The sequence below is a fragment of the Myotis nattereri genome (assembly GCF_964212035.1).
Source record: "Myotis nattereri genome assembly, chromosome: 7".
Classification (NCBI taxonomy): Eukaryota; Metazoa; Chordata; class Mammalia; order Chiroptera; family Vespertilionidae; genus Myotis; species Myotis nattereri.
Window position 1 is genome coordinate 61,995,694 of NC_138082.1, and position 72,089 is coordinate 62,067,782.

At 37.6% G+C, this 72,089-nt stretch overlaps 1 protein-coding gene across 1 annotated transcript; it reads right to left on the reverse strand.

Annotated features, from left to right (window-relative positions):
* Nucleotides 1-356: 356 nt before the first annotated feature.
* Nucleotides 357-59,743, reverse strand: RIF1 (replication timing regulatory factor 1). Its single transcript, XM_081095548.1, has 36 exons — nucleotides 59,612-59,743; nucleotides 59,121-59,234; nucleotides 57,935-58,013; nucleotides 54,863-54,959; nucleotides 53,536-53,663; nucleotides 53,349-53,443; nucleotides 51,892-52,081; nucleotides 49,770-49,862; nucleotides 40,953-41,091; nucleotides 37,954-38,105; nucleotides 34,243-34,360; nucleotides 33,413-33,586; nucleotides 32,649-32,759; nucleotides 31,892-31,954; nucleotides 30,540-30,640; nucleotides 28,734-28,820; nucleotides 28,049-28,122; nucleotides 27,404-27,584; nucleotides 25,979-26,086; nucleotides 25,462-25,611; nucleotides 22,071-22,170; nucleotides 18,309-18,573; nucleotides 16,685-16,727; nucleotides 14,580-14,782; nucleotides 13,919-14,018; nucleotides 12,721-12,840; nucleotides 11,852-12,003; nucleotides 11,396-11,476; nucleotides 11,263-11,317; nucleotides 7,676-10,924; nucleotides 5,541-5,687; nucleotides 5,160-5,237; nucleotides 4,956-5,071; nucleotides 4,206-4,359; nucleotides 1,984-2,092; nucleotides 357-1,521 (listed from the first exon to the last, which is right to left on the reverse strand). The coding sequence occupies exons 2-36, from the start codon at nucleotides 59,222-59,224 to the stop codon at nucleotides 1,307-1,309; spliced, it is 7,431 nt and encodes a 2,476-aa protein (XP_080951674.1). The 5' UTR covers nucleotides 59,225-59,234; nucleotides 59,612-59,743; the 3' UTR covers nucleotides 357-1,306.
* Between the last annotated feature and the right edge of the window lie 12,346 nt (nucleotides 59,744-72,089).

Consider the following 72,089-nt stretch of genomic DNA (forward strand, 5'->3'; position numbering starts at 1 on the left):
ATTATGAATAAAAAAAACAAATAGGGAAGTTAGGCACTAATGTTAGTAAAATTCACAAATGTTTTAAGTATATACACCCTATTTCTGAAAAGTAGGCAAAACACACACATTTCAAAAAAATAGTTTAAAATTTCTTCCAAGTTTGCTTTAGGTGCAGGTGAAAAGAGAAGATAAACTAGATTTCTTATAGTCCAAGTTGTAATGAAAATACTCGAACTCTCCTATTAAAAAGAAATGTAATGAGGCATGCTTTCTAGTGGCTGATACTCTCTTTCAAAAGACAAAAAAAAAGTATAGATATGACAAGTAAAACTGTCATGTAACACTTTCTCATTTCTATTAACTTTACTCATTTTGGTTACTTAAGAAAATAAACCTATGTTTTAACTGAGACTATTAACTAAGTACAAAACTATTTGCTGTTTCATTTGTAAATACAGAATATTACAAACATCTGCATCAAGTCCACAAAGCACTTCTATTGTCCATACTAATATCTCAGTATTTAATATATACAAAATAGTTTCTATTACACAAAAGTATTCACAAGAAGCTTCAGAAACACACAATTAACGAAAGCTGAAATTTATAAATTAAAAACATTGTAATCTATACATAATGTACAAGTAGTTGTGCATTTTTAAATCAGTACTATATCCCAAAGAGTCAATTTTCACAGGCAGATGCTGTTGTACAAATATTTGCTAATGCAAATAAATGAATGGTATATATATCTTAGTAAAGTCCGCTTTAATACTTTAACACAAAACCTGAAACTTCTGGTTTTTCTTAAAAGTTGTCCATAGTTGAAATCGGTGAAAAACAATAATTCTTTTACATCGCACATACAGTATATTTTACCAAGACCAGATTTCTTAAACCTTAGGCACAACAAATATAAATCTTTTAAAAAATCAAGTATAATCACCTTTTATCAGTCAGCAAAAAATCCAAATAAAAATTTCAATTTTACTTCAAATAAAATATTTTTCATAAAATGTTTAATAAGAATATGCATGAGTTTAAGTGAAATAAATGCTTGTTTCTAGTTTTTGCTTTCACATTTCAGTAAATTTAAAATTTTAGAAAAATTATGCATAGCAGCCAATAAAATATGTAATACCAAAAAATCATCTTACATAATGAACTTACAAAATTGAACTTACATAGTCATTGCCCTTCAGGTTCTGAAATGTTACCAATTTTGCAAACATTCAGTCTGAAATTGTGCCATATTTCAGAACTTATTTTATGAAATAACAAACTCAGTGAAGTTTTTTTAAAGTTTCAACTTTGTCTTATAATACTAAACAGAATTATCATGAGCTGGTGACCTCCAACGCGACTGCAGATTTTTTATTATAGTGTTTGCCATGCTACCAAGTTTCTCGTGCATTTCAAATAGTTGGCTTCCTGAATAATTATGGAGATTCTCTGAATCCAGCTGAAGAGCAAGTGCACTGACCTGTGCCACAAGATTTTTAGATAATGGAGTTTCTAAAGCAACAGGATCAACTAAATCTAAAAAAAGAGGGAAAAAGTATGATTAGATTTATTTCAGGTAAAACATAAGTTGTATATATTGCCGCTCAAGGTAATATAAAGTCTAAGTGCCTAGGTTTGAATATTGAAAATGCAGGCTGAGGTATGTAACCATGTTCCTAAAGAGAACTGCCAACAGGAAAATCTAACATAGCTTATTCTGTGCCACTGAAGAAATCGCCAGACTTACTTCATTTTCATTAGAAGTATGGCCAGAATACAATGTTCATATCCTTATTGGAGTAGAGTTGACAATTATAGAAAAGCAACTGAATATACTTGAAGTAAAACAATTATTTTTCATGTACTTGGTAACTAGCACAAAAGAAAAACTTGTGTAATTCACAGGCATGGTCAAATTAAAGCTAAAAGCATAACAAAACAATTCAAGAAAGTCAACTGGATCTATAAATAAAGTTGTCCTACTCTGCTAAAATATACCTGAGGCAAGTCCTTCTTCATCAGCAGAGAGAGGTTTATTTTCTGTTCCATTTATTGTTTTTTCAGAAATATCAAAAACTGGAATTTCTTCTAGTCCACGAGATTTCACCTTGATTAAACATTCAGGTCAGTAAAAAACAAAATCAACAAATGGAAAGTTACTCTTAATAGGACCAACAACAGTACTAACACCAAAACAGAATCTGACAGCCCATCACGTGATTATTAGCTTAGCTAATATTGCTAAGAAACCATGTTCTAATAACATGCCAAAAAAGCCTACAAATGAGCTTTGAAAATATGTGCAGTGAAAGTCAGTCACAAAACACCACAGGTTTATATGACCCCACTTTTATGAGATGTCTATAATAGGCAAATCTACTGAGAAAAAAGATTAGTGGTTGCCATGGGGTTGGGAATGAAGAGTGACTGCTAATAACTTTAAGAGTTTTTTCTGGAGTAATAAAAATGTTCTAAAATTAAGACTGCAGTTGTGATTGTGTAAGTTTATAAATATACTAAAAACAAAAACACACACAAATCACTGAAGTGTGTGTGTGGGGGAGGGGGAGCAGTGAATTTTATGGTATGTGGATTGTCTCAATAAAGCAGTTTTTAAAAAATTACATAATGTTTCAGAGACAATTCTCAGGGCCCATGGAACACAGAAAATACTTAAGAAACTAAATTTTTGAACTATAAAACTAAAAATTACTAATAAAGTATTTGGGTTTTTAAAAACTAACAAATGTATTTAAAAATCACAACACAAATTAATGTTAATTCTAGGACTTTCAAGTAGTTAGCAAATTCTAGTCTCAAAGATTCTAATCTAGAATACTGATTTTCATCTTTAACAGACCCTATTTTCCATTCACTCACAATTCTGAATGTCAATGTATATAAAGAGTCTCTGAATGGGTTTTAGGAGTCTATGAACCTTTCTGAAATAATATATAAAATTTTCCATATATTTTTATAGGGGGAAGAATATTGGCTTTCATTAGAAATTCTGAAAACATCCATGACCCACAATGTTTATGTGTAAAAAGGTTGGGTATCAAAATCAAAATACTGTTAAACAAAAAACCTGCAAGATTTTTATAAACGTTTGGATTTTAACATCTAGGTTTTAAGAACCGCAGCCATGGAATTCAATAGCCAGTTTTGTATAAATGAAAGAGATAAGGTAGTAGGAGAACAGAATTCAAAGAATTGAGAGGTGCACTGCACAAGAACAGTTCAAAATAAATGAGAAAAACTTCTCTGTGGAATTATAGCGTGATCTTTTAAGTTACTCCTGAGGGAAGGGAAGAAAAGGTGTCATGAAATGCGTGTACAATTTAAGTACAAACTGTGTAACTGTACTGCTAGATCATTTACAATTACGCACTGCTTAATGACAGGGATACAATCTGAGAAATGTGTTAGGCAATTTTGTCACTGTGAGAATATCATAGTATACTCACACAAACCTACATGGCATAGCCTACTACATAAATGGCTACATGGTATATTCTATTGCTTCTAGGCTACAGCATGTTACTGCACACAAAAATGAGATTAAACCAAGTAAAATGATGCAATCACAAATGTAGTTAGGAGACTGCTGATGGGGTAACATGGCAAACTTTCACAGCAAACCATTTTTTACATAAGTAGGAAGAGTACATACTCTTTTTTTTTTTTAATTTATTTCTTTGATTTCAGAGAGGAAGGGAGGAGAGACAGAAACATCAATGATGAGAGAGAATCATTGATTGGCTGCCTCCTGCACACCCCCTACTAGGGAACAAGCCCGCAACCCAGGCATGTGCCCTCGGCCGGAATCGAAGCTGGGACCCTTTAGTCCGCAGAATGACGCTCTATCCACTGAGCCAAGCTGGCTAGGGCAGGAAGAGTACATTCTAAATAACAACAAAGTTTAGTAAATATGTAAACCAGCAACACAGTCATTCATATTATCAAGTATTATGTGCTGTACACATAATGACATGTGCTACATTTTTATGACTGTGTTGTGCAGTGCGTTTGTTCACACCAGCATTATTACAAACACATAAGTAATGCATTTACACTATGACATCAATAGGTGATAGAAATTTTCAGTTCCACTATTATCAAACCACTGCTGTATATGCAGTCTGTTGTTGACCAAAAGATTGGTATGTGACACAGGGTTGTGTTTATACATGATTTATAACTGACATCTAAGTTTTTACCTGTTGCTCATGATATACTCTGAGAGCCTTTTTTACATTGGACACTTTTGGAGAGCGGATAGGAAGAGTTTTAATTTCAGATGCTGTAAGAGTACTCAAATCACCAATTGTTCTTATATTCTTGGCTCTAATGAGTTGTCCCAGTCCTCTTGCCCTGAACAGACAATAAAAAAAAGGTAGAACATTATTATATAGTTTTATATTTACTCTATTTGTGAGAGTCTATCTAGGTGAATTTCCTAATTTAAGTTCAACCATGCTGAATTTATATATGCCCACCTAACCTACTGTGAAGACTGACACTGAACATATAAATTAAAACATAAAATTTTCATCTGATGTGTATGCCTGGTTTAAGCAATAGTATTGGAATCAGACTAAGCCTAATGTGTGCTTCATGCTTACTAACATGATGACTGACTTTGATGAATTAACCTTTGTAAAGTTCATCTTATAAAGTGGAAATAACACTACTATTCTTACAGGGTTTATATTATGATTAAATAAGATAATGTATATAAAAGAGTTCAGCATGGCACCTGGAAAATAAGCACACAATTATCTTAGCCATTGTGATAAATGCTTCTCTTATTGTCCTTTCTGACCCATCTTCCCAGCTGAATTTTTATTTCTAAAATATGTATAAAGGTGCATATAAAAGCAATTCTAAATATGAGAACTTTGATAATTTAAATAGTTTTCTTAAATAAGGGGCAACTTTAAGAATATGCCAGAAGCCTAATCACTTACCACATGTTTGAAGTAATCTGAGGTAAAATAATATCAACTGGTGCCATACAGTTTACCAAAGCTGGGTAAACACTTTCTGTTGGGCATGGTATGGATTCTTTAGCCATTTCTGTAATCTTAGAATAAATTTCAAAAGCCGTTAAATACACATCACCTCACTAAACATGAAAAAAAAAGTTGCATTAAAACTAAAGCACTTCTTACTAAACATTTCTTTGAGCTCTTAAATTTAGGGCTACGTGATCCTGGGAACAGAAATCCTTTGCTTGAAGTGGTATTATGCTAGATAGGAGAGAAAAAAAAACTCAGAACCCTAGTTAACTATAAATTTACAACTCTATTTTCACAATTTAGAATACGGTAATTTCTTAATACTTTCTAAAAATCTATAATGTAATAAACTATATAATCAATTACTTGCTGGATCATCATTGCCTTTTATAACCTGTTCATGTCTGTTTACCAAGTGGCAGAAAAAGAATATATCTAATCCAAACAAGTTTTGTTCCTTAGTTAATTTTAAGACAAACTATACAATGCAATTCTGTCTGCATACATACGTGTATTTTAAAGTCTACAGCTTACCTTAGATTGTGCAGTAGGTGAAGTTTTAACACCTTTTACTATGGGAGAACTATTTGAAGAATGGGCCCTAACAAGAGAACATCGCCTATCAATGTCATCTGCCAATCCTGCTTGATATATTGGATCTGCAAAGGAGACTCGGCGAACCTGAAAACACAGGTCATGTTTTTATTTAACAAAATTAAAGTCAAAAAATAACACCATAAATTCTCAGTATAAGGTTACCCAAAAATAGAGTGTGGGTTTAGAAGCTTAAATTATTTCACTAGAAATCAAGTGTACGTATATAGCTATAGTTTTTCCTAATGACTGCTTTCACAAATAGCACAGGTCATTCCAATGATCTAGTTCTATAGCAGTGGTCGGCAAACTGCGGCTCGTGAGCCACATGCGGCTCTTTGGCCCCTTGAGTGTGGCTCTTCCACAAATACCATGTGGGGGTGCACATGTACAGTGCGATTGAAACTTCGTGGCCCATGCACAGAAGTCGTCTTATTGATGAGAACCTGGAATCGTGCCTAAAATTAAAAACAGCATACAAACCTGACTTACTCAAACTTTCCAAGGAGATACGAGGCCATTGTTCACATTAGTGTTTGTCAGTCATTGCCATGATTTAATTTCATGGATATTGTAAGGTAAATTGTAAGAAGTTTAATTTTATCAATAAATATCATTATTAACTATGATATCAAGTTTTATTCATCGTACCTATAGTTTAACTAAGACTTAAAACTTTAAGTAAAGTTTATTAAGTTAATTTTAGGGAACATTGTGGAGTGAAAGATGATGTAGTGTCGAGGATTGAGAAAGGTATGTTGAGATGGTTTGCACATATAGAGAGATTGAACGAAAGGAGATAGATGAAACAAATATACAAGATGAGTGTGGATGGGAAAGTTGGAAGGGGTCGACCTCAGCGAATGTACCTCAATCAGACTGAGGACGTTTTTAGCAAAGGCCAGCTTAGGAGTACCCTAATTAAGTTAATAACAATGTACCTACCTATATAGTTTAAGTTTAAAAAATTTGGCTCTCAAAAGAAATTTCAATCGTTGTACTGTTGATGTTTGGCTCTGTTGACTAATGAATGAGTTTGCCGACCACTGCTCTATAGCAACAAAGATTGAAACAGACACAGTAGCAGAAACTTAATGAAAGTGCATGTAGCAGTAAAAATTGCATAATCCAATACTACTAACTTTATGGGTTTAACTATTAACTACAATGACTGTAAAGAACAAGTTAAAGAGTTAGACATAATACTAACTAGCCTCTGATATATCTTACTTAGATTGATTCTGTTCTAAACTCTGAAGATACCAGACTCACAGCAATTGGGTAGCAATTTTTGTTTCTTAGCTCTAGCTTGAAGTCTCCTCTAAACTCTTACAATATGTTCACACAATCAAGCTATCTGACATACACAACAGAGCACTTACAATGTTAAGTATGTATATAAATATTCCCTAGTTTTAATTCAAAAAGTGGGAAGATTCTGTACATATCGGCTATAAAAAACTACACTATGCTGTTGCCTAAATAAAACTGAAATGAGATACTATCAAACAAAATATAACTAATTTGTATTAACAATGTATAGCATACTGAAGACCCAAAAATCAAATCCTTGCTTATATGGTTAATTAATGCCAAAGGAGGTAAGAATATACAATGGGGTAACGACAGTCTTTTCAATAAGTGGTGCTTGGAAAACTGGACAGGTACAAGCAAAAAAATGAAATTGGACCACTTTGTAACACCATATACAAAAATAAACTCGAAATGGATTAAAGAGCCCTAGCCAGTTTGGCTCAGCGGATAGAGTGTTGTTGGCCTGCGGACTGAAGGGTCCCGGATTCAATTCCCAGTCAGGGCACATGCCCCAGTGGGCTCAATCCCCAGTAGGGGGTGTGCAGGAGGCAGCCGATCAGTAGTTCTCTCTGCATTGATGTTTCTCTCTTTCCCTCTCCCTTCCTCTCTGAAATCAATAAAAATGTTTAAAAAATAAATATAGAGCTTCCATATACACAGCAATTCCACCCGAGTAGAAAACAAAACACTAATTCGAAAAGATATATGCAAAAATATTCCATTTAAACATGAGCCATTAAGATTCAGCCCCAAACCCCTACCTTGTGAACAGGTGGTGAGATCTCATCTTCTTGAGGTCTTTTTAGTCCTCTTTTTAAAATGCTACTGGATGGAGAAGCCAAAGGAGACCAGATACAGCGCGCCTGCATGCCACTAGGACTCTCAGTTGCTGACAGAAGTAAAGGATCAAATTCGTTTAATTTTTGAGGAGATGCATTATTGTCTTCTGTTATCAGTTCAGAGGTATCTCTTTCAGATACCAGAGACTGTGATGTTTCCTTCACTTTCTCTGAAGTATGGTGAACTTCCTGTAAAGTTTCACCACCATTTTCCACTTTCAATTGATTGTCATCTAATTTTACTTCTTCAGGTTTATTAAGTACAATGATTGTTTCTGTTTTATTAGAGTTAGCTTTTCCTTCTTCAGTGTTCACCTTAAGTGTGTTAGGGAAAATGTTGCCAATTTCTATATTCAATCTGTTTGTTTCAGCTTCTATGGACTTTGATGCCTTGGTAATCAAGTCCTCATCCTCTGTTTCACTGACAAGGTCAGTTTCAGCATTCACTTCACCAATTACTCTTTCTTCATAATTTTCCACTTCAGCATTCATTTCTTCAGATGAGCCTGGATCAGATTCATCATTTCCTCCATCTATTCCACCAACTGCTGTTTGTTCAGAAACTTCTAACTGAGCTCTTACTTCTACAGGTGTGGTATTATCAGGATAACCAATAGCTGAATTAAATTCCTCAGTTACTGCATCTTCAGCAATCAGTACTTTAGCTGCATCTGCTTCAGATTCATCACTTCTTGTACTGTTTTCCTCTGTTGCCTCTTCCTCAAAAATACCCGTTTTGGCACTCTTTTGTTCAGAGAAGCTAGCTTCAGACTTATCACATTCTACATCCAATTCCATAGCTTCTACTTCTGGACTGAATTCTCCTTTTACTTTCCATTCATCTGCTTCAACATTAACAATGTTCTCTGTACTTACTTCCATTTTTAGTATAGCCTCTGGTTTTTCTTCTTTGGTCTCCAAATTAGAACATTCCAGTGAAATAGCTTTGGAATCACCTAAACATGGGCCAACAGTCTTACATTTTTTATTGGATGGTTCTTGGCTTTCAATCGATATTGCTTCCTTAAAATCCATATCACACATTTCTTCTTTAAAATTTACTATTTCAGAAGGAAGAGAGTCTTGAATATCCTTTTCTTTCAACTCAGTTTCAGGTACAATTAATGAATCAATAGTGTCATTCTCTTCCTTGAGACCCAAATGAAAATTCACAATATTACACTCATCTGGAAGTTTAGCCTCAGGGTGAATATTACCTGTAGAAGTCTCTGACATAGTTACAGGAATTGGCACATCTATCTTTTTGGTTTCACTGACCTTTACATTATAATTTTCTGTATTTGTCAACCCAAGGGGTGACTTTTCTTGAGGTTGTGACTTTTCTCCACAGCAATCACAACCTTTAGATCTCCTTACCCTCCGACTTCTCTTGTGTCGGCATTCAGGTGTTTGAAAAGATTTTTCAGAAGGCAAAGAACTGTCTGATGTGTCTATTTTTGACCCTTCTTCCACATTATTTTCTATGGAATCTCGCTTATGTAACCTCTTATTGGCATTTCTAGTCCTTAGATTTAATTCTGATACAGAACTTGAAGAGGAATAACCTACACATTTGTTAGTTTTACTTTTTTCTTCATAAGTATTTGATGTATCACAAACTAGCTCCAAATCTGAAGATACTGTAGAATCTTGGAGAGCTACAGTATTATTTTCATCTTTGTTTTCACAAATCTGAGATTTTATATTTATGTCCACTTCTGAATTTGCTTTATGATCATGTATCTGACTTTCAACTTGTAGACATTCCTGTTTTTCCATTTTCTCTTCTTGATCTTCAATGTCAACACTGTCACTGTTTTTGTTTTTCCATTTTCCAGATCTCTTCTTTCTAGAACTTTCCTCCTTTGCCTCAGAATTATCAGATTCGGAGTTTTCAATGCTGGAAAGTAAACCCTGGGATGCTCTCCTTGTTTGATACCGTGTCCGTCCCCTTACTTGTTTCTCAGAGGACTTATCTGCAATATCCTGGCCAGCATCTCCCTCAGATTTACTATTCTCAAGGTCTGGCTTTCTTCTATTTTTTTCAATTTCAGCATTAGTGCTGGTTTCCCCTAAAGTCTTCTCATGTAAAGTATCCTTCTCAATTAAATTTTCCTGTACAGTTTGTTCAGAAATCAGTTTTTGCTTAGGTAACATATCATCTTTTACATGTAACTGACTTTTTTGAAGAGTCTTTTCTTCTTCCTTATATCTTTCCTTTTTTTGAAGAGTATTTTCTTTATCTTGGCTATCAGTGATAGGCTCTGCTATTTCTGAACGTCGCCTTAAAGAACGTCTAAGGGTTTTCTGATTTGGAGTTATCTGAACATGACTATCCTCATTTACCATTTGATCTGCTGGTATTATGGCTGGGGGTGTATTTTCTTTGGATTCCAAATTGGTTCCTAAGATTTTCTCCTCTACAGTGCTATTTTCTAATAAAGCATTTTCTGTTGTTGGTTTAAGCATTGTATCCTCATGTTCCACTGCAGATTCAGAGAGATGAGCCTGATTATCTAACACACATTCTGTTTGATTAAGCAAACTAGCTGGATTATTTTCTAAGGCTACCATGCTATCAATAGATTCCTGAGTACTTTTCTTCTGATCTGATGTCATTAAGAGCGTAGAACTTTTATTCCCCGTTTGTTCAGCTTTACTTGACCTTAGGCCTGACCGCTTATTTCCATGCACTATTTTTTCAGAGTCAGATTTTGAAAGAACCACTTCTCTTCTCTTTGCTTTCGGTGGAATATCTGTTTTAGCCATGCCTTCCTGACTATTTTTCACTGTAACAGCTGATGACATATTGTTCAAGGGGGACGGACTAAAAGGTCTATTTTCTGAACCATCAAACTTCTCCAAAGTAATAAAGGTTTGCCTTCGACTTGTAGGCTGTGAGGGTGTTCCAGAACTGGTGATATTAGAAACTGAGCTACTGCTAACACTAAAAGTGTTTCCTGTACTAGATGCACATTCAGTTGAAATTTTCTTTGATGAAATTAAAGTTTTTTTTCTGGCATTATGATTACTGCTCAGTATTCCGGGATGGGTTTCCTCAACAGAACTACATTCAATGTTTGAAAGAGAAGTCTTTTCAAGATGTTCTTCCATACCACACTTTCCTGTAACATCTTGTGAAATGACAATGTCACTCTTTGTTAGTTCCTCCTGCAGAAAAATGTACATATATATATATATAGATTAACCAGCATACAAGTCTGACTTTCTGGGGAAATTTTAGTGTAATGCCTTAGTAATTCAAAGGTAATCACTGACTTTTGGTATTTTGTAATTACTCCAAAGGTGGTGGTAGATGCCCACTAACTTTTTTCTAATGATAAATATTCAAAAAAACCAAATACATTTAAACTCATCCACACCCACAGACGACTATAATTCTGCTAACATCCGCTAGTGAAATTTAACAAATTAAACAGCACATCTTAAAATGAATACAATTAGACTCCATAATGAAAGTGATTTGAAAACCCCCAAAATATGTATACCTTAAATGCCATCTTGGAATCTTCCTTCGATTTTTCAGCTAATTTAGGAATTTCCCTGGAATAAATAAGCATAAATTAGAGTAGTTTTTAAGTAAAACTTTAAAAAAGTTACTTCAGCAGCTTCCATACTTACATAGACTCTTCCTGACTATACTGGGAAAATAATGCATCTTGTGAAACATCCAGATTATTATACATGGCAGGAATATCACACCTGAAAAATATTTTATAAGTTCAAAATCTGGTATTTCTACAATCAGAAAGTAAAGCCTACTATTCTACATCTAGTTCTCTTAAGAACAATTAAAAAAAATATACCAAGGCTTAGATGCTTATTTTCCATGAAACCATCTTCTTTACCTTTCCCTCCCACACTACACCTCAATAAAGGAACTCAGTTTACAGACATTTGTTGCATTACTTTGGAGCTGTATACAGTATGAAATGTAGTTACCTAGTGAATCTTTTCAGCATTAAAATATACTGTAATATAAACAATATCTTAGTTCTAAAGACAAAGCTATAGTTTGGTGCATGAAATCTAAGTGTGACTGCAAAATACTCAATTCAAGACAAAAGGACTACAAACCTCTTTGTTTTGAGTACTTCTTTCTGATGTTCAGTTAGTATTCTTTCCTTTGTTTCTTTTCCTTCTGGAGGTATAAACACAAATTCAGTAGACTTTTCTTCTTCCAAAGGCATTCCACTCTTTATTTTGGGGGATGAAGATTCTAGTTTGAACTATAAATTTAAAAAAAAGTAAATATACATTTGAGTTGCCGAATTAATTTTTCTAATACTTCAATAAATCTCTATTCCAACACTAAATTTTTCGATAATGAGTAGAAAGTTTTAAGTTCAAAACCACACAACTACAACATTTCTTGTTAATAACAATTAGTACAATGTCCCTTTGTTTCATTGTACCTCTAATACTCAGAAAATAAAAATTATTATATCTCTTTAAAAAGTAGGCAAGTGTGCGTTTACCAACAAAGCATGGGAAATGTTTTTCAGGCCAACACATAGAAATCATTTTGTTCAAACAGGAGGAGAGTATATCTATGGCTCTCATGGTAAAGTATTAAATAGTCAAGTTCCAGCTGCCAAAATCATATGCTCTACATACCAATAATATCTAGGCATTTTGTTTTTATTCAATAATATAAGTTCTATAATGTTTTCCTCTTATGCTGTTACAGCTATTCAAATCTAGTTTCATTCCATCTCAAGAAGGCTGCTACTTAATGGATGCAACGTATTATGCAGATGTAACTTTACTAAGAAGGAATCATCTCCCAAAGCTTCAAGACATCCATGCCACGCTAATATAGGTCTTTCCAGACCAAACATATTCTCCTGCAATCCCACTTTTAGTCTTTAACAGCTTTTTCTTCTAATTAGAAAAAGCTACATATACTTTAAAAGTTCTATGAAATAAACTTTGAAAGAACATACTTTGGCTGGTGATTTCATGTTTTCTTTTGTAACCTTTGGTTGTGCCAAAAAAGAATCTCTTTTTCCACTTGATTTTCTTTCCATGCCACTTATCTTCATATTTAATTGAGAGTTTTCTGTCTGTTTTAGGACAAATAAAACAATATCATTAAGTACAATATTTCTCCTTTTCACGTTTTAAAATTTCCAGTGTAATGAATACTCATTTCAAATTTCTTTTGATTCAACTCTAGTAAAATCATGTCAATGAAAAGAAAATCACTATTTCAGTTAACAGCAAATAGATTTGGTATCTCCAACATATGCAATAAGCTGTTTTACACCACTTAATTTTATGAACTTTGAAAACAAGATATACCATTACTACAAAAATAAATCAAATACCTCTCCTACTACTATAAATAGTTCTAAAAGAAAAACCAAAGCCATAAAACGTTAAGACATTAAACAATAACCATGAATGATAGAAAATGTTAACTATCATGCCCCTCCCAGCAGACTATATGTTTTTCAAGCCAACTTATAATCAAAAAGTCTCAACCATCTATTATTTTTAGCTAAAAACCAAAACCAAAGAGTATTTGACCTTTTGTCTTTTACAGGTTCTAAACAAAAACTAACTAGACTACATTGTTATTGAAGAAATAAGTTGTGTGAGGATGAAGTTGTCTAAGGATATTCACTTCGTGGGGTATACAATATCCATGCCTTTACTCCTTAATCTTCAGATAGTCATCAGGTATCATTAGCCAAAGTAACTTTGGTCCAATCAATGATGTAATAACAAAGATGTGTTTTTCTGACAGAAGGAATGATTCAATGGAAAGAAATGAGAAAATAAAGGCTAACTCTTGCTTAGATGTGAACAAATAACTATTACTCCTAGTTTATCTAAATAGCAACATTTAACAACGTATTTTAATAATTTTTAGCCTTTGTAAAACAGCACACATGATGTACAGTAATTCAAAAGAGATCATTAACGAACAAGCACAGAGATTACTTACACAAGAATCTATGGTGAAATTTACTGCCCTTCATTCATGAAAGTATTTCAAGCCAGACAACTGACTATGGAAAAAATCCTATATTATGAAGTATCTCTGTTCAGGTTGTACTTGCTTATCACTTCAATAAATTACAGTGAAACCCAATAAACAAACTAGTCATTCAAAAGCAAAAAACAACAACAACTCACTGCATCCGAATATGGTCCACTGGATTCCTCCATAATTTCAACATTTTCCAAACCAGGCAACAGAAGCAGAAATTTTTCTTTGGCTTGCTTTAGTATAGGTCTTTTAAAAAAGTACACAAATATGCATTCCTTCAATCAAGTAGTACTAGTGAATATCAGTATCAACAAGAACACTTTAATTATAATTTTAAAGTGGCAAAATGACATCCAGCTTAAAGACTACTTCATCCTCTACAAACACAAAACTGAGAGAAATTACTGGCAACATTTAATGTTTTTTGCTAAATTCTTCCATTTCCAAATTTTCTTTATAAAAATTTTTTTCAAATATTTATTGCAGAAAATGTCAAGCAAGGGTAGACTATATTATTACTTTATGTACCCAAGTGCACATCACCCAGAATTAATAACCATCAATTTCCTGACCTTTGTATTTCTTTTATTAAGGATAATTTCAAATTGCTTTTTATTTTCCTAAAACCAAGAGGTTACTACTCTGAAACCCAAAAAAAGGGTCAAATAATGTTTAATAATTAGCATGTACTCCACATAACAACATTTCAACTAAGAAACCTCTGCAATAATTCCTTACAAGAAAAATTTTTTAAACTAAAAAGTGAATGTACATGATCAACAGAGTAACTACGTAAGGTTAGCATACTTTAACTCTTCAGGATAAATCAACGTCGTCACTTTAGCAAATGTGGCATTCCAGAACTGAGCACTCTGTTTTCGAATCTGCTTATTCTTGTGCAAAAATATGATGCATAATAACGGAGAGATCTGTTCAAGAAGTTCACTGTCGTAAGTCCCAGTGTAGCTGAAGTGTAGACAAGCAATGATTTCTCCGAGTAGCTTTTCTAACTAAGAAAAAGAAAAAGCTTATTAGGGTAATGCCTGAAAATGTACCGATTAAAGCAGAAAAAAATAAGCACAAAGCACACTAAACTAAAATACGCACAGAACATGTGAATATTTCAATCTTTAAAATTCAAATAGCTTCCGAGAACATTTCAGACCCGCAGAGCCGTTAAGGCGAAGCAGCTGGGAGCCCGTGAGCTATCGCGGGACTTGGCGAGGTCCCGGCTGCGCCCGTGAACAGCCCGTGGGCAGGCGCAGTTGGTGCGGCCCGGGCTGCCTGTCCCAAGCCTGTGGGAGGTGGGAGAGGGCCCGGCCAGGCTAGACTGAGGGTCATCCAGGCTTGGGAAGGGTGATGGGAGGCCGGGTTGTGGGAGCAGGCACGCGGGGACGTTTCCGAGGCCGCCAGGGCGCAGGGTGGCTGGCGAGGGAGGCCGGCGAGGGAGGCCTGGCCCGGGAGGCCTGGCGCTACTTAAAATGAGTGTTCCCGCGCATGCGCGCAGTAGGTAACAGCCCTGTGGATATGCATGTATACGAGTGCTTTTCGATATGGAAAAAATGTTAAAAAGGATTCCTAAAATAACGCTTACTACTGAACAATGGGGTTAAAAGTGGTTTTTAAAACAACTTCTGAATTTTAGTAATGAACCTTAAATAATGCTGCTGGAAATTTAAAATGTAAAAAATTTTAAACTTAAAATGGCCTTTTAAAAGCTCCGTATCCATCACCTTCAATATATACTACTTTATAAGCTAACAAGTTACCATGTGACTTTAAGATTACTAACGTTAGAACCTTATTTCAAGGTTATTTTCCATTAACAGAAAACTTTGTTTTCACATCAATTTTAATAGATTGTTTATACAGTTATACATATAAACAATTGAAACCAACTACCCTCATAAAGAGATTATAGGAGTTACATGAATTTAAAGCAACATTTTTAAAACCTTCTTTTAAAAAACTATACTTTAAAAAAAAGTAAAGCTTTGCTGTGAACCAGCATGATGAAAAAGTGGTCCAGAGGGTACAAATCCGTGCTTCTTAAAATGTGGCCTCTGCCCCAGCCGGCTTGGCTTGGTGGTTAGAGCCTGGGCCTGCTGACTGAAGGGTCCAGAGTTGATTCCAATCAAGGGCACATCATTAGGTTGCCAGCTGGATCCCTAGCCTTAGTATGACTCTCATCATTGATGTTTCTCTCTCTCTCTCCCTCTTCCTTCCTCTCTGAAATCAATAAAAATATATGAAAAAAATAATGTGTCCTCGGCCCAGCCAGCATGGCTCAACCAGTGTGGCTCAGTGGTTGAGCATCGACCTATGAACCAGGTCACAGTTTGATTCCCAGTCAGGATACATGCCTGGGTTGTGGGGCTGATCCCCAGTGGGGAGGCATGCAGGAGGCAGCCAATCAATAATTCTCTCTCATCACTGGTGTTTTTATCTCTCCCTCTCTGAAACCAAATACATTCTTAAATTAATTTAACTACATGTGGGCCTCGAACAGCAGCATCAACATCACCTGGGAACTTGTCAGAAATGCAAACATTCTCAGGCTTCATGCAACCCCAAGGCTAAAGCCTAGAACTTGTGTTTTAACAAGACCTCCAAGTAATTCTGATGCAAGATAAAGTTTGAAGGCCACTGGTATAAACCCCATGGATTTCATAACAGGGAAAGAGGTCCAGAAAGCCTGATTTAATTCTAACAGGCCCAGGTCCCTAACCTGCAAACTATGAAAATAATGTATTTCAAACAAACAAAATAAACCATCCTTTGCCATATTAAATGTCCATTAAAGTTGAAGTATAATAATTAACCCCTTTAAAGTCAGATTTCTATTTAAGGAAGACAATTATTTAAACCCTAACATTTTCATAATGTGTGTTTATGGGTATGTCTTTTTTTACCTTGTTGTTCATACAACTATACACTTTAGGAACTTCATCAAGCCTGTGAACAAAAAAAGATGCAAATATCATTTATATTTTAGAAAGTTAAACCTAAAAATATGGTAATGCAGCCATGAAAATGAGACATGCATGTATAGTGATATAAAAATGTACCCCAAGACTTTTTTTAAAAAGGCCAATTATCAAATATAAAGTATGGTATAGACCTATCTTTAAAGAATGACAGAAAACATCAGGAATAAAGCTCAAAGTATTAACATCAGTTATTTGTTTCTGTACTTTCCCCCAAAAAGGTATCAGTTATTTCTGATGAAGCTTAAGAACTATAAAAAAGTTAATAGATTTGAGGCTCTAGTTTGTTCTTTATAAAATCTGTTCCTAAGAGTGGGAATCCCAGAGGGAAGGCAGGGGAGGGTGGGAGGGAGGAGGTAATCAACCAAAGACCTTGTATGCATATGTGCATAACCCATGGACACAGACAATAGGGTGCTGAAGGCCTCGGGTGGGCTGGAAGGGGTCAATGGGGGAAAAGGGGGGACATATGTAATACTCTCAACAATAAAGAATTTTTAAAAATAAATAAAATCTGTTCCTAAAACTTTCTGTGAATTTAATTATAATATATAGGTTATATTATGATTGCACAATATAAACTTGTTATAAAGAACACTGATGAATCCTTGCAACTGCTTTTTAAAAATATATTATTTGCAATTTTTCAGGTTTCTTTAAGGAATTACTTTTCAATTAAATGTAAATTAATTAAAACTTTGGGAGATAATTCATAAATGTATATATCCTTTTAAACCAATAATTTCACTTCTAGAACCTTATTCTGCAGAAAGTGACAAATGTAGACAATGACTTACGTACAAATAAATTCAACTGCAACATTGTAGGTTAAGAGGGGAAAGGCTAGCCCGAAACCGGTTTGGCTCAGTGGATAGAGCATCGGCCTGCGGACTGAAAGGTCCCAGGTTCGATTCCGATCAAGGGCATGTACCTGGGTTGCGGGCATATCCCCAGTGGGAGATGTGCAGGAGGCAGCTGATCGATGCTTCTCTCTCATCGATGTTTCTAACTCTCTATCTCTCTCCCTTCCTCTCTGTAAAAAATCAATAAAATATATTTAAAAAAAAAAAAAAAAAAGAGGGGAAAGGCTAGTAAAAAGGATATTATGTCCACTAACAGGAATATGGGTTAAGTTTCATGAAGCCCTATGCAGACATTAAAAAGAATGAGATTCTTAGGTGTATGGTGCAAGATCCATATAATATATTTAGTGCATACCATATACTGAATTGCAAAGTAGTATGTTAAATATGCTTTCATATAATAGGTATGCTTATTTGTATTAACAAATCTAAAAAGATACACAGTAAATTGAAAGGGGGTTGGACTAGCATATAAAGGGCTACGAACTCCTACCTCATATTTATGTATTATTTCAACTATCTTTTTAACAAATGCCTGGTTTAATATATTTATTATCCTCCCACTAAATTGTAAAAAATTACTATCAGCAACAAAGTTGATAAGAAAACCACCAAAGTTTGCTAACTAGATCTCAATTATCTACTTATACTTCCAAGCTACAAAGCTATTTAGCCCAAATACTTACTTTGAGTTTTCATAAAATAATGCTAGAGGTCTTGTTAAAGTTGCAAATATTTTTCGCATCATAGAAGGCAAAGAAATATGTCCAAGTACATTGGAAAGAATGTTGGTGATTGAGTTCCCAACAGTGAGAAGAGTATCAGAATGTGCTTCCTGGAGGCTCAAAGTGTGGAAGGAATAGATGACTCTCACGATAAGTTTAAATAAAGAAGCCAATTTGCCTAGGGGCTCCTTCTTCTTTCTGGACCAATCTGAAGCTCTCTTCAGTGCTAAAATAAAATTGAATTTATTAAAAACTCAAGTACTTTGAAAAGTGTCACTGTCCATCTTTATATCTAACATTTATTAAATGACAAATACACCTACTATACTTGCTTCACTAGTAATACCCACAAATCTTAAAATGATATACATACCATTAATGGATAAATATCATCACAACATCTTTAAAACAACATTAGAGAAAAAAGGAAAAAATGAATCATTTTCTCTAAGGAAGCATTTCAAAAGTTTATTTTATGGCCTCAGAATTTCAACAATTAATTTGTAAGAAAGTACTAAATTATAGGATAGGTTCCCAAATTAAATCTTAAAAGTCATTTTAAAAATAAGAAACAGCCCAGCCAGTGTGGCTCAGTCATTGAGCTTTGGTCCATGAACCAGGAAAGAGGTCACGGTTTGATTCCTGGTCAGGGCATATGCCTGGGTTGCTGTCTCGATCCTTGGTAAGTGGGTGTGCAGGAGACAACGAATTGATATTTCTCTCTCATCAATGCTTCTATCTCTATCTCTCTCCTGTCCTCTCTTTGAAATCAATAAAAAGATATTTTTAAGAAACAAAATTTTCCTTAGAAATTAGTGCTTCCTGGCTCATCTATATGTTACACTGAACCCAGAAATAACACTGAACAAGTTAAGAGATCCACAAATTGTAAAAATTAAAAAAACACACAAAACTTTATTGAGTTCAGAGAGGAAGAGAGATAGAAACATCAATGATGAGAGAGAATCATTGATCAGCTGCCTCCTGCATGCCCCCCCACCCCCATGGGGAATTGAGCCCACAATCCTCGTATATGCCCTTGACCGGAATGGAACCTGGAACTCTCCAGCCACAGGCTGATGCTCTATCCACTGAGCCAAACCAACTAGGGCAGAAATGTTTTTTAAAAAAGGCCTAGATTTAAAGAAAAAGATGTCTTTAAAGAAAAAAAAAAAGTCTCTTAAAAGCATTGTTCAACTTTTCCTTTGTACCCTCCATCTCTGTTAAGGTACCTAACCTACAGGGATAAACCCCATTCTAAAATTACCGTTGTTTCCCTCAATCCATTCTCTTACAGTAAGATGTCAGATTCAAGAGAAAACTCTAATTCAGTGCTTGTTAATTAAATGTATCATGTAGTGAATTGCAAAATAAGTGTTACTAAAAGAAAGTCAATAATCCTCCCTAGAAACAGCAGTTTCCCAGACATGAATATAATTTGGAATGTCTACCCAAAAATTCGTGGCCAGGATGTTGAGGCTGAGAAGACCGGAGACTGGTTACATACAAGATAATGATTAAACAGTAAATATATTGAGGGTAATGGGGACCAAGTTTCTCACTATTAAAGAAAGTAGACCAGTGATGGCGAACCTTTTGAGCTTGGCATGTCAGCATTTTGAAAAACCCTAACTTAACTCTGGTGCATGTCACACAGAGAAATTTTTTGATATTTGCAACCATAGTAAAACAAAGACTTATATTTTTGATATTTATTTTATATAATTAAATGCCATTTAACAAAGAAAAATCAACCAAAAAAATGAGTTCGCGTGTCACCTCTGACACGCATGTCATAGGTTTGCCATCACTGAAGTAGACAAATACAGAAAAGGGTAAGACTCAAATATCTAGAGTAGGGGTGGGGAACCATTTTTCTGCCAAGGGCCATTTGGATATTTATAATATCATTCTTGGGCCATACAAAACCATCAACTTAAAAATTACCTGCTATATTTGGTCAAACATTTAACTCACCCCTAATGCCCGGGCAGGGCCAGACTAAATGATTTTGCAGGCCGGACGTTCCCCACCCCTGATCTAGAGAAACAAGTAACTGTGTAGTTCACAAACACATCTATTTCTCCCACCCCCGTCCACTGAGGGGATCCAGAAACAGCGATACCACAGTGGCAATGAACAGATCTTACAGTTTCTAAATGCCATTCTCAGCTATAAGGAACCATGTTCCTTGGAAATATAAACTCATTTTGGGAATCAACCTAGTGTTTCAGGCAAAAAGCATCAATGAATGATAAACTCATGGCTGTAAATTTGCTGAGGAACAGGATATTTAAATATCTCAAAGTATTTGCCACAAAACATTAATTTCTTAATTGCAAATATTTACTAATTTATTTTATAGGGAAAAACCTGGCAGACACCATCCTAACAAATAGTAAATATTAACATCACCACTAATGGGACAAACTGGCATAATGCCTGCTGACGTAATGCATTAGAAAAAACTACAGCATCACTTCTGAAGTATCCTTGTAAAGAAATTAATGAAACCTGAATCTAATATTGACAAAATATCGACAAGGCCAGATGGAGGGATTCTCAAACGGTAAATAAGCCTGTGCTCTTCACTTTTGAAGGTCATGAAAGATAAAACTTGGGAACTGTTCCACATAAGAAAAGTAGCTCTATTACTGGAAGGTTATTTTCTACGTAGTATAAATATATACAGTGGAATCTCGTTTCTCAAACTTATTTCACTCCAAAAGGCTGTTCGAAAATTGAATCATTTTTTCGCATTAAAATAATGTAAATTAAACTAATTCATTCCAGACCCTCAAATGATCCCGTTTTAATCTTTCTCACATACATGTCTATTGTACTATCTATAAACACTTTAAAAACAAAAAAGACATGACATGAAAATTTAACAAAAAGGGAAGGATATGTACAATAAAAAATGAAAATATAACAATTATAAGCAGACTCAAAAGCAAAAAAAATGAAAATATTCACAGCACAATATCTTGAGATTTTAAGTGGTAAAGTGACTCAAATTCATGCATTCTCTCCTTTGTCACCTGAGAGATACGTGACTGGGAAACGAGGTTCAACTGTATACTCATCGGTGGAGACATTTAATTTCAAAGAATCAATTAGATTAAAATAGCTCATTATTAGAATGAACCAAAGCATAGTTTTAAAAATCATACCACTATGTTAATTGTGCAATTTTAACTCAATAAAAACTAAGTTAAATTTTTAGAATCACTTTGAATTTTCTGTAAATCATAACCAATTAATCACTGCCATGATTTTCTCTTAAACTTAATGTCAATTCAATGATTATTCCAAATCAGTCTCCAAGTAAGAACATTTTTATTTTAGCAAACGTCAAAGTTATAATCCCTTGCACCTAGTGGAATAAGTAAAATCATTTGATTAGGCAATGTCTAGACTCTAGACAGGATAATATTTGTCTTTCTGAGTTATAACAAGGAGTAAAGACATTTTGTGTGTATGAGAGGGAATGGGAGAGAGGGAAAAAGGGAAGAGAGACAGAGACAGAGAGAGAATGAGTGTACTTCAAAAGAGAGAGAGAGAGAATGAGTTCATTTCAAAGTGTTCCTAGCATAGTAACTGACATTGTTATCAAAAACAGGTAAAATGACGTGGGAAAACCATTAGAATTTGCCATGACAGCAGTTTAGACAGCCAGGTTTATAAAATATTTGAACAAATAAAGGTAAAGAAAATACTTACATTTAACTCTGGACTGAATTTTAATATCATATGGTGAGAAGTCGATGCAATCAACCACTACAGTAATAACATGAATGATCCTATCCAAGAACAACAAATTCTAGAGAAGAATAATAAAAAGTATTAAAAACTTCCAATTACTGGCATAGTTTTCCAAAACAGTAAGCACTGACAAAAATTATTAAGACTTTTACTCCCATATATAATTTACAATAACACACAAGTGATAGTTTATACCATATAAGTTACATTAACTATAGGTTATGAATATTTCTCAGTTAACTGCTGTGTGCCATGTACTATACTTTTTTGTCAACAGAGAAAATAATTCAGCTTTAAGATGGCCATAAAACTCAACATGTAAATGAATCAATTAGGAATGGAAGAGCTACATTTATAATTAGAGTTTTGATTAAATTCCTCTTGAAAATTACAGGTCTTCACTAAACCCAGAGAAAACAAAAAAAATTAAAAGGTTGCTAAGCTACCTCATACCCTGTCCTTCCCCTCTAACTGAAATAAAAATAAGCCCATAAAAGTATCAGAGATTTTTCTGGAAATTTATTTAAACAGGGCAGGTGTTTTTTGGAGATATGGGGACAGGTTTCAAGGGAAGACTAAAAATAAAAGGAAATGCCAGCACAATGAGTCAAAGAATACCTCAATAGCTTTCTGCCCAGCCGGCATGACTCAGTGGTTGAGCACTGATCTATGATCCAGGAGGTCACATTGATTCCTGGTCAGGGCTGGATCCCCAGTATGAGGCAGGCAACCAATCACTGACATTTCTCTCCCTCCCTCCCTCTCCCATCCTCTCTCGGGAAATCAATAAAAACATATTTTAAAAAATAGACTGAACTTAAAAAAAATAAGAAGCAAAACACAAACACATGTACAGAAATAAAAGGAACACAAGACAAACCCCAAAGGTCTAAACCAGCCGTGGGCAAACTACGGCCCGTGGGCTGTATCTGGCCCGTTTGAAATGAATAAAACTAAAAAAAAAAAAAAAAAAAGACCGTACCCTTTTATGTAATGATGTTTACTTTGAATTTATATTAGTTCACACAAACACTCCATCCATGCTTTTGTTCCGGCCCTCCGGTCCAGTTTAAGAACCCATTGTGGCCCTCGAGTCAAAAAGTTTGCCCACCCCTGGTCTAAACCATGATTGCTAGTGTGCTAGGGGGAGGGACTGCGGCATGGAAAGGTTACCAATTGTATTAGGGTCAGGGACCGTGGCAGAGAAAAACTGCTAGATTGTCTTAGAAAAACAATATATTATGATTCAACCCAGCCAGGTGTGACTCCGTTTACCTCCCCATTCATACTTGTAAACTTTGTGTGAACCCTGCCAGTGCCAGGAACGGCTAATGAACCCCTTTGCAGTTCTTTTGTTTTTTGAAATGCTTTGTAGTGTTGCAGATAAAAGCTTTGCTGTACCCTTGGTCAGGACTGCAAGCTGCGAAGCTCCTTACTGGAGGGACGCGCTGTAATCAGCTGGCCAGCTTAATAAAGGCTCCTAAATTTAAATTCTGAGTCGGTGGTCTATCTTGCTGATTGAACCCATAACACTAGTCCCTCATTGTGCGGGTCTGGGTGGAGTTTTCATCAGTAAATGTCTCCATTTTCTGTATTACCTGCTGCTGTTGTATTTCTCCAACATAAAGATTCAGAGCGGGTCAACCAGGTCATTACATCTTAATAACAAGCATTACTGTAGAGCGATTGTGTGTAGATACCCATTAGCTGTCAGGGTGTGTTTTTTTAACCTGTTGTGTGCGTGGGTAGGATTAGAAAGGTGAACTGTTCAGGAATTCTCTGCACTGGCTGTGTGGACAAGCAGGTAATGAGTGCTGCTCTGGCATTCATCCAGGAACCACTAGCAGGAACAGGCACTGCCCATCTAACGTGAGCATAGGTGCTTCATGACAAACATTACTAGCATGTTCAACTGCATAATGTTCTGGCACTGTATTTTGAATGACATTAATTTATTAAATAAATTGTATATATCCTAAATAAGTAAACCCGCATAAAATGGTACTCAAAAAGGACTACAGAGTACTGCTAATGCAAGAAAATTTCCTGAGATGAAGACACAGTGCTTTAGATCGAAAAGGTCTATCAAGTATTTAAAAGAATAATGTAAAAAGATGCCCCCAGACACACCCTGGTGAAATGTATAAATTACAAACATTAGGGGGGAAAAAATCCTAAAATGTACAGAAAAAAAGGCTAACAAGAAAATTAACATCAAACTATGTGTTTGCAACAGAAGCTATAACAAATTAACTTTACTGCAAAATTCTGTGATACAAATTACTGTGTAAGTAACTATAACTAAAAAATCTTTTTAACATAACTTGGGAGGTGGTAAAAACAAAAATTTGTGGAATAGTAATATAGTCATCTCTTCACTTGCTGGGCTAGAATCTTAACATCTATACGATGTTAACTCTTCAAATCTGACAGATTTGAGTAGTATTATCTAAAATGGGATATAGCCCAGCTGGTGTGGTTCAATGGTTGAGTGTTCTACCTATGAACCAGGAGGTCACGCTTCGATTCCCAGTCAGGGCACATGCCCGGGTTGTGGGCTCAATCTCCAGTGTGGGGCATGCAGGAGGCAGCTGATCAATGATTCTCTCTCATCATTGATGTTTCTATCTCTCTCCCTCTCTGAAATCAATAAATATCTATTAAATAATAAAAAGATAAAAGAAATAGGAGATATATATATATATATAAACAATATATATATAAACATGTAAAGTATAAAGCCTGATTAAAATGTCAGTAAAGCCCTAGCCGGTTTGACTCAGTGCACAGAGCATCAGCCTGCGGACTGAAGGGTCCCGGGTTTCAATTCCGGTCAAGGGCACGTGCCTGGGTGATGGGCTCAATTCCCAATAGGAGGCCTGCAGGAGACAGCCTATCAATGATTCTCTCTCATCATTGATGTTTCTATTTCTTTCTCCCTCTCCATTCCTCTCTAAAATCAATAAAGGTATATTTAAAAAATAATAAATAAAATAAAATGTTAGTAAAGGGAAAAACGAAAGATGTGAAGTAAAAAAACATATACTCTATTTCTAATTATATGAGAATTTAAACATGCTTATTAAAACACAGATCCCATCTTTACTTATATGCTACATAAGACACAGAAATGTTAAATAAATTGATAAATATATACAAAGAAAACCCCAAATTCAACCTGGAGAGTATCATGCCAAATGAAGTAAGTCAGTCAGAGAAAGGCAACTATCACATGATCTCACTCATATGTGGAATCAAAACAAGAGAATAAACTGATGAACGGAGTGGATCCGGAGACATGGAAATAATCCTTTAAATTAAAAAATGGTCAGGATCAGGATAAACTCACCGAAAAGTCTTCATCTTCCAAACTGACCATTATCTTGGAAGAAAGCTCCTCACAGCACAAATTCTCTTCTGCAGTCGCCACCAAAGCAGCACAGCGAGCGAATGCTCTATATAATTCTGACCAAGTTCTAAGTAAGGTCTTCATGGTGGCCTAACAATAACAGTAAACACACACACACACACCAAAAACTTAAGTGTATTATTTACATGTCAAATACCTAATAGATCATTAACATTTAAAAGAATACTAACATTAAAAGTGTTATAGAAGAAACAAGCATAGGATAATAAGTTTACCATCCACCAACATGGCTATAATGGGAGAACTGTAATAATGCCACAATACCAAGTTATGTGTTTTAAAAGGAATTTATCTCTTCTCCATTTTCCTTTCTTCCATATTGATTAAGTCATAAAAAAAGCCTTGGTACAATTACTATGAGAGTTCATTAAAAAGGATAAAACAATGTTTTCAGAAAAATGCAAATTCTTTAGGTAAAAACTTGACGTTGCCTTACCCCTGGAATTTTCTGTGCTGAAAAAATGTGATTTATTGGTAGAGTCAATGCACCATAGATGGCACTAAAATTATGTTCTAAGGCATCACCTTGATTCACTTCATTGGTCTGAAACAAGAAAAATTATAAAGAAATTAGATGTATCATCTAATTCTAGTGTGATAATTATTAATATACAATGTATAGAGAATAGAACTGTGTCCCCCAAGGTTCAGATGTTCATGAGATGGAAACTCCTCACACCTGTAACCAAATGTGATCTTATTTGGAAACAGGGTCTTTGAAGATATAATCAAAATTTAAAAAGTCAAATGGTCACCTTATAAGAAAAGGGGAATTTAGAGGAGATATAAAGAAGAATGCCATGTGAAAATGAAGGTTGAGATTGGAGTAATGCATATACAAGCCAAGGAACATCAAGAATTGTCAGTGACTATGGGAAGCTATGAGAGAGCCATGAAACAGATTCTCCCTCAAGAGGTCCAGAGAAACTTGCCAAACACCTTGATTTTGAATTTCTGGCCTTGAGAGCTATAAGAGAATAAGTTGCTGTTGTTTCAAGCTATCAATTTGTGGTATAATTTGTTACAGCAACTCTGAGAAACAATGCACTGTTTCAAGTCCTAAAAAGTAATCCCAGAGATGACTCCAAAATCGTTTATGGTACCACACACTGAAGGTAGCATTCAGGAAAGGACTTAAAAAACAGGGCCTTGCAGTCTTTCAAACACTGGGAAAATATTTAAAAACGTACACCTATTTTCTTCCAGAAGAATGTGTTGAATGATGTGCTGGCTTGAGTAGCCAAAATAAAGGCTATTGCAGTCTCCCTTAATAAATTCTTCGGAGTCATCACTTCATTAGAGAGTTATGGTGAAATATTTCCCGAAGAATAATTTTTAAAGATTGATAAAGTAGTTGAAAACCACCAATAAAGACAGAATGTAAGCTCCACCACTGTGCCAATATTGCCATGTATTTAAATGTAGGGACTAATCAACTCTCAACAGATTACTGATTTAGGTACTACTATATGGCTTTACTAATATGGCTTGATCATGAGAATCTTAACATACAGTCTAGTCAAGATGAATTATTATTCCCCAAAATACAAATACTGAAAGAACTCAAGATATACACGTGAAAATTTGTATCATATGTGAGTCTTCTGGCATTAGAAGCTCTACTGGAGAAAATGAACTGGATTAGTCCCCCTTAAATTATACTTTATTGAACAATAGGCAGAAATGCAATGAAAAGAAATCAAGTAATCTTAAAAGTAGAAAATGAACCAATCACAGGAAAAATATTTACTACCTTCTATTCAAATGCAAGCTTCTATTCATTTATTCAAATGCTCTAACAAGAAAAAAAATTCCTTAAATCTTGAGGGAAACATAAATATGTAGCAGACTTTTATCCTACCTGATTAATCAATTCGGTTAATGGAATGACTATAATACTCCACATTCTCCAGAGATGCTCCTTGTTTTCCAACTGTTTTGCATTTTGATCAATAACATTTAAAACAGAGTCACTGAAAGCTAGTGGTGAAGTTGGACCAGAAAGAACACAACCTACAAGTGTTTCCAGGTTAAGAAAAAACCTGAAGAGAAAATTTTGAACTATGAAATAAACTGTATGTTTCCCCAAAATACATTAATTACACTGCAACACAATTCTAAAAATAATACAAAAACAATAAATGAATTTTAAACCTTATTTTTTGACAAAATTTATTATAAATTGTTAACCCAGAGAATCTTATTCATAACAAAGCCACCTTTCCAAGATAAACAAAGATTCTTTTCAGCCCAGCCAGCGTGGCTCAGTGGTTAAGCATTGACCTATGAACCATGAAGTCACTGTTGGATTCCCAGTCAGGGCACATGCACAGGTTGCAGGCTCAATCCCCTGGGGGGAGGGGCAGAGAGTAGGGGGAAGGTGCAGGAGGCAGCCAATCAATGATTCTCTCTCATCATTGATCTTTCTCTCTCACTCTTCTTTCCTCTTTGAAATCAATAAAAAAATCTATATATTTTTTAAAAGACTATTTTCAGTTTAACTTACCTTTCATCTTCTACACCACATCCCAAGAGATTATTGTTGAAAATTAATTGAATTAAGAATAAAGCAGGCGTTCCCTGAAGATGAGAGATTTCAGTCAATCTTTTTGTTATAAAGAGTACAATCTTCTTGTTATACTTGTTTTCTACAATTATGTGAAACATGATCCTTTTAAGATTTACAAAATTTAACTTATGACATACATGAAAAAAAAGATAAAAATGTATTTGAATAAACTGACCAAAGAATCAAGCTCTTTATTATTTTAACCACAGCTGTTCCATGTACAATGAGAAATGGTGACAGATTCCAGATATAAAAATTATTAACTTAAAACTTGCTGGCCCAACAATACCTATATTCTGCCTATATTAAGTACACCTTTCACAATTTAGCCAATGTTACTAAACTTGCAAAATTTGTAATGGTAACCAACACTATTATTATGTACAAGCAAATAAAAAACTTTCCTTCTGAAACCCCCCTTTAACCCCAGAAAATAGTGCCCTTAATAGTGATATACTTAATTTTTCACATTATTACTCTATCATTTTTTTCTTTAACATAATCAGCAAATCCAATTTTCTCAAAATTTTACAACTTAAGCCTCACTATCTGAAGAAAGGGAAATCATAGAACTTTTCTTTTTGGCTCATTTTAATCATATAATAACATTTAAGATACTTGCATTAAGAATATCCATATTAGCAACCTGATATGCTGGTGAACCTAATACTTTCTGAGGAAGTCCTTTAATTGTAATTTCCATGAGGACCTAAGAAAGACAAAGATTTTATTATTATAAGTGGTCTATATAGTACTTTATATGGTAAAAATCTACATAGTATTCTATTTTTAATTGAACAATTTGTTATACTTTCATTAAATATATTGTCATTATAACGTTGCACTAGTTTAAAAAGTTCAAATACAGAAATATAAAAACTAAAATGACAAAGTCCTTCTTTATTTCCAGGGATAACTAATGTGAGTTTAGAGTTTATTTTTCTAGAACATCTAAATTTCCATATATGTAAGTATACCAAGAAACATCTTCTAGATGTGGCTGTCATACTTTTATACCATTATACAAGTGATATTATACTCAAGATACTATGACCTTCATCTAACTGTGTTGTGGAGTTTTCACATCAATATATGTAGACACATGTCTAACTGCTATATGAACATACATAATTTATGCAAACATTTTTTCTATTAATCGCTCTTGAGGCTATTTCTACCTTTTTATTACAAAAAGAAATTCTTCAATGAATTATGTACTCACTAGTATCAGAAGCAAGTATTTCTGAGAATTGCTAACTAAAAGCTGAATCTAAGACATGCCTCTCAAATGTGACAGTCTAGCAAGCTGTTGACCCAAAATATCACTATACTGATATTAACCTGAACTATATAACAAAAGTGACATAACTGTTGTTAGTGAAAATATGCTTCACATATACTCATTTGAAGCAGATACTAATGATAATAAATAGCATTTGTTAACTCATGTACTTTGTTCCTGGAGTATTCTGTACACATCAACCCATTCTGTGAGAACACTGCATTCTTCCTTAACAGAGACAAGAAAAATAAATTGCCCTACTTCATTCAGCTAATAAACAGGCTGAGATTTAACCTAGCCAGATCCAGAGCCCTTGCTATTAACCACTATGCTTGACTGCCATACTAGATATTGTCACAACACATACAGGAAGCAGACTCAGATTTTATGCAAGGGTATTGTTTGCTCCATCTGCAGCTTATTTGGGGAGATTTACTACTATAAAAGGTTTATCTAATTAGCTTTTTTTCTACTCTCCTATGTATGATAAAAGAGATATTTAATATCAATGTCATTATGTTTGTTAAAGAGATTTCATTTAATGCCCTGGCCAGTGTGGCTCAGTTGGTTGGAGCATCATCCCATACATTGAAAGGTGGCGGGTTTGAATCCCAGTAAGGGTTCATACCCGGGTTTCAGTTTCAATCTCCCAGGCCTATGTGGGAGGCAACCAACTGATATTTCTCTCTCACATTGATATTTTCTGTGTGTGTCTCTCTCTCCCCTTCTCCCTAAAATCAATGAAAAACATGCTTGGGTGAGGACTTAAAAACAAAAAAAAAAGATTCATTTAAATGCAAAAGATCCATAAGATTACTACATTTTCTTAAGTGCACAAAGTAACTATTAGTGGAGCTTAGCAATCTTGTCATAAAATTAGTGTTCATCCAAGTTTCTTCAAGTTTCATGTCTTTTACCTAATTTTCTCTCTGTGGCTTATCCTTCTTCTCATCATGAAAGATTTTTATAGTTCACATTATAGCCATTACTTTGTTTTCAAATGACTATTAAGTCAATGGAATAGCATTTATTACATGGCCAAACTCATGATTAATACTTGATATGTTTTTCCAAATCCTGATCTGAAATATAAAATTCAATTTCAAAAGTGGTTTTTAAATACCAGCATATAGGTATTGTACTTACCAGTGTTTTTGATACAGGAAATACTTCCGATTTCACTATGGTTTGCAAAGATTTTAATAAGAGGGTCAAAACCTCAGAACCTGGTCTCTCTTTTTTGTTACCTATGAACAAGTAAAAGCATGAATGTACTTCTAAACATACAAGTACTAGAGGTCCGGTGCATGGATTCATGTACCAGTGGGGTCCCTTGGCTTGGCCTGCAGGAATTGGGCTGAAACCGGCACGCTGCCTGCCGTTCCCACTCATCCCAGCCCTGCTGTGCCTGCCACATGCTCGCACCCAGTCAGTCGATCAGGAGAGGCTCTCGCCACCGCAGCAGCACTCGCCAGCCGTGGGCCCTGCATCTGGCACCTGTCAGTCAGTGGAGCAGTGCTTCCACTGTGGGAGCACACTGACCACCACGGGGCAGCTCCTGTACTGAGCGTCTGCCCCTGGTGGTAAGTGCACGTCATAGCGACCAGTTGACCAGTTGCTGGGTCGCTTAGGCTTTTACATATATATATATGTATAGATTTTCAGGGATAAAAATATACATTTAAGAGAGCTATGAAAATTAATTTTTTACTAAATCCAAAAAATGCTTTGTACCCTGACCAGTGTAGTTCAGTTAGTTGGCTGAGCATTGTCCTATGCACCTAGGTCACCGGTTTAGTTCCCTGTCAGAACACATGCCCAGGTGGCAGCTGTGCAGGAAGCAGCCAATCCATTTTTCTCTCTCATCCATCTTTCTCTTCTCTCTCCCTCTTCCTTCCTCTCTCTCTAAAATCATTGAAAATAATATATATATTTAAAGTGCTTTGTTAAAAACTAAAGTCTGGAAGCTATAGGTCAAAAAATTATTTTATTTTTTTTTTTTTTTTTTTTTTTTAATTTTTTTATTGCTTAAAGTATTACAAAGGGTATTACATATGTGTCCATTTTATCCCCCCGCCCTAGACAGTCCCCCAGCCTCCCCTATCCCCCAGTGTCTTATGTCCATTGGTTATGCTTATACGCATGCATACAAGTCCTTTAGTTGATCTCTTACCCCCCTACCTCCTGCCCCCCAACCCTCCCCGGCCTTCCCACTGCAGTTTGACAATCTGTTTGAGGCAGCTCTGCCTCTGAATCTATTATTGTTCAAAAGTTTATAATGGTCTCTATTATCCATGAATGAGTGAGATCATGTGGTATTTTTCCTTCATTGACTGGCTTATTTCACTTAGCATAATGCTCTCCAGTTCCATCCATGACGTTGCAAATGGTAAGAGTTCCTTCCTTCAAAAAATTATTTTAAAATAAATTTTATATATAAAAGCCAAATAATTCACTGAGTGCTATAAAAATAATTTCATCAGTATTATGGTGCTTACCGGATTCAATAACTAACTTTACCAAGTTAATTAGCTCTTTCCAAATAGCACTGACAACTGCATCTGTCAAAATAAAACGTAAAGTACTTTAGAACAAAGTAGATGTGACTATAATGACACTCCTCTCATCCTTATACTAAAGAAATTGAGCAATACTTAATTTAGAATATAATTTTCCTTGTAATACTCAACTTTATAATTAATCAGTTTATAAAATACTATCACCTTATTTTTGTTAAAGCAATAAACGTGGTTGGTTTGTTTTTTTAAGGACTGTACCATATTAACACCGGCTCATATAACTATAGTTAATTCTTATTTTTCCCCTTCACCTGTATTTTCTGTATTCAATATCTTAAACCTTTGCGACAACAAGAAACAAGTATCAGAATACCTAAAAACCACTAGAAAAAAATTTCCCAAGCCAATTAAATAACACACTATTTTATTTATGAAATTTCTTCTCTTCATTTGATAGGCTATTGAATAAAGGAGTTTAGGTGTAGATGGTGGTGTAATAGAGTCTGGGCTTGATTCATGGCTCTACCATTTACTAGGTGACTTTGCACAGGTTATTTACTTACAGAACAATGGAATTTTCTCATCTGCAAAACTGACTAACACAGAAGATTGCTCTGCAGATTAAATGAACTATATCTTACAACACAATCTAGATAATAGGTGACATTATGTAACTATTTGCTACTTTATTTGCTTTTTGAACAAATAATTTTAAAAACTTCTCTTAAATAGTTACCAGAAGCATCTTTTCCAACTGCAACAAAGCTATCATGAACAGCCGTGATAAGTGTATTTGCATATTTGGAAAAAAAAGAAGAGTTGCTGATTAACGGGTATTCGAGAGGCTCTAGAACAAAAAAAGAGACAACTCTGTAAAACCACTTTATGAAATAAACTTAATATAAAATTTTAGGTGGTCTGACATGTTTTCTATTAAAAAAGCTTTTACTTATTTCATAATTACAAAAATTTTTTATTAAACTGTACTTACCCTAATTAATTTCAATTTTAAATTCCAAATTATACACAAATAATATTTACAAATAACATCTACCTGAATTTTTTTTCTTTTTGTTAATCCTCATCCGAGGATATTTTTCCACTGATTTTTTAGTGAGAGTATGAGAGAGAGGGAAAGACGAAACATCGATGTGAAAGAAATACATAGATTTCTTGCCTCCTCCACAAGCTTTGACCGGGAGCCAGGCCAGAGAGAAGCCTATAACCAAGGTACCCTTGATTGGAATCAAACCTGGGACCCTTCAGTCCACAGGCCGATGCTCTATCCACCGACCCAAACCGGCTAGGACACATCTACCTGAATTTTAATGCTACTGGTAGACAGACTCATTTCAAGCTTTTTAAAAGTCACATGCTAAAAAAATATGAACAAGAAACTTCAAACTCATTTCTAAAATCATTCTAGTACTAATCAAATCACCTCCAATTAACTGTGTTATATAGTGTTTTAATAACTGAAATTATTTTTAAAGCAAATACCTAAGTTCAGTACAAGTTTGTTTTGCTTAGCAAAACTTAAAACTTCTGGACCCAACAGAAAATGAAGTAACATTTCAAGTCCTAAAAGTTGAATAGAGGGGATTGTGGCCATTACACCAAAATTCGAACTCAAGTTCATCCGGGTGGTTACTGAGGCTCCATATGGGGAAGCACCTTTAAAGCAAAAAAAAAAAAAAGTTATGTAAGCTTAAATTATCTACCCAAATGAATATATTGGTTACTACCTTCCAATGAAACGTACCTTCAAATGTAAATAGTGTTTCTCAAATAAGAGTTGAAAGTTTTTGTTTAAAACCCACAGAATTTCAATTAAATATTAAGTTAAGAACAAGATTATTTGTTACACACCATTTAAATAAATATAATTCTCAGGCATTAATCCATGCCTGAATTATTACTATGCAGGCATTCCTTAAACTTAAGTATAAAATTTTGGCTCAGAACAGCTAACAGAAAATAATAATAGCAAATAACTTTCTTTCATGGTGTACATGCTAAGCCACATTTCTTACATCTCTTAAGATGTTGTTTTTAATAATATCCCTTAAAATACTGGCTCTGAAACCAACGCAATTATCTGTAATGTACCTCACATAATGTACTGGGAAAAAGTTGATCTTTTCCAACTACAACAATTCAATGCAATTACTGCAGTAAACATTAACAATTGAGAATATATATTTGAACTTTGTGATAGGGGGCCAAAATTATGAAGTCCTTCACTTCATGTGATTAACATTGAACAAAGTAATCAGCCAAAGCATTTTTTTAAAAAAAAAGATAAAAAAACAAGTATGACTATCTCTTACCTTTGTGTTGAGGGGTCATAGGACTTAAGCCTGGAGAAGTAGCTAGTCGAGATGAACTGCCCTGAGGTGAAGCATTAGCATCAATGCTTATTGTGCTTTGAATTAGAGGCACACAAACCTATTAGGATAATAATAATAAAAAGGAAAATATTATTTGTAAACTGAATAATTTTCTTTTCTTGTTAAAAAAAGCCTTGCATAATACAGTTGATTTTCTTTAAGAAGCAGTATAAATTCTCTTAAAATGTTGAATTTTATGAGCTCTTTAAATACACAGGGAAAAAACAAATTTGGACAAGTGAAAACTTTTAAACTGTATTTATCCCTAGATGCATACTTTCTATAAATTTCAGTTCTAAATTCCAAATTATACACAAATAATTTTTGCAAATAACATCTACCTGAGCTTTAATGCTATTGGCAGACAGACTCATTTTAAGCTTTTTTAAAACATGCTAAAATGGAGAACCAAGATGGCGGCATAGGTTAACGCCGGAGTTTGCTGCTTTGAACAACTACTTCAAAAGTGAAACTAAAAGACGGAATGGACATCACCCAAAACCACTGGAACGCTGGCTGAGTGGAAGTCCTACAACTAGGAGGAAAGAGAAACGCATACGGACACTCAGAGGAGGCACAGTGCTGAAGTCAAATTCTGAGGTGCAGAGTGCGCGGAGCGGGCTGGCGGCGGAGGGCGTGGTTGGCGTTTTCAATCGGGAGGGAGTCGCAGACTCTGAGCTCCAGATCCGGGCGAGTCTTTAGGGACCCAGACTCAAACGGGAGAAGCGGGACTGTCTGGCTTCGGTCAGAGCGAGTGCAGCTTTCTCTCCGAGCTTTGCAGCGGGTGCTGGGACTCAGAGAGGCAGAGCCCCTGGGGACAGGACTGAGAGCCGCCATAACTGCTCTCTCCGGCCCACCCTGTTGATCCTGTGCGACCCGCCCCGCCCAAGCCCTGCACAAGCCCTGCACACAGGCATTTGCCGGATAGCCTCAGGCAAACGCCAGATTAGCACCTCCCTAGAGGACAGAAGTTCTCTCACTGCTGACACAGTTGATTCTCATAGCCACTTGGCCTGGAGGTCAAACCCTCCCTGGAATTAGCTACAACAATCAAGATTTAACTATAAGACCACGAACAAAGACCACTAGGGGGTGCACCAAGGAAGCATAACAAAATGCGGAGACAAAGAAACAGGACAAAATTGTCAATGGAAGATCTAGAGTTCAGAACCACACTTTTAAGGTCTCTCCAGAACTGTTTAGAAGTCGCCGATAAACTTAATGAGATCTACAAGAAAACTAATAAGACCCTCGATGTTATATTGGGGAACCAACTAGAAATTAAGCATACACTGACTGAAATAAAGAATATTATACAGACTCCCAACAGCAGAACAGAGGAGCGCAAGAATCAAGTCAATGATTTGAAATGCGAGGAAGCAAAAAACACCCAACCGGAAAAGCAAAATGAAAAAAGAATCCAAAAATGCGAGGATTGTGTAAGGAGCCTCTGGGACAGCTTCAGGCGTACCAACATCAGAATTATAGGGGTGCCAGAAGATGAGAGAGAGCAAGATATTGAAAACCTATTTGAAGAAATAATGACAGAAAACTTCCCCCACCTGGTGAAAGAAATGGACTTACAGGTCCAAGAATCGAGGAGAACCCCAAACAAAAGGAATCCAAAGAGGACCACACCAAGACACATCATAATTAAAATGCCAAGAGCAAAAGATAAAGAGAGAATCTTAAAAACAGCAAGAGAAAGAAACTCAGTTACCTACAAGGGAATACCCATACGACTGTCAGCTGATTTCTCAACAGAAACTTTGCAGGCCAGAAGGGAGTGGCAAGAAATATTCAAAGTGATGAATACCAAGAACCTACAACCAAGATTACTTTATCCAGCAAAGCTATCATTCAGAATTGAAGGTCAGATAAAGAGCTTCACAGATAAGGAAAAGCTAAAGGAGTTCATCACCACCAAACCAGGATTATATGAAATGCTGAAAGGTATCCTTTAAGAAGAGGAAGAGGAAGAAAAAGGTAAAGATACAAATTATGAACAACAAATATGCATCTATCAACAAGTGAATCTAAGAATCAAGTGAGTAAATAATCCGATGAACAGAATGAACTGGTGATTATAATAGAATCAGGGACATAGAAAGGGAATGGACTGACTATTCTTGGGGGGGGAAAGGGGTGTGGGAGATGCGGGAAGAGACTGGACAAAAATCGTGCACCTATGGATGAGGACAGTGGGTGGGGAGTGAGGGCGGATGGTGGGGCGGGAACTGGGAGGAGGGGAGTTATGGGGGGAAAAAAGAGGAACAAATGTAATAATCTGAACAATAAAGATTTAATTAAAAAAAAATGCTAAAAATATATGAACTAAGACAACGTCAAACTCATTTCTAAGATTATTCCGCACCAGTCAAATCTAGCCAATGAGAATAAATTATGCCAATAAATGTGTTGGACAACTGGATAAGGTTAGCCTAATAGGACCTTACAATGACAGAATTCCAAAATATTACGGTCCCAATTATATAATACTATCAACGTCCAATTTTAATTATTTCATCTTCCACCAAGTTTAAAAGCCTTTATATTAAATTTTTAAAAGTTAAAGTATATTTAAAGTCTCCCTTTCTAAGAATATACTCACTGCTTATCAGATATTTACACAGACTAGAAGACAAGGACTTACAGATCCAAAATTAAAATATACTGAAAATCCAAGATAAGCAATAAAAAAGATAAAAGTTATCGCACCTGTCCTGTTTTAAATTTAACTAAAGCCAGTTCAGTTGGTTAGAGCATCGTCCCCATACAACAAAGGTTGTGGGTCCTATCCCCAGTCAGGGCACATATACGAATCAACCAATGGATGCATAAAATAAGTGGAACAACAAATCAATGTTTGTCCGTCTCCCTCCCTCCCTCCCTTTCTCTCTCTCTCTCTCAAATCAATAAAAAAATTCAGAAACAAGGATGGGATTAACTGCAAAAACAAAGAGGTATAGATAAGATTATGCCCGGGTTTAAATGCCCAGAAGATATCAATAGCTAAAGAAATTTGTAAAATTATTTCAACAATACTGTAAACCAGTGGATGGCGAACCTTTTGAGCTCGGCATGTCAACATTCTGAAAAACCCTAACTTAACTCTGGTACCGTGTCACATATAGAAATTTTTTGATATTTGCAACCATAGTAAAACAAAGGCTTATATTTCTGATATTTATTTTATATATTTAAATGCCATTTAACAAAGAAAAATCAACCAAAAAAATGAGTTCGCGTGTCACCTCTGACATGCGTGTCATAGGTTCGCCATTACTGCTGTAAACCAATGATGGGATTTAAATGATTGGTTATCATTATGTAGCCTTGAAAAGAGAAACAAAAATAAGAATCCCATTTTGTTATCTACCCAGTATAGCATTTGATTTCTATTTTAGTAATATTGAATCTACTCTCATTTATATTCTAAGTCCTCTGAAATTCCTTTTTAAAAATCTTCATGTCTCTAAAAAATAGATATTTAAGTGTTTGTTACTTAAAAGGGCTTATCCTTTAAGGGAAATGAACAAGTCTGTCAAGAAAAAAGATCTATATATTGTGGTTGGCTAAAACAGCAAAAGTAACACTGAAAGATTAAAGAAAGAAAACACAAAATATTATAATCAACACTTATAACATTACCTGTTCAAAATTAGCAGGAAGATGAGGTCCAAGTCTCATTAGCAAATACCACCAGACTTCTAGTTTTGTTAGAGCTAGAGCTTCTGTTCTCACATGGATGGAACTCAAAGGCTGCATTAACAACTTTAGTCTTTTCGCACTACATAGTATTTCTTAAAAGAAAATGAAATAAGCACCCAGGTAAAAACATTTAAGAGTAAAGAGTAAAAGATTACATTTAACGAATGAATATGCAATAGTCCTTTTTTATCAAGAGAATAAATTCTATAAAAAAATTTTTAATCAACAGGTGTTCCTGTTTCACCCAAAATTTTCCCCTGACAAACTCCAGTACACCTAGACCACAATAGTTAGGAAGGCAACAATAAAAAAGGAATAAGTATTATTTATTAAATACTGAGGGCCATGGGTGATTTTGCAATAAAGCGACATTTGTCAATGTCTAAAATGTTTTTGGTTGTTACAACTTGAGAAGCAAGGGTATGGAGAACACTACTGGCATCTAGTGAGGTGCATTCAGAAATGCTGCTAAACTTCCTACAATACAGAGCAGTCCTCCACAACGAACTGTAGCCTGATATTCCAAAACATTGAGAAACTGTCCAAGCTGCTTTGTATTCTTGTCATCTCCACTTTACAGGTAAAAAATAGAGGCTTACTGCCTGGCTGGTGTGGCTCAGTGGTTGAACATGGACCCATGAACCAGATCACAGTTCAATTCTCGGTCAGGGCACATGCCAGGGTTTGGAGCTCAATTCCCAGTAGGGGGTGTGCAGGAGGCAGACAACTGATGACTATCTCCCATCATTGATGTTTCTCTCCTCTCCCTCTAAAACCAATAAAAAGCTATTTTAAAAAACAGAGGCATTTTTTACATTCTGTCAAAAATGGTTATTTTTAAATTTTGCTAGTAATTTATCTTATCAAGCATTATAACCGTTGTTGCCATTAGATTTTGGAAACCTACATCTACATTAATAATAATTACATATTAAAATTCAGCATAAAAATGAAATCTAATTCTTTAAGCAAAATATTTATATCAGAAGTCTATAGTGTATGAGTGTTGACTGGGAATACATAAAAAGACAGTCTGTGCGAAAGTAACTTATCAAAAAGACTTAAAAAAGACTCTGAAGTAAGAAGTCAGACTACTGTGAGAACAAATCCTCTACTTATGAGCTCAAAAAAAAAAATACCCTGTAACAGAGATTGCCAACTGCCATACAATCCATTTTCTTTTAGTTACAAGACCTGCTTTCATTCATAACACTGATGGCTGCTCAATTATGACTTCTTTATCTAGTCTCCTGTTTAGCCATTCAACTGAATGATAATTAAGTGGTGATGAATGTGGATTTCTAGAATGCTCAATACGGATAGCCAACTTAGCTGAGAAGTTTATTTATGCTCTCTGCCTTCCCTCTTTCCTATAGTCTGAACTAAGGCATACTGAAGATGACAGAAAAGAAAGTCAAGCACCTGATTTGTTAATAACTTCCTAGATCCATAATACAAGTCAGAGACTCTCTAGCTCTAGACTTACTTCATCTTCTTTACACCCCTCCTATTTTATGCTGTAACATTCAACTGTTTATAATTCCAACAGACTTAGTCGTGAACATTATCTCATGCTAATAGTTCATAAGCAACAAAAAAAGAAAGTGACATTTCTAATTAAAACTGGTGCCTGGCAATGCACTTTTACCAACATTTTCAATAAAAGTAATGATAGTTAATGCAAATAATCACTTTATAAAACACATTGAGAGGAAAGAATTAATGGTCTTTGGTAGAAAAAAATATATATAGGATGAAATCCACATTACCTAGTAGATCTGGAAATATACAGTATTTATTATACTGAAGATTAATTACCCAGTTAAATAGGTACTAATACTGACCCACCTTTGTGCTAAACATTCCTTCTCTAAATCTATATCTATATCTAAATCTATATATCTAGATCGATAGATCGATCGATCTATCTATCTATCTATATCAAACACCTTCACTAGGAAAATAGGATGTTAAGGTTAAGGTAAATCAAAAGGAAACACGTCCTATATACTAAAAGCCTAATAAGCAAATCGACCAAACAGTGGAACAACCAGTGGGTGGGGGGCAGGGCTGGCGAGCGGGCAGCACCAGGCCAGCCAAAGTGGGTGCCAGCAGGCAGAGGGAGGGGATGGCAATCAGGGGGCAGTGGCGACCAGCAGCGGCAGGGAGGTGATCAGGGGGGCGGGGCCAGCTGCTCGTAGGCCAGCACTGTTTCCCAAAGGCCCCCAATAGGGGACAGAGCCAGAGCTGCTCCCTGGTGGTCAGTGCGCTCCCAAGGATGTCCCTGGGAGCGGGCCTAATCCATCAGTCGGACATCCCCTGAGGGCTCCCAGACTACAAGAGGGCACAGGCCAAGCTGAGGGATCCCCCCCCCATCCCAAGTGCACGAATTTTTGTGCACCAAGCCTCTAGTATATTAATATTAATCTACTATTAGGTACAGTTCTAAATGTCCTAAAAGATAAAAAAAGTTCACCAGTCACCCATTCTGGTTTGGCTCAGTGGACAGAGCGTTGGCCTGTGGACTGGAGGGTCCCGGGTTCGATTCCGGTCAGGGCACATGCCCAGGTTGCAGGCTCGATCCCCAGTGGGGGGGCGTGCAAGAGGCAGCCAGTTAATGATTCTCTCTCATCATTGATGTTTCTCTCTCCCTCTTCCTTCCTCTCTGAAATCAATAAAAAAAATATATTTTTTTAAAAAGTTCAGTCAGTGATGTTTATTCCATAACAATCACAATTGTTTCCTATCATCTATTGTGACCTTTGGTAAATTACATAATCTCTCTAAAATAGTAAAAATACTTAGTACCTCAGTTCTATTGTAATCAATGAGACAGGTGGTAAAGTGCTCAACTAAGTGTTGGCATGTACTAAGAGTGCCACAAATGGTATTTGATACTTTTTGAACATAAATATTCAAAATTTTAAAATATTACTTACCTGGATTTAACGCAAAATTATCTATTAAACTCTTCCAAGCAATAAAAGCTATTTTTTTAATTATGGGTGCTCCACTACGAAATCCCAGTTCCTCCAGCTGTAACAGAGAATTAATGAAACTCCCACTTCGATGTAAGGTCTAAAAAGGAAAAATCATTAAAAAGTTATTTACTTGCCGAAACAATATATAAGGCTCTAGTATGATTCACTAGTCTAATTCATTCTGTTTCAGTTACATAAAAGTCTTAGGAATTTACATTTTTTAAAGTACCAAATTCTGTATGCACATTCAAATTTCAAGATCACAAAATATAAAACTTCAAGAAGCAGATAATACATAACACAAAGCATTTCTAAAACATGAGAAAATTAGGAAGGTCAGATTAAAAACAAATTTTACTAACATAATACTAAAAAGTGAGTACATGGAAAAAAAATAGAATCAATATTAAAGAAAAAATAAGAAATGTTAAACCCTGAAACTAATAAAAACACCTTTTCAAATACAGTAAATAAAACAGGTATGAAAAATGGTTAAGGGAAAAATGGATAAAGGACAAATAAATATGCACCCTAAAAAAAAATACATAAAAAGGTAAAATATCTATATATATAAAGGCCTAAGCAACCATCTGACCATTAACTATGAAGCACACTGACCACCAGGGGACAGATGTTCAATGTAGGAGCTGCCGAGCAACAGCAACTTGGTAGAGTGCCCTCTCACATTCTGGGACCCCTCGGGGAATGTCAGACTGCCAGTTTCGGTCCAACCCCCACAGGCCAGGCTGAGGGGCCCCACCTGACGGAGGGACCCCGCTCACTCCGCAGATGCCTTCGAGCCCCGGTCACCCCAGGTGTGGCTGGCTAGGGAGGGACCGACGGAGGTTGGCTCCAGGGCGTGTCTGTCCCATCTAGCCCAGTCCCGCCCTGCCGGCCACCTTCTAATTAATTTCCTTTCAATGTGCACGAATTTGTGCACTGAGCCTCTAGTTAATTCATAAGTGGCTATAAACCATATATAACCTAAACAGAATATATTAACACATTGTTTGCGGGTAGTTTTTATCGCGCGCTAACAGGTGGCGTGGGCCATTTTTGCTAATTTTTTGCGCAAAAGGCAACGTTCAGTAAAATTACGATAACTTTAGTTTACGTATTTATACGTTACCCACATTCTACCGCTAGTCTATAAAACACGTATTAATACATGCCCCGCGCTCTACTACACTGGTAGAACGTATAAATACGTAAAACGTGTAAACACATTTCCACATACAATGTGTTAACAGAAAAAAACTGGCTTAGAAAATCACAAGCAATTCACAAAAAGCTCCTAGAACTAATAAAATTAATTCAACAAGTCTGAGTACAAGATCAACACCTGAAAATCAGTTCTATTTCTACATGTCAGCAATAATCTGAAGAGGAAGCTAGGAAAGCAATTCCATTTACAATAGCACTTAAAAGATTAAATACTCATTAGGACTAAATCTAATCAAGAAAGCCAGAGTTATACACTAAAAGCTATAAAACACTGCAGAAATTTAGAGTCTTAAATAAGTAGAAAACCATCCCACATTCATAGGTAGAAAGATTCGCTATCATTAAAATATCAATACTACCCAAAGCAATCTACAGATTCAACTCAATCTCTATCAAAATTCCAACAGCCCCTTTCACAGAAAAAAACAAACCAATCTTCAAATTCAATATGGAGTTGCAAAGAGCCTCAAATAGCCAATTCTGAAACATAAAGCTGGAGGACTCACACTTCCGAGACTTCTAAACTTATTACAATACTATAGTAATTAAAACTTATGGTAGTGACATAAGAATAAACATAGAATAAAATAGAAACCCCCAAATAAGTCCTTTCATATACTGTCAATTGTTGTTTTATAAATGTGCCTAGAGACTTTTCAATAGGACAGTCCAACAAATGGTGCTGGGAAAAATGAAATAGCCACGTGCAAAATTAAAGCTAGACCCTTGCCCTATATACAAAAATAAATTCAAACTGGATCAAAGATCAGAATTTATAAACTAAAATTAAAACTATAAAGCTCCAAGAAAACAGAGGAAAAGATTTAATGCACTGGATTTGGCAACAACTTCATGGATGACACCAAAAGCACACAAAAAAGAAAGAAAGAAAGTTATCTATTTACCTAATTTATATGCACTTTATCAAATTTAAGCTTATGCATCAAAGAATGCCATCAAGAAAGCAAAGCCCGGCGTAGGGGCTGTCGGCCGCGGGCGGAGGCACTCTCTTGGGGAGAAACTCGGCTCTGGGTTCAGGTGCCGCGCAGTTCTCCCCGTCTAAAAGTTGGTTTTAATTGGTTGCCCACAGGATTGACATGGCCTCTACTTCTTGTTAAGAAAATACATCTCTTGTTTTATCAGGTGTGTGTGGTTTCAGCGCAGCATGGCTGTGGTCATCCGTTTGCAAGGTCTCCCAATTGTGGCGGGGACCATGGACATTCGCCACTTCTTCTCTGGATAGACCATTCCTGATGGGGGCGTGCATATTGTAGGGGGTGAACTGGGTGAGGCTTTCATCGTTTTTGCCACTGATGAAGATGCAAGGCTTGGTATGATGCGCACAGGTGGTACAATTAAAGAGTCAAAAGTAACACTGTTGTGGAGTAGTAAAACGGAAATGCAGAATATGATTGAACTGAGTCGTAGGCATTTTGAAACTGCCAACTTAGATATACCACCAGCAAATGCTAGTAGATCAGGACCACCATCTAGCTCAGGAATGAGTGGCAGGGTTAACTTGCCTACAAGTACCCAGCTTTAATAATCCTTCACCCAGTGTAGTTACTGCCACCACTTCTGTTCATGAAAGCAACAAAAACATACAGACATTTTCCACAGCCAGCATAGGAACGGCTCCTCCAAATATGGGGACTTCATTTGGGAGCCCAACATTTAGCTCAACCGTTTCAAGTACAGCCTCTCCAATGAACACAGTCCCACCACCACCAATTCCTCCAATTCCAGCGATGCCATCTTTGCCACCAATGCCATCCATTCCCCCAATACCAGTTCCTCCTCCAGTACCTACTTTGCCTCCCATGCCTCCAGTGACCCCAATCCCTTCTGTGCCACCCCTGACTCCACTGCCACCTATGTCGGGCATGCCGCCCTTAAACCCACCACCTGTGGCACCTCTGCCTGCTGGAATGAATGGCTCTGGAGCACCTATGAATCCGAACAGTAACATGAACCCTGTGTTTCTGGGTCCATTGAATCCTGCTAACCCTATCCAGATGACTTCTCAAAGCAGTGTGAAACCACTTCCCATCAACCCTGATGATCTGTATGTCAGTGTGCATGGAATGCCCTTTTCTGCAATGGAAAATGATGTCAGAGATTTTTTTCATGGGCTCCTTGTTGATGTAGTTAGTGCATTTGTTGAAAGACCATGTAGGTTGAAATAATGGGAATGGATTGGTTAAGTTTCTCTCCCCTCAAGATACATTTGAAGCCTTGAAATGAAACAGGATGCTGATGATACAACGTTATGTGGAAGTTAGTCCTGCGACAGAGAGACAGTGGGTAGCTGCTGGAGGCCATATCACTTTTAAGCAAAGTATAGGACCCTCTGGACAAACCCATCCCCCTCCTCAGACACTTCCCAGGTCAAAATCACCCAGGGGGCAGAAAAGGTCAAGGCCAAGATCACCACGAGGCTGGTTTTTGTGTTTACTTGAAAGGGCTACCATTTGAAGCTGAAAACAAACATGTCATTGATTTTTTTAAAAAGCTGGATATTGTGAAAGATAGTATTTATATCGCGTATGGACCCAATGGGAAAGCAACTGGTGAAGGCTTTGTGGAGTTCAGGAATGAGGCTGACTATAAGGCTGCTCTGTGTCGTCATAAACAATACATGGGCAATCGTTTTATTCAGGTTCATCCAATTACTAAGAAAGGTATGCTAGAAAAGATAGATATGATTAGAAAAAGACTCCAGAACTTCAATTATGACCAGAGAAATGATGTTAAATCCGGAGGGGGATGTCAGCTCTACCAAAGTCTGTGCTCACATAACAAATATTCCATTCAGCATTACCAAGATGGATGTTCTTCAGTTCCTAGAAGGAATCCCAGTGGATGAAAATGCTGTCCATGTTCTTGTTGATAACAATGGGCAAGGTCTAGGATAGGCATTGGTTCAGTTTAAAAATGAAGATGATGCACGTAAGTCTGAACGCTTGCACCGTAAAAAACTTAATGGGCGAGAAGCTTTTGTTCATGTAGTTACTCTAGAAGATATGAGATTGAGAAAAATCCCCCTGCCCAAGGAAAAAAGGGGTTAAAGATGCCTGTGCCAGGTAATCCTGCAGTTCCAGGAATCCCAAGTGCTGGAGTGCCTAGTGCCGGAATGCCCAATGCAGGAATGCCCAGTGCTACAATGCCCGGTGCTGGAATGCCCAGTGCCGGAATGCCTAGTGCTGGAATACCCAATTCAGGAATGCCCAATGCAGGGATGCCCAATGCGGGAATGCCCAATGCAGGAATGCCTAATGCAGGAGGTGAAGAGCATGCCTTCCTGACTGTAGGATCTAAGGAGGCCAATAACAGGCCTCCATTTAATTTTCCTGGTAATTTTGGTGGGCCAAATGCTTTTGGACCACCACTGCCTCCTCCAGGATTAGGAGGAGCCTTTGGTGATGTTAGGCCTGGTATGCCTTCAGTTGGAAATAAGTGGTTTGCCTGGTCTGGGACTGGATGTTCCAGGTTTTGGAGGTGGACCAAATAATTTAAGTGGGCCAGGATTTGGAGGGGGTCCTCAGAATTTTGGAAATGGCCCTGGTAGCTTAGGTGGTCCCCCAGGCTTTGGAAGTGGCCCTCCGGGTCTTGGAAATGCCCCAGGCCATTTGAGTGGACCACCAGCCTTTGGGCCTGGGCCTGGTCCAATCCACATTGGGGGTCCCCCTGGCTTTGGATCTAGTTCTGGAAAACCAGGACCTACAGTAATTAAAGTGCAGAACATGCCCTTTACTGTGTCTATTGATGAGATTTTAGATTTCTTTTATGACTATCAAGTGATCCCAGGCTCAGTTTGTTTAAAATACAATGAAAAAGGTATGCCTACAGGAGAAGCCATGGTGGCCTTTGAATCTCGGGATGAAGCCACAGCTGCTGTCATTGATTTGAATGACAGACCTATAGGCTCAAGGAAAGTAAAACTTGTATTAGGATAGCTATTCAAATCAATTCTTTGTAGGGTAGATATTCATAGTGTTGTGATTAATGCATCCAGATTGTTTTCCTAGTATTTCCAGGTTAGAACCTGTGGATTGTTTCTATTGCATATAAATTGGTTTTCATAACATAGAGCATTGGGTGACTGTTTACAGAAGACTCACAACCAGGATAAACATTGCTGTATGTTATAGTAAAACTGTGTGGAGAGAACACAAAAATGATTTTGGCATACCATTAGAGAAACGATTTGTAAAACTCAAATGATGACATAAAGCTTATCAAGGAGTCTAGATTGGTTTTGTTTTGTACCATATGGGATGAAGAAAATAGAATTGTCAATAGAGCTCATTAAGGGTGCTCTTGCCAGCTGCTGAAAAATAGAAGTTGGTTACTCTTGGAATTTGTTTTAAAGCTGGACAGATTTGCTTTGTTATAGGATCAAAGCGTTGTCTAAAGTCTTTATTTTCTTTTAAAATTAAATAAAATCTCTGTATACAGAAAAAAAAAAGAAAAAAAAAAAAGAAAGCAAAGCCCTAGCTGGTTTGGCTCAGTGGATAGAGTGTCAGCCTGTGGACCAAAGGGTCCCAAGGGTCAATTCCAGTCACGGCACGTACCTTGGTTACACAGGCTCCTCCCAGGCCAAGGTCCTGGTTGGGGCGCATGCAGGAGGCAACCAATTGATGTGTTTCTCTCACATCAATGTTTCTCTCTGTCTTTCCCTCTCATCCACTCTCTAAAATATCAATAGAAAAATATCTTCCGGTGAGAGAAGGAAAAAAAAAAAGATTACCCACAGAATGGGAAACAATATTTGCAAATCAGGTCTGACAATGAATTAATATCCATAATAAAGAACTATACAACTCAACAACAAAAACAAACCACCCAATTTAAAAATGCACAAAGCTTGGAAACAGCCTAAGTGCCCATCAGTAGATGAGTGGATTAAAAAACTGTGGTACATCTACACAATGGAATACTACTATGCGGTAAAAAAGGAGCCTTTACCATTTGCAACAGCATGGATGGAACTGGAGAGCATTATGCTAAGTGAAATAAGCCAGTCAGAATAAGCCAGAGAAAGATAAATATCACATGATCTCACTCATTTGTGGAATATAACGAACAACATAAACTGATGAAGAAAAACAGAGACAGAGAAGCATAGATCAGACCGTCAAACCTCAGAGGGAAGGTAAGGGAGAGTGGGGGGAAGGGGGAGAGATCAACCAAAGGACTTATATGCAAGCATTTAGGCCTAATCAATGAACACAGATAACAGGGGCGGTGAGGGCATGGGGGGAGGGGGGCAATGGGAGGATAAGGACACATATGTAATAACTTAATTATATATATTAAAAAAAGCACAAAGCTGGGGATGTAAAGGACAACATAGGAAATATACACAATGATATGCTAACAACTATGTATGGTGCCAGGGGGTACTTGAAATATTGAAGCGGACGGAATCACTTTGTAAAGTATATGGTTGTCTAACCACTATGATGTATACCTGAAACTAATATAAAATAATAGTGAATGTAAACTATAATAAAAAGTAAAAAATTTAAAATGTAAGTACTACTTTAAAGTACAGAGCAAAACCTAGAAAATAAATTAAAAACTTAAACACTTTACTGTCCTGTGAGTTGTATGGAATTGGCTCCTGGATCTCAGATCCAAAAAATTTAGGGCTCCTTTACCAAGCAGCTGGACAGCCATCACTATGCCACAAAACAAATATACTGAGTTACCACCATAAACACTATGGTTAGTATTGGGATTACCATGAGAAAAAGAGAAAGGAAAGTTGAGGAGCTCATAAATGCTCAAAGTCAGACATGACTGGTCAGAAGGCCAAGCTCTACTACAAATAGGGCCATGTTAAGAAAAAAAGAGGACGGCCCTAATGGGTTTGGCTCAGTGGATAGAGCGTCGGCCTGCAGACTGCTGGGTCCCAGGTTCGATTCCGGTCAAGGGCATGTACCTTGGTTGCAGGCACATCCCCAGTAGGAAGTGTGAAGGAGGAAGCTGATCGATGTTTCTCTCTCATCAATGTTTCTAACTCTCTATCCCTCTCCCTTCCTCTCTGTAAAAAATCAATAAATATTAAAAAAAGAGAAAGTGAATGCTGTGGGTGCCAAGTTACAAGCTCATTTGTAAGAAAGTGGCACCAGGACCTTGAAAATCAGGCAAAAAAGCTTTGATATGATAACTTTAGTTTACGTATTTATGCGTTACCCGCATTCTACCACTAGTCTATAAAAAATGTATTAATACGTGTCCGGCGCTCTACTACACTGGTAGAACGTATAAATACGTTTCCCGCATACAATGTGTTAAGTCACCTTTAATACTGAGCCATCACTCCTAATAAAAATGCAGAGTTAGGTTCCATCGAGCTTCTGATCAGATTTCATTAATCAATCAATACACAACCTTGCTTTAGGATTATTTTTTAAAGGACACCTTACTTATACAGTCATGCACTGCTTAACAATAGGGATACATTCTGAGAAATACATCAGGCAACTGTTGTGCAGACATTACAGAGTGAACTCACACAAACCTAGATGGTATAGACTACTGTACACCAAGGCTATATAGTATAGTCAATTTCTTGGCTGTATACCTGCACATTATGCTAATGTACAAAAAATAAGATTAAATCAAGCACAAGAGAAAATGATGCAATCAAAAGATGATGTAAGACCAAGATGTATGAGGCTGCTGCCAGAGTAACATGGCATACTATTCCACAGGAAAGTTTTTGTTAAAAAGCAGAAAGAGTACACTAAAATAGTAATAATACAATAAATATACTAACCAGTTAGCAGTCATTTATTCATTATCGAATACTATGTACCATACAAAATTGTATGTAATATACTTTTACACAACTGGCAACACAGGTTTGACACCAGCATCATCACAAACACATGGTATCACTAGACAATAGGAATTCTGTTCCATTATCATCTTATGGAATCACCATAGTATATGCAGTCTGTTGCTGATCTAAACATCGTTAGCCAGTGTGTAACTGTGTATCACTAATTCACTAACATTGAACTCCTGGCCAAAAGTATTATAACTCAGGTATGAACAAAGCATTATCTAATATCCATATTTTCTTCACAGGGCACATCAGTCTTTCTGCATTTAGGAATCATAGACAGCACTTCAACACTATGCTTGGAGGCCATTAAATGATGTGATCGTCAAGATAAAGCACAAAATGTGAAAAATATGGCACTAAATGGATCATGAAAAGGACATTTGTCTAGAGAATATAGAGAACTCAAACAAAATGGCAGAGCATAACCTTATTCACGGTCAGCTGGGAACACAAACGTACTGGGGAACTCAAATTTTTTTGCCACTCTGCATGTCTGTTATACACTAGTAATACATTTAGGAAATTATACAGAACAAGTACTGATGTTAGCTTTACAAATAAACTTTAGTGAACAGGTAAATTTGCATATATGGTATGATGAGTAATGAAGATTGACTATGCTATGTAAATAAAGTTAAGAAATGAAAGGATCTAGTATGTAAAACTGAACTATTCTTTAGATGTGGACTTACCTTCCCAAGAAGTTTGACAAACAAAGGCCATAATTTTAAAACATATGTCTCATTTTTACTCATAAATAGCTTCTGGAGTTCTGAAATTAATTTCTGCAAACAAAAGCAAAAATATTTACCAAAAGGACTCCTAGAAAGGAAAAAATATGCAGTGTCAAATTGGCTGATTACCTTAGCCAAATAACTTTAACCAATGTTTTATAAGGAAAACTTCCTTACATATAGCAAAGCTGAGTTTTATAATAAACTAGAGGCCCAGTGCACAAACTTTGTGCACGTGAGCGCGCGGGATCCCTCAGCCCAGCCTGCACCCTCTCCAATCTGGGACCCCTATGGGATCGGGCCTAAACAGGCATTCGGACATCCCTCTCACAATCCAGGACTGCTGGCTCCCAACCGCTCGCCTGCCTGCCTGATTGATGCCTAACTGCTCCCCTGCCAGCCTGGTCACCCCTAACTGCCCTCCCCTGCCGGCCACCTTGTGGCTGTGGGCACCGCCATCTTTGCAACAGTGTGAGGGTCAACTAGCATATTCCCTCTTTATTAGATAGGATGTCCAAATATAAATCACCATTAATATTTTACTAATGCTTTTATTAACACAATCTGGCCATTCTTGCATTAATCCAGCTTAAATTTTTTTCTCCTATTATTCTTTTCCCCAAAAACTTCAGCATGCATATCATTAATTAGATTTCAAGTTAATGTTTTTCATCACTCTGATAACTTTAAAAATACATTAATAGCTTAATGGATAAGACTGAGAAACTGTAGTTCAAATTTATGAAGAATTTTACATATGCTTTTAAAAATAAACTTATCAGGCCAAAACCGGTTTGGCTCAGTGGATAGAGCGTCGGCCTGCGGACTGAAAGGTCCCAGGTTCGATTCCGGTCAAGGGCATGTACCTGGGTTGCGGGCACATCCCCAGTGGGAGATGTGCAGGAGGCAGCTGATAGATGTTTCTCTCTCATCGATGTTTCTAACTCTCTATCTCTCTCCCTTCCTCTCTGTAAAAAATCAATAAAATATATTTAAAAAAAAAAAAAAACTTATCAGAATAAAAAACTTGCAAAACAAGGGAGATACTTCATTAGACTCCAAACATTAGTATGAAATAACTTTAAAATGAACAGATAAACCCCAGGATTTAGAATCTGGAAGCTTCCCTCACTGTTTGGATTACTATAGTATGCCCTAACTAGTTTCCCTCCCCCTACTCAATCCCCTTTAGAGTCTATGCTCAACATAGGCAGAGCAATTCCTTTAAAACCCAAGTTAGTACCACTCCTAGACTCAAACCTTCAAAAATGATTTTCAGTAGAACCGAGTCTTACAATGACCCCCAATATGATTTGGCTCTGTTTCTCTGAAATCATCTCCTACTCCTCACCTTCATGAATTCCACTATTATAAGGCTCAGTGTTCACTAAACACAACCATCAGAGCAGAGCCTTTTGCTCTCATGATTCCTCCAAAGAGCTATCCTCTGTATCACCTTCAAATCACTGTTCAAATACCCATTCTTTTTCTTCCCTGATCACTTCACCCTTCTTCTCCAATGACACTCTGCCAGTCTAATTCCTGCTATTCTCCATAATGTTCTTCACTAAATCTACTATATGCTTTATTATCTCTACCACTAGAAAATAAGCTCCACAATTCCTTTTGTTCACTGGTATATTCAGTGTCTAAAACAACACCCAACATATAATAAGTGTTCAATAAATATCTGTTACAAGAAAAAAGGTTGAAAAACCTAAAGCCTGGGGCAAATAATAACTTTAGGATATTACACAGCTGATAAATTTATGAGCATTAAATTTATAAAATAGCACTGAATTAGTTAATACTTTCCCTTTTCCAAAAATGCAATCCCTTTCAATCAATATTCACTAGGGATTATATAAAATGCCTGGATCATAGTAACGCTGAATACACACAGCTCCCTTCCTTACTGTAGTGCAAGAGCAGTATGCCTACACTAACTTAAGCATTTCATTGTTTTAATTCAAAGAGAATTTCCTAAATCACAGTACAATTATACCAATATGAGCCCCAAGCATGGTGAAGAACCTTACAATGCAGTATTCAAAAAATCCTTATAAAAAGTAATACTTACAGTAGTCATAAGCTGCTCTGTGATAGATGCTATTTCTTGCTGTTTCTGAAGCAACAATGGCATTCCCATCTCTAGGGCAGTCGCTCCCCGCAAATGTACCTTTTGAGCTGAATGAACAACTAAAGGTATGACCAGTTTTGCCCACCTAATTGACTCCTCTCCCATTTGAATTGGGGCTTGTTCAATTAGCCTATAAGAGAGAAATCAATTAATAAATTATTTTGACCTCACCTTTTATGTCTAAACTACCAGGAAAATAAGCAGCACACACAGAAATACGCATGGTATGGAACGTTTTAGAATATGTACATATATTCACACACAAAAAAAAATTTATTTTTTTCTGGCTAATTTTTCTATTTCTGTATTATTCTTATACATTTTTAAAATAAGAAGGTATTTTGTCTTTAAAGTTTTTTTAAATACTAATTATTTTTATACAAGTAAATTCAGTGTTCTTATGGGATAGCCAGAGAACTGTGATAGAATGTGAGAATCAATGAGGGCATCAGAACATTTAATTAGAGCAAATAGCTCAACTACTAAAGAAAACTTTAAAACAAATGTAATCAACAAAGAGCAGGATGAGAAGGAGCAGGAATTTTCTTGTTCTGCCATCTCCCGCTAAGCACTGTTACTTACATCCGAACTACCCACTATAACTCACTTAGGAGTCTACTTTTTTAAAAAAACTCTTGCAAAAGCTTTAACAAAAATGATTTTTAAAAAATATATTTTTATTGATTCCAGAAAGGAACAAAGGAGGAGAGGGAGAGAGAAACATCAATGATGAGAGAATTATTGCTCGGCTGCCTCCTGCACACACCACTGGGGATTGAGCCTGAAACCTGCGCATGTGCCCTGACTGGGAATTGAACCTCAACTTCCTGGTTCACAGGTCAATGCTCAACCACTAAGCCACGCTGGCTAGACCAGAAACACATTTTTTAATGTGTTTACATTTACTATAAATTCATCATCTCTTCCTTTGTTAAAAAAACATTTTTTTAATTGATTTCAGAGAGGAAGAGAGAGGGAGAGATAGAAACATCAATGATGAGAGAGAATCACTGATAGGCTGCAGCAACCCGGGCAAGTGCCCTTGACCGGGATCCAACCCAGTACTCTTCAGTCCGCAGGCCAATGCTCTATCCAACTGACCCAAACCGGCTAAAGCAAGAAACAATTTTTAAACCCATAATTGTGTTAGCAGCAGCAGCCTAACCAAGACTTTACTTTTAAGACTATCTCAGTAAAATTAAACAAAGAGACCTACTAACTTAAGCACAAATATTTCCTCCTTCTTCCTGTTACTTTTTTCTTGAGACTTTTAGTCTAGAAGACATTTCCCTCTTTAATGTCTAACTCAAATTCAAGTCCCAAAAGTCCTCTCCTTGAAGTAAATTCTGAACTTCCTGAAACTATTCTTCCAATTTGCAGAGCATCCAAATTCATACCTTATGATGACATTTAATGCTTCGTAATCAACAACAGCAGAATGCATCTCTCCTCTATTAAATACTATTTCTAATGAATCAATTATACTGGGTACCTAAAAGATAGAAAATAAATTCAAATCAAATAAGCCTGAATTTTTTTTAAATAGCATGTATTTAAGAAGATATATATAAAAACTATACTCACTACTTTGCCAATAACTTCAGTGGGGAACATCTGCTTGGATATCACCCAAAGTGCCCTCGTACGTACATTTTTGTCTGAACTCTTAACATTATCATTCAATTTTGAAAGCAGTTCTTGAATATTTTTCTCTGAAAAACAGACAGCTTTAATTATGTGGAATAGTTTACGTCCTTTAAAACACCAAATATAAAAATAGAGAAAAAAATTAAATGCATATCCAAAGAGAAGGACCAAAGAACCAATGCTGATATCAAACTACTTTCCAAAAACACAAAAATAGGTAAAATGGTATATTTAGAGAAAATAGTAGACTCTAAATCAGATATTTTGTGCAATTAATTTTATAGATGTCGTTAGTAGATTTGAACATACAAGATAATTTTTGGCAAGAAGTTATGAACCCTACATCTGTCTCAAAATGAACAACTACTTTAGATCGCTACCATTTCTATACAGGGTAGGGCAAAAGTAGACTTACAGTTATGAGCATGTTAAAGATTGTTCTTGTATTATCATTTATTATTATTTTCCATATAAACTGTAAACCTACTTTTGCCTCACCCTGTACATTAAACTTCTCCCTCAGAAAACAGATGTTAACCACTTTCTGACATCTTTATTCCCTAATTCCTGATTTCCCTTCTCTAAAGATCATTTCCTAAGTTTCCTTTACCATGTCAAACTGCTAACTTAGAGCAACAATTAGATTAGTTGAAAACTTAGAAAGCATCAGTTAAGTCTTGTTTTCATTACCATTTTTAGTTCTAAATCATCCCACTTACCACTATGTAAAAACATTCTAATTCAGCACATTCCTTACTGTATGTGCTTATACAAAATAAGTGACCATCTAAATTAACTTCTAAAGCAGATAAGAGTTTTCCAAAGGAGAATGTTCAAGTTTTCATAACATTTATAAATAAGCTTATTTTCTTTTAGAGCAAATTTTACAATTATCAAAGAGCTATGTCTAAGAAAAAATAAAGCTTTCCAATAATAATTTAAACATCTGAATTATGTTATCAGCCCTGTTTAGTGTGGCTCAGTTGAATACTGTCCCATACACCGAAAGGTTGCTGGTTTGAATCGCGGTCAGGGCACATACCCAGATTTTGGGTTCGATCCCCGGTTGGGGTGCATACAGGAGGCAACTAATTAATGTTTCTCACATCGATGTTTTTCTCTCTCTCCAAAAAATAATACTAAAATAAAAACATATTTTTAAAAATATATTGTGAATCTAACAGAGGTTAACAGTACTTTTCTAAACATCAAAGTAAATATTTATAAACTCTTAAAAACATTAAGTCATAATAAATTTAACTACCTGATAATCCTGAGGTAATTTTGGGATTATATAAACAAAACCCCAAGGCCTGTAGAGCAGCACAACTGAGTTCTGAGTTTTGACTGGAAATGTGAGCCTATAGGGAAAATAAAATAAAATCACACACTTGTTACAAATGAGTACAATTGTGAATCAATCTTTAGAGAGCAAAGTTTGATTAAAAAGCAAAATTACATTTTAATCAAACCAATCAATAAATCTTTTAAAGTAAATGAAATAAGACCAGGAGTCCATGTATATAGCTTGGCAAAGAGGGAAACTATGTCAAGATCAACAAAATAAAGAACATTTTTCTTGGCCCTGGCCTGGTAGTTCAGTTGGTTAGAGTGTTGTCCCAATATACCAAGGTTGCGGGTTCAATCCCTATCAGGGCACATACTAGAAGCAACCAATGAATACATAGTGGAACAAATCTATGTTTCTCTCTCTCTCCCTCTCCCCCACTCCTACCTATATCTAAAATCAATAAATAAAAGATAACAAAAAAGAACATTTTTCTTAAAAGATAAAGAACATTTCCACATATCTGAAGGCAAAGGAAAAGTCAACCAAATGGAAGATGCTAAAGACACTAGATAGAAAATAAACAATAGGATGAAAGCCCTTCCATAATGGGTAAGCAACAGACTCAAACATAAAAGGTCTCGGGTTGATTCCCACTTGGGGCACATGCTTAGGTTGCCAGCTCAATTAGGCCATGACCCTGCAACCTGGGCATGTGCCCTGACTGGGAATCGAACCATGACCTCCTATTTCATAGGTCAGCACTCAACCACTGTGCCACACCGGCCGGCTCATCCATGTTTCTCTCTCTCTCTCTCTCTCCCCCTTCCTCTCTAAAAAATCAATAAAGACATATTTTAAAAGAAAAAAAGACTTTGAGAGCTACTACTATATCTCCTGGATAATAGCTAGCATGTGTCTGTAAATAAACTTTTATTAAATACATAATGCCTGAAAGGGTTTCTTAAAAATGGTGTCTTACCTTTAAGAATGTGGTGGGTTCACGGAAATAATACTAGCAGAATTCTAAATAACACATTTCACCTAGTATGATTCCTATTCTAAAAGAATTCAAATATCCTTTTAGTGCTTAGTAATTCACACATAAAGCTTCTGTTAATTGTCCTATCAGTATTATACTCACCCAAACATTTCTAAATATAGTTAAGTTCTAGGGAAGTCAAAAGTTATGTGGATTTTTTACTACAAGGAGGAAGAGAGGGTTAGTGCCTCTAACCCGAGTTGTTCAACAGTCAACTGTAATTATTCATCAGGTATTTTAGTTACAAACCCTATCTAAAACAGTGCATCTTGATTCGAAATGCATGCAATTGAGTTCCTGACCCTACACATTGTCAAGTACTAAATATATGAAAATGCATGTTTTTATCACATCAAATAGTCTTGTGCAACTTAGTGACAGGGGTATGTTCTGAGAAATGCGACATTAGGCAATTTTATCATTGTGAGACCATCATAGAGCACACTTATACAAACCTAGAAGATATAGTCTACTACATGCCTAGGTTATATGATATAACCTGCTGCTCCGAGACTACAAGCCTTTATGAAACATGAGATTAAATCAAGCACAAGAAAAACGATACAATCAAGAGATGTGGTAAGTGAGATGTATGAGACTGCTGCCAAGCTACAATACTGTTTTACAGCACTTTTTTATAAGCAGAAAGAGTACACATTAAAATAATGATCAGTAAGTAAAATATAGTAAATACATAAGCCAATAAGCACTTATTATCATTATCAAATATTATATGCACTGTACATAACTGTATGTGATATACTTTTATAGGACTGGCAGCATAGTAGTTTGTTTACACCAGTATCACAAGAGTAACTTTTTTTAAAAACTGATTATAGAAAGAAAGGGAGACATAGAAACATCAGTGATGAGTCACTGATGGGCTGCCTTCTGCACCGGGGATCCAGCCCACAATCCGGGCATGGGCGCCCTTGACCGGAATCGAACGGGGACCCTTCAGTCTGCAGGCTGACGCTCTATCCACTGACCCAAACCAGCTAGGGCAAGAGTAACTCTTGAGCTATAGCGTTATGCTGGCTAAAATGTCAGGAATTTTTCAGCTTCATTACATACAATCTTATGGGACCACCATTGTATAGTCGGTTGGTTCAAGTTGTTGACTAAAACATCATTATGCAGAGCATGATTATACTACAGGAATGTGGAACATGACAAAGAAAAATGGGATAACAAGTAATACCACTGATATTGTACGACAATGCTATTCATGTCTTGAACTAATTACTACACAATAAAGTACGCTCCTGATCACTGTAACAGGATACTTTGAGGTAGACAGAACCTCAAATGCCTCAACATTTAGTTAGAAATCATGCTAAAAAGTACAATGAATATCTATCTGGATAGAAAACTTATATTTTAAAAGCACAAAAACAAGATAAAAATAAGAACTCAAAGGGACTTTAAAGATGGCATTCAAAAAAAAAATAAAGATGGCATTCAACCTCTTAATTCTAAAAACAAGAAAATTAAAGTGTTAAGGAAGGTCACAAAGCTACAGGGTACTCAAGTGAGGACAAGAACATAGGTCTTCAGGTTGAGGTTAAACTCTACCACCTTTCCATAAACACGTGACACAGATAACCTTCGTAACGGTTCTTAACCTGGCAAGAGTAGCAAAACTAAGGGTGTGTGAAGACAAATAAATACACCAAAAACAAAATTATAAAGTCATTACTTAGGAGTACATTCCTACAAAAGGAGATAAAACAGGTGAAATAATCTCCGATCACTGCTTTTAAATTAAGAGCAAAGATTTTGGACTCAAATAGCCTTGGACAAATTAAACCAATCTGTTCTGCAAAATGGGAACGAAAGAGTAACCTTACAGGGACATGGAGTTAGATGAAGTGAGGGAAAACTATACGGGAACTCAGAGTACTATAATATGCTTTCACTTTATTTAAATTCAAAGTTTTTAGGAGTAAACTGGTAAAACTTTTCCCCACAAATAAAAAAAACTACTAATAAACAGAGACACATACCTTTAAAACTTCACATAACCGAGGAAGTTTTTTCTCAATTTCTATAATGACTTCTTTTCCATCTTCTCCAGTAATACGACTTAAAAGCAGAAATAAAAAGTTCAGGCAAATAGACACAAAAGTATGATCACTCCCTAAAGTTTAAAGTTTATGTTAGAAGCCTGGCAAATTAACTTGATCTAGTGCTTAAGGTACTGTAAGTATAGAAAGCAACATACATCTGAAGCAAAAAAATAACCTTCAGGATTACTTCTGCATCCACCGTACAAGTTTCAACAGTTTCTCTATGTCAGTGGTCCTCAACCTTCCTCATGCCGCGGCCCTTTAATACAGTTCCTCATGTTGTGGTGACCCCCAACCATAAAATTATTCTCGTTGCTACTTCATAACTGTAATTTTGCTACTGTTATGAATCGTAATGTAAATAAATATCTGATATGCAGGATGGATTTTCATTGTTACAAATTGAACATAATTAAAGCACAGTGACTCATCACAAAAACAATATGTAATTATATACGTGTTTTCCGATGGTCTTAGGCGACCCCAGAGGGGTCGCGACCCACAGGTTGAGAACCGCTGCTCTATGTGAGGAGGGAACAGGGAAGCCTATCCCTCGTCACAAATGCACCATCTTTATCGTTTTAGACCGGTTGTTATCCTCTCCTCGCAAGGTCCAACTGCAGAAAACTCCATGGTTGGCCCAGGGCGGTGGGGGAGGAGAGAGATTCCAAAGCATTTGCAATTAAAATAAAACTCGATTAAAAAAATTCCGGGTTGCCACACTGCCCCAGCACAGACGCGACTTGCACTGAAAACCACTCCTCCAGTCAGCATGCCCTCTTCCAAGCAAACTCTTGCAAACTCTCGGACTGCGAGGCGCGGGAGCGGACTTCCTCCTCCCGCACACACACCTGAGCTGCAGGCACCTCGGGCGACGCCGCGGCGGCTCGTCCCGCGCCCGCACCCACCCTCCGGCGGCTCGTCCCGCGCCCACTCCCAGCCTCCGCACCCGGCCGCGACCCCGGCGTCCTCCCGGCGGCTCGTCCCGCGCCCACTCCCAGCACCCGGCCGCGACCCCGGCGTCCTCCCGGCGGCTGGCTCCTGAAGCCCCCCCACCGCCCAGCGTACCCCACCCAGGCGGCGCCCTCCCCGCGCACCCCAGCCCGCCGCCCGCGGGCCTCACCTTGTCAGCGCCAGGTACGCGTCCGTCTGCTCTCCACAGGGGGCGGCGGGGTCTTCCAGAGTCTCCAGCAGCGGCGCGAGGGGGCCCTGGCCCGGGGCCGTCATGTCGGCCACCCTGAGGCAGCGGCCGGAAGAGGAGAACATCCAGTGACCGACGGAAACGACCCCGCGCCGACTCGGCGCGACCCCCAGCCCCAGCCCCGCGCGCCCGCTCAGAGCCTCCCAGTCCCACCGACCACGTCCGCGCCCCTGGCCCCGGGCGCACGGACCCTCGGTCCTACCCTCCTCCGGCGCCTCGCAACTCGCATCCGGGCCCACACGGCGCCGGCCCGGGCCCTCTCCCGCCACCACTTTCCCGGGCAGCTTTCAACAGGGGGAGGAGACCGGCGTGGGGCGGGAGAAGCCGGGAGGAGAGGCGTCTCGCCGCGAGGGGGCGGAGGGGGCGCCGGCGGAGGATTCCCCGCGACCTCGCAAGGCGACCCCGACACGTACCCCCAAGTCTGAAGGTCAGAACTGCGTCCTCTCCGCCGCCGCCGCCCGCACCACACGGACGCGGTCAAGCCTCGACTTCCCCGGCGTGAGCTATTTACTCACGCGTGCAGCCCGCTCCTTCCCAGCCAAGATGGCGGCGGGGGCGGGCCGGAGCGCGCGGGAGCCGGCAGGCCGGGCAGGCGAGCCCCGAGCTGGTCCAACAGGCGGCGGCGGAGCGCCGAGGTCATCGAGCGCCGCCCTGCCCCGCCCGCTGCCCTGCCCTGCGGGGCTGCTCCTACCCCGGGGCTCGAGGTGTTCTGGCCTGAATTTAACCCGGGAGGGACCCAAACTGTTAATCTCCCAGTTCACCAAACTAAATAGAAGGAACCCGCAGATGGTGTCCGAACTCCGAGTTTAATGCTTGTTGAAGTGTTAGCATGAAATCATGCAGCAAGAGGAGGTGACTGCACGGCAATGTTCCGGACGGAGGGCTGGGTCTGGATTTGTCTAGATTTCAACCCTAGCTCGGTGTGACTTTAGCAAGTTCATAACCCCATGTCTCACTTTCCTCCTCCGTCAAATAGGGGTGGTAATGTGAAGTAAGAAAAAAGGTTGCCCTAGCTGGTTTTGCTCAGTGGATAGAGCATCGGCCTGCAGACCCAAGGGTCCCAGTTGGATTCACATCAAGGTCAAGGTCACATGCCCGGGTTGTGGGCTCCATCCCCAGTAGGGGGCATGCAGGAGGCAGCCGATCAACGATTCCCTCTCATTGTTGATGTTTCTATCCCCTCTCTTTTCCTCTCAGAAACCAATAAAAATGTTCAAAAAGAAAAGAAAAGGTGTGAGGCCCAAGGTTCTCAAGGTTTAACTGTACATAACAATGGCCTGAAGATATTCCTGATTAAACTGCTGATTTCTGGGTCACGCCCTTGATTTAGTAGATTTAGGTAGTTCCCAAAGATCTGCATTCTTTTAGTCCCCAGGTGTTCAAGGGTGGGGTCTTGGTTGGGACTTGGCAGTAAATCCTTAATGAAAGTCAATTCTTAACTATTAATATGTTGCTCCCCTCTTTTACATTTTATTGATTTTTAGAGAGGAAAGGAGAGGGAGAGATAGAAACACCAATGATGAGAGAATCATCCATCAGCTGCCTCCTACACGCCAGCACGCCCCCCCTCAGCTGCCTCCTACACGCCAGCACGCCCCCCCCCCCTCCTTCCCTCCCCTCACCCCCTCACTGGGATCGAGCCTGCAATCCGGGCATGTGCCCTTGACTGGAATCGAACCTGGGACCCTTCAGTCTGCAGGCTGATGCTCTATTCATAAGCCAAACCAGCTAGGGCTGTTGCTCCCCCTCTTCATAGGCCTCTGAGCACTCTCCACAGCACATAGGATTAATATTCACTTTAACTTTTTTATTATTATTATTATTGATTTGATTTTAGAGAGTGAGAGAGAAAACAGATTTGTTGTTCCATTAATGCATTCATTGGTTGATTCTTGTATGTGCCCTGCTGGGGATCAAACCCATAAGCTTGGCATACAGGACCAACGCTCTAACCAACTAAGCTACCCAGCCAGGGCTGATTCACTTTAAATCAGGCACCTTAAGGCCCAGCAGCAACAGGTCCTTGCACGCTGGCTCTGGCCTCATAGGTCCAGGCATCAGGCTTGAGCCTCCACTTAACGTACACACAGTGCAACTGTCAGCTACACCTACATGCAAGCATGTCAACCTCGCATGCCTTGTTTAGTTCTGGGCTGTTTTGCTCTTCTCTGTTATCTGTACCCAGCAAAGTGTCTGCCAAGCCAAGCATTGAATACATAACATGTTTCTTAAATGAAAAAAAAAAAAGAAGGAAGAGAGGGAAGGGGGCATACAAGTACTTATGAGCCAAGCTATGGACTGTCCTCGGGTGCTGCTGCAGCCCTTAAACTGTACAGTGAGGGAGCCTGCACATAACCACCCTTATTTCCTGCCTCACCTCCATTAAAGTCTGTCAGGGTCTCTGACTTTTCTGTTTCTTTGAAAGTCTATATTGTTCCCTTGTTTCTTTTTGTTAATCCTCACCCGAGGATACTTTTTCCGTTGATTTTCAGAGAAAGTGGAAAGATGGAGAAGAGACCGAGAGAAATATCAGTGTGAGAGAGACACATCCACTGGCTGGTTGCCTCCCGAACATGCCCTTGACCGAACTGAACCCGAGACCCTTCAGTCGGTGGGCCACTGTTCTAACAACTGAGCCTGTGGGCGACTGTTCTAACAACTGAGCCAGACTGGTTAGGGCTATTGCTCCCTTTTTTTGTTATTGTTTAGAACATTAATTCAGTTTTTCAAGTGTGAGAAATGACTCAACTAAAATCACATCTTTTTATAAAATCTTTCCCTCTACTGTCCCCCCAGGGAGAATAAATTCTTCCACCTCTATCTGAGGTAGCTCTTTGTACATCCGTTGAAAGGAGTATCTCATTAATTTGCTATTGTTTGGCTACACACCTCTACTGTGGCTGAGTTGAAGATGAGCCTGAGGGGAATTAGTTCCAGCCACAATCTCAATCAGTGCCCCTCCCTGTTCTTTGGTATTTTCTGAATCTGATGTAAAGTGCTAAGAAATTGCAGTCAAGACAAATCCCCTTCCCCACCCAGACCATTCATGCACTCTTTCAACCAGATTGCTACTCCCAAATTTCACTTTTAGAGAAATTCTGGAACCGCCACTAGGGACATGCTTGACTGAACAAGAAATTGATAGTATCTGGCTCAGCTGGCATGGCTCAGTGGTTGAGCGTCGACCTATGAACCTGGAGGTCACAGTTCAATTTTCAGTCAAGGCACAGGCTGAGGTTTCGAACTCGATCCCCAGGGGGCAGTGTGTAGGAGGCAGCAGATCAATGATTTTCTCTCCTCATTGATGTTTCTTTTCTATCTCTCTCCATCCCCCTTCTTTGAAATCAATAAAAATGTATTTTAAAAATATAATAAATTGATAGTATCTGGCCTCAAATATGTTTTGAATTAATTTGTTCATGTATTCATCTATCTTTTCATGTAGTTGTTCAACTAATACACAATTTCAATCTTTTTTGCCTTTCAAATCTTTTACTTCTTTTTCTCCTCAGAACATCTTCAGAAGTAAAAAACTTACACTCACAATCCAATACTGCTTTCTAACTTCCCCATTCTTGTCTTTAACCACATATCAAATATCACACAGCAAATAACAAGTCTATAACCTTTTGCCTCTAAATGACTACTTTCTCCTACTTGCCCTGAGTGGTCCTAATGATTCTTCCTATCTAATAATTCTTGGATCTGTCTACCCAGTATCTACCTAGAATCCCAATTTATACCCTAAATGTAGCATTTCAGGATTATAACATTGTTCTTTTTAAAACTACTTTTTATTGAGTGCTAGATGCTTTATATACATTATCTCCTTTACTCCTTACAGTGGTTTAAGGTGAAAAATTACTTTTCCAAGATTTACAAATAAGCATGTGAATCTTAAAGAGTAGAGAACTTTAATGTAGTCATGTGGAATTCCAAAACTAATCTATTTAAGCTACATTTATGTATCACCATTTAACGAGTTCTACTCTGCATAAAGCAGTATGGTGGTATAGTTTTAATGGTAGATCTACTCTTGAACATTGCAAGAAAATTCAATATAAAGAGTCCAATGGAGCCCTAGCCGGTTTGGCTCAGTGGATAGAGCATTGGACTGCGGACTGAAGGGTCCTGAATTCAATTCCAGTCAAGGGCACATGCCTGGGTTGTGGGTTCGATTCCCAGTAGGGAGCATGCAGGAGGTAGCTGATCGATGATTCTCTCTCATCACTGGTGTTTCTATCTCTCTCTCTCTTTCCCTTCCTCTCTGAAAAATCAATAAAAATACACTTAAAAAAAAAAAAAGAGTCCAATGGAGCCCAGCTGGCGTAGCTCAGTGGTGGAGTGCCGACCTATGAACTAGAAGGTCACAATTTTGATTCCTAGTCAAGGCATATGCTCGGGTTGTGGGCTTAATCCCCAGTGTGGGGCATACAGGAGGCAGTCAACCAATGATTCTTTCTCGTCATTGATATTTCTCTCTCTCTTCCTTCCTCTCTGAAATCAATAAAACAAGTATATATATATAGAAAGAGTCCAATGGAAGCGCACTATACTTAAAGGAATCCTATAGTTATTCATTCACTAAAATAAAGTATCCATCTGTAATCCAAATTACTAATGTTAATGTAATGAACCCAGCTTTGAAGTCCGATAGATGAGAAGTCAAATACTGATTCTGCCACTGTGAAACTTGAGATCTTTCAGAAAACTACTTAGCTTCACCATGTCTTCATCAGTAAAATGAGAAGAAATACACCAACATCAAAATTCAATAAATGGCAATTAGCACTGGCCTGTTTTGCTCAGTGGTTAGAGCGTTGGCCCATGGACTGAAGGGTCTTGGGTTCGATTCTGGTCAGGGCATGTGCTTTGGTTGCAGGCTCTATCCCGGATAGAGCGTCGGCCTGGGACTGAAGGGTCCCAGGTTCGATTCCGGTCAAGGGCATGTACCTGGGTTGCGGGCACATCCCCAGTAGGAGGCATGCAGGAGGCAGCTGAATTGATGTTTCTCTCTTATCGATGTTTCTAACTTTCTATCCCTCTCCCTTCCTCTCTGTAAAAAAAAAAAAAAAAAAAATCAATAAAATATTTTAGTAAAAATCGATGGAAAAAATATCCTCACTCCTCAGGTGAGGATTAAAAAATGTATGTTAAATTTTTAAAAACAATTTTTAAATGTCTGCATAAAAATATAGCCAATCAGCAATAATTTAATATTACATTTCTCTCTTTTTTTTACAGAGAGAGAGGAAGGGAGAGGGAAAAAGAGAAACATCGATGTGAGAGGAACACTCTCAAGCCTCCTGCACGCCCCTACCAGGGATTGATACCACAACCTACGAAGTGAACCAGGACGATGCCCAACCAACTGAACCACACAAGGGCAGTATTATATTTCTGAAAGTTTGGTTCCTGTATCATTGCATCACATTGATTCACAAGGGACCTTTATATGCAAATATCTGGGCCATACCTGTCAGATCTACTGAACCAGAAGTTCCAGGGCAAGCCCAGTAATCTGAAATTTTAGTATGCACCCTGAGTGAGTCTTTTCAGTTCCAAAGTTTGAGATTCCTACTGTGTTTAAGGTACAAATTTTCTTTAACATTGAAGGATAGCTCTTAACTATTACTTTTATTTGTAATTGGAATACAAATATCAATTTTTGAAAGAACCCACTTATGTATAGCAGAAATCCTTTGTTTACATCTCAAAACATGGAGAGAAAACAAAATATTTTAGAAGCTCAGGAACTAGAAACACAATTTATTTTTCTTTTTCTTTTAACTGCCGGGGGCAGGGAGCGGGGGGGGGGGGGGGGGGGGGAGTTGGGGGAGGAAGGGAAAAAGGAAAGGCAGGGGTGTCCTGCCAGGAGGGTGCGCACCTAGAACCATAATTTAAACTGACAGCCTTGAGGAGCCAAAAGGGAAAGTGACTCATTATTATGCTTAAGGACTTTGTGGAAAAAGAATGTAATCACAAATTTAGAAAATTAGTCCAGTTTGAATTCATCACCATGCCTACTCATGGGCAGGATTAAATGTCCTCTTTTTCTTGATCAATCCCCAGTAGGGGGCGTGCAGGAGGCAGCTGATCAATGATTCTCTCTCATCATTGATGTTTCTATCTCTCTCTCTCTGCCAGGGTTCTTGTACCAGCATCAAGAAGGGTTCGGGAATCTGGAGAAGGGGCTGTGCGTAGATGACATAGGAATCCAGAGACTAGTGAAGAGTCCAGAGATGAGATATAATTTTGAAAGGCATTGGGGGTCAGAGGACCTTCAGCTAAAGGAACTGAAGACTCCCTCCTTGTCTAGGAACCTTGCTTTTATTAACACAATTTGTCCTAAGGCAAGGTGGAGATAATACACTTCAAAGGGTAAGGTTTCAAAGGGTACAGAGTCCTTTGTCAGAATGGGGGAATTAGCCTACGGCTGTTCAGGTGTTTGGCCAGTAGGAGGCAATAACATGTAGATTAAGATGCCTTTTAGCTGTCTGGCAGCAAGCAATAATCCCTTTTCAGGTTTGGGAAACAGGTGATACATGTGTGACTCAACCCTGTTGACTCCCCAAGTCTCATCAACCTTTTGATGAAACTCTTGAAATTATGACATGCTGGAATTGGTCTACGGCATCTCTCCCTCTTCCTTACTCTTTTTTTTTTTTTTTTTTTTTTTTTAGTGTATTATATTGATTTTTTACAGAGAGGAAGGGAGAGAGATAGAGAGTTAAAAACATCCGATGAGAGAGAAACATCGATCAGCTGCCTCCTGCACACCTCCTACTGGGGATGTGCCCGCAACCCAGGTACATGCCCTTGACCGGAATCGAACCTGGGACCTTTCAGTCCGCAGGCCGATGCTCTATCCACTGAACCAAACCGGTTTCAGCCTTCCTTACTCTTTGAAATAAATAAAAATATATTTTAAGATAAAAAATAAATAAAAATATAGAAGCCTTTCAGAGTGAGAATCAAACAAGCATTTATTCAGGAATCATTAATTCAGGCAGAAGCCCATATAATGTTCCCTTAGGAGACAGGGGCAAAGGGTATTTATGAGAAAGGGAAGGGGAACAATTACATCAATAGAAGAGAGGCATTTCTACTGGAGCAGCTGACATAATATAGTGACACTAATTCTAAAAGATATTTTTAATTTTCAGTCTGGTAGTCATCTGTCCAGTTGTCATAACTGCTTTCTTGTTATCTTTGCAAACAGTTCTTTGAATCGCAATGATGCCGTAGGCCCAGCACAAAGGTTATTTTGCCCTGTTTTAACATTTGAGACAAAGGACATGCAGGGCAATTCCTCTGGCAACTCCACTTTATTTTATTCTATTTTTTAATCTTTATTGTTGAAAGTATTACCTATGTTCCCGTTTCTTCCCTATTGACCCCTTCTAGCCCGTACCCGCACTCTTGGCAGTTCCATTTGAAAGCTCCATTTATATTATTTTGACAAGACTTTTGTTCAGTGTAGAATTTGTAAAAAAAAAAAAAAGAAGAAGAAGAAGAAGATTAGAAACAATTAATGAGGACATGTTAAATAGATTGTGGTACATCTATACTGAATAATACTATGCAGCTATCTATGTAATAATATATAGTGATATTCAAAATATATTTAATGAGGAGGGAAAGTTTTACTAAAAGGAACCAGACTTGTTTAGAGAAATTACTAATTCCAGGGCTGGGGCTGAGAAAGTATAAGAAAAGCCTATAATATTTTTGTTCCAGAAAGCAAACAAGTGCTTAAAAATGATGTGAACACATTAAAAGGACTCAGGAGCCAGTTTGGAGGGCTTTCACTGACTGAATCTGGAAGACTGGATTATAAATCATTGAGTAAAAGAAAATCCATGAACCTGTATTTGTACTAAGCATATAAATGAGTAAAAGAAAAGATAGAGTTAGGAAATCACCATTTTGCAACCATGATAGTAATAATTGATTCAAGAAATCAGTCAGTGCTAAGTCAGTAGGTGGAAAAACCACTGAACAAAAGTCTGATGGGGAGCACAGTCTCAAAATATATTATCTCCCCATAAGATACTTATTAAACAAGAAGAGATAAATGATAACATTACAGTGGAAACATCTATGAAAATCCCCCAAACTGGTACAAACTGTTATCACTGAGATTCTGGGATGTGATTCACTGGGGAAACAATATCACTTCTATGGTGTGCTGGCCAAAATTCAGAACCTGAATCTATCCGTGGGGAAAGAATCAGAAAAATCCATATTGAAGGATGCTTTATAAAAAAGAAAAAAAAGCCCTAACTGGTTTGGCTCAGTGGATAGAGCATCAGCCTATGGACTGAAGGGTCCCAGGTTCAATTCTGGTCAAGGGTACATGCCCAGTTGTGGGCTCAATCTCCAGTAGGGGGCATGCAGGAGGCAGCTGATCAATGATTCTCATCATTGATGTTTCTATCTCTCTCACTCTCTCCATTCCTCTCTGAAATCAATAAAAACATTTTTTAAAAAAGAAAAAAAAACAGCACTGACCGGTTTGGCTCAGTGGATAGAGCGTCGCCCTGCAGGCTGTACGGTCCTGGGTTCAATTCCAGCCAAGGGCATGTGCCTTGGTTGCAGGCACATCCCCAGTCGGGGGTATGCAAGAGGCAGCTGATCGATGTTTCTCTCTCATCAATGTTTCTAACTCTCTATCCCCTTCCCTTCCTCTCTATGAAAAATCAATAAAACATATTTAAAAAAAAAACAAAACAGGAAAAAGTGTTGTGTTACAGTAAAAATGACAGCGTCAGATTGTTTGAAAAAAAAAGACAAGACAAATTTGAATATATACAGTAATTGTGTCAGACTTGAGAAGAAATAAACTTTATTTAACTTGGTTTAATAGAACCACTCAAGTTTTCTAACAACTCAATGTCTCAACTGTAACATACGTGTGTGTGTGTGTGTGTGTGTGTGTACAAATATTCAATCTCTAAATTTTTAGAATTGATTTGAGAGAGAGAGAGAGACATTGATTTGTTGTTCTACTTATTTATGCATGCATTGATTGCTTCTTGTATGTGCCTTGACTGCAAATCGAATCTGCAACCTTGATGTATTGAGATGACGCTCTAACCAACTGAGCTACCTGGCCAGGGCTGTAACTGATATTTTGCTATCATTATCATAGGAATATTCTTTCTCTATGATACAATATTGTTCAGAACACAATCAACATAGCAGGTTTGAACTGTTATCCTTGGCTGGTTGGTTTGTAAGGTTAGCACTTGGCTGGCCTCTGGAACTTAGATTTTCGGAGATTCCCAACAATAATTGATAAGAGTGCCTCACTAAACTGTTTATAGAAACTATAGCTTTTGGTGAACACTTGCTTTTCCTCCTGGGAGTCTAGAATTTAGGCAGCTTGTACCTATGTGATTAGTCCCCAGTAGAAACCCTGGGCACTGAATCTTGATCTTCCAAGATTGGCAATATTTCACATATGTTGTCACAACTATAGAGGAAAAAAGCATGTCCTGCGTGACTCACTGGGAGAGGACCCTTGGAAGTTTGTGTCTAGTTTCCCTCAGACTATGCCCAGATGCCTTTTCCCTTTGCTGATTTTGTTCTATATTGTCTATAGTCCTTATCCATGAATACAACTGTATGCTAAATCCCTTGAGTCCTCTTATTGAATAATTGTACCTGGAGTGGTCTTGGAGATCTCTAACCCAAACATCTAAAAATGTGCTATAACTGGTTTGGCTCAGTGGATAGAGTGTCAGCCTGCGGACTGAAAGGTCCCAAGGTCCGGTCAAGGACATATACCTTGGTTGCCAGCACATCCCCAGTAGCGGGTGTGTAGGAGGCAGCTGATCAATGTTTCTCTCTCATCGATGTTTCTAACTCTCTATCTCTCTCCCTTCTTCTCTGTAAAAAAATCAATAAAATATATTTTAAAAAATGTAATAAGGTCTACTTTTAGACAAAAATATACTGCAGCTCTTGTATATGATCACATATACAAGAAATCAGAATGTATACACTATCTATAATTCAAGAAAGTACAAAAAAAGTAATGGTTGCAGAATTCTTATAGATGAAAGATTCAACAGACATAGTCAGACTAACTTGGAGCAGAGCCCATTGATTACAGATTGATTTTTTTCTTTAATTACATAAATCTTTTTGTATATATGTGAAAATGATAGACTATGCTTTAGGTATTTTAACTCATTAAAAAACATTATCTATAAAACCTATCCCTTAAATAAGACGAGAAATAAATAAGCTTCTTTGTTTCAGAGCAATTACAGGTGTCAAAGAAAAAGTTGTAATAGCCTCAGTTGTCATACTAGGCCTTTTAATCTAATGTTGGCACATGAACTAAATCACTATTGCTAGCAGAAACCACTCAATATTTTAAACTTATTGATTAATTATCACTCTCTTCTCATACAATGAAATGCTAGTGCAGCGTTCTGGCCACGTAGCTCAGTTGGTTAAAGCATCGTCCCAGTATGCCAAGGTGTGGGTTTGGGGTTCTATCCCCGTCAGGGCACATATAAGAAGCAACCTATGAATGCATAAATAAGTGGAACAACAAATTCATATTTTTCTCTCTCTTTCTGTCTCTGTCTCTCTAAAAAGTCAATTTAAAAAAAGGAAAAAAAGAAATACTAGTGCAGCACACTTGATTCAGCAATTTCATAACCCTATGAAGGAGAATCCCATACTTATATTTCTGTAACTCAAGATATCCATGATCAGAAAAGAATTTTTTACACTATAATACAAAATACTAACTCAATATTGTTTGTTGATAGGTTTTATATTAAAAATATGAAAAATATCAGGCTTGATATATAAATAATAGTCCTGTCTCTTATAAAATCCAATTTTTTGCCAAAAGCAAAATTGTTCGAATGACTGAATGATGATCCTTTCTAGGGCATATTAGATTGTTAGCATAAAAAATTGTAATATATTTATATATATATATTTATATATATATATATACACACACACACACACACACACATATCCTCCTATCTAATAATAGACAGACATGGTAATTGACCCTACCTTCGCTACACCTTCCATTGGCTAATCAGCGTGATATGCAAATTAACCGCCAACAGAGATTATAGCTAATTTGCATACTGCAGGCAGGGCGGGACAGCATGAGCCACCAGTGCGCTGCCATCCAGGGCAGATCCGGCCCCGCCTTGCTGCCCGAGACCCCATCAGCGGGGCCCCGGCGGCAAGGCAGGTGGGACCCAGAAGCCCCAGAAGCCAAGACAGATTATGAGGGTGAATCAAAAACAAAATCCACTTTAAATATAAAGACACATATAGATTAAAAGTAAATGAATTAAGCTGCAGCCTGTTTTGCTCAGTGGATAGAGCATTAGCCCATGGACTGAAGGGTCCCAGGTTCGATTCGTCAAGGGCATGTACCTCAGTTGCTGGCTTGATCCCCAGTCCCTATCAGAGCATGTGCAGAAGGCAACCGATCAATGTGTCTCTACCTTTCCCTTCACTCTCTCTAACATTCAATGGAAAAATATCCTTGGGTGAAGATTAACAAAAACAAAGTAAATGGATTAAGTAGCATTAAAGAGATTATAAGAAAAATATATTCCAAATTTTGTTAGTTGTATAATGGTTATGTTTAAATTATTAACACCTAAGAAATTAGGTGAAGAGTACATATAATATGCTGTAGTATTTTATAGTTGTTTTTTACATGTATGAGATTATTTAAAATTAAAATATTAAAAAATAAAAATTAATAAAATATTAATTGAAGTGTATCTGCATTACATGAAAAATCTCCTAATTGCTTCTAGCATAATTTATTAAATTGTGCTAAAGTTTACAAGGGTTCAATTAAAAAATATCTTAATTCTAAATGATATAATAGAAAATATATAATAGTGCAGTTATAAGCATTTATCTGAAAATAAAAATTTAAAGAAGTGAATTTAAAGAAGGGATTAGCCAAAGAAAATATATGCACAACCCATGGACACAGACAACAGTATGGTGATGGCCAGAGAGAAGTGGGGGGCAAGAACTGGGTAGACGGGGCAAAAGGGGGGAAATAGGGACATCCTATATAATAATAATAAAAGGCTAATATGCACATTGACTGAACGGCAGAATGACTGGTTGCTATGATGCACACTGGCCACCAGGGGGCAGATGCTGAATGCAGGAGCTGCCCCCTGGTGGTCAGTGCACTTCCATATGGAAGCTGGCTCATGGCTGGCCAGCACAGTGGTGGTGGCAGGAGCCTCTCCCACCTCCGTGGCAGCACTAAGCATGTCCAACTAATGGTTTAGACCCGATCCCTTGGGGGCCTAAGCCTTTAGTCGGACATCCCCCGAGGGCTCCCTGGCTGCCAGAAGGATGTCTGACTGCAAGCTTAGGCCTGATTCCCTGGGGATTGGGCCTAAGTTGACAGGTGGACATCCCCCAAGGGGTCCTGGACTGTGAATGGGCGCAGGCCGGGCTGAGGGACTCCCCCACCCCGCCGAGTGCACAAATTTTTGTTCCCTGGGCCTCAAAAAAATATATATACATAGATATATCTCCTATATAATAAAAGCCTAATATGCATATTGTTCAACCAGGAGTTCAACCGCTTGCTATGATGTGTGCTGACCACCAGGGGGTGGTGCAGAATATGGCAGGCATCGGCGATGTGGTGCTGGCAGCAGGTGGAAGTGGAGGCACTGCCGGTCCCGATGGGCCCTGATGGGCCCCAATAAGAGCAGGACCACAGTGGGATGGTGGAGCAGGTGAGTGGGTGGTGCCAGGCCAAGGTGGGTGTGAGCGGGGACCCAATTGCCCCACCGATCACCCCGCAGATGGCAACCAGCAGTGGCAGTGGGGGGTTGGGGGCCTGGCCCCGCTCGATCG

Bases quoted from the DNA above. Each gene is read 5' to 3' on its own strand.
- RIF1 (XM_081095548.1), bottom strand. From the start codon at position 59,224: ATGACGGCCCCGGGCCAGGGCCCCCTCGCGCCGCTGCTGGAGACTCTG. The intron at 38,106-40,952 runs GTAAGTAATATT...TTTTCTTTTAAG, and splicing joins TAATTTTGCGTTAAATCCAG to AAATACTATGTAGTGCGAAA. The intron at 28,123-28,733 runs GCAAGTATCTTA...TCTCATCTTCAG, and splicing joins CTAATATGGATATTCTTAAT to GGAACGCCTGCTTTATTCTT.